A 72,089-nucleotide genomic window follows, 5' to 3' on the forward strand; every position below is an offset into this window, starting at 1 on the left:
TGGTTACCAAACCCTATAGAAGGCTGAATACGATGTGTGGGTACCCTGTAGTACATGCATTTGTACTTTAGTAATGAAGGGTGTACCTGTAACAACCTGTAAATGTCTTGTAGTGCCCTGTAAAATCCTTGTTTTATCTTGTTTTGATCCTGAAGATACTTGAACCTTTGGAAAGCCTTCAATCTTCAATTCTCCACTCGCTGTACCTGTGTAAGGGATAAAAGGGCATGATAGGATCCCTACACGGGCTCCGAATCACCAGGAGGTAGGCAAAGTTTCCCCCAGGTCGGTTGGTTGCACCTCTTCGGGATCTTTGATAGTGAGGGAGGGTCACCTCTGTTTTGTCCCAATATCTCCCCCGGCATCCATCTTTTTCCTTGGTGGGTATATCAACATGGCAGTAGCTTGCTAATCTAATCAATCAGCATGAAATGCATTTCTAAAATATTCATACAGCCCCTTTCATGAGATGCAATTGAATGAAATCTTGAAAGTTTGGATAGGGAAAGGGTCTTACCAATGCAATTCAGTGACTCACTGATTGCTTTAGTACTTACCCTTGTACAATATTTCAGCTTGGGCAAAAGAATTCAACCAAAATAAGTCAAGGTTATGCATCAAACTTGGCAAATGATATCTATGATAAAGTAATGATTGAATCAAGATTGAAATTCAATGGAATAGGCTGAGATTAATGAGGAATAACACTAATCTTTGATCTATTGATCAATTCAAAGAATAAATTGATCAATAATATCCCATCAACAAGTGAAAAAGCATTAGCAAGTAGATTATTGAGAGATTTCAGATTTTAAGTAAAAGAAATATCTCAATTAAGCTTGAAGAAAATGATAGATGTTACCTCCAATGGAAGAATTCTTCAAATTCCACCATAAATCCATCATAAAGCTTGAAATATTATAGAATCAGTCCATACAAGCTCCAATATGATCAAATCCGTGAAGAATCAATGCCTCGGGCTTGGTTGAACACTTGAATACCAAAGATTCAAGCCGCTTAAAGAAAATCCCCTGAATAATCCTTCCATTTGAGCTCCAATGTCCTCCACGAGCTGAAATCTCCACAATGTCTTTAATCTTGAAGTCTATCCAACTTGTACATAGTACTAGAGAAGCCTTGGAGGTCAGAGAAGTTCAAAATTTGAAGAAATTTGAGCTTCTAGGTCTGTGGCAATGGCTGCCCTGCTGTGTTTTAGGGTTTTGAACAAAGGAGATGAAGATTAGAGTTCTCCTCCAGCTGGAAGTTGCTAAAATAGAGCCTGATGAAGTGCTTCAAAGCAAGTAATCAATCTGTAGAAGATCTTGAGCATATCAGAAAGAGGTTGAGAGTTGAGAGCAGAAAAATCAACACATTTTTCAGTGCAAATTTTGGGCTGCATGCCGCTCCATCTTCTTTATTAACTACCTGACCAGGATACTCAACTTGAAGCTCAGATGATAAGGAATCATTGCCCATGGTTTGGTTGTGAGAAATGATCAGTAGAGAGAGAACTTGGCATATTTCTTGGTAACCACCATTGAAGTTTCAACCAAAAGCTTGGAAGAGAGAGAAAAGAAGCTCCCTTTTGAAAAGTATATGTAGTTTAACCTTAAACTAAGCCCGGTTAACTCTCCTTTACCCTAGTTACCTCCAGTTTTGCATGAAATTTGATGACGACTTGCCACTTAAGCCATCCTTCGCCATGTCTGACCTTGGATATCTCCAGATGTAGTCTCTTACTAACTGTAGATGGTCCACAACACTCCACTAGTCATTGTCTTGTACAATACTTGTTTGAAATCGATTTTGATGGAGGAAAATAGGATAGAAAAATAGAAGGAAAAATGGATCAAAGACCAATGCTCTGATACCACTTGTCAAAGTGTGAACTAGGGAGAGAGAAAGAGGAGAGAGAATATTGCAAAAGAGAGAGAAAGACTGCATGAAGAGAGAGAAGAAGAGTGACGAGGAGAGAGAAAGACTAGATTTGGAGATAGAAAGATAGGAAAAAGAGAGAAGACATGGAAGCTGTGATCAAGATGGGAAAGAAGGACAGTAATTGTATTAATGTGTCAAAAGATATGAAAAATTACACGTCCTCTCCTTTTATACCAATGTCAGTGTGACATGGCATCTTATCAATATTATTTACTCTAAGTCCTTATTCCCCGCTTCTTACAATCCATCCCTTCCCAAAAGTTTTGGTCCTAAAAAACAAACTTGAAAGACTAGAAAATGATGGATAGAACAGAGTACTACTCTATTTTTACAGCTTTACAAATGGGAAAATAAATGAAGTATGACCAACCATATGGACTAAAATTGAAGAACAAGAGTAGGCCTCAGCTATATATATAATCTAGAATACTTCGAAAGTATATGGAGCCATAAGATCTTCAATAGATAATCTCAAAATGAAGTAGATAGCTTGTTGTGTAAACAGACCCTGCTAGACCAAATCTGCAATAACTTCTAGTAGAAGTGTCCAAATGAGACATATCATATATCAAAATAGAGCTCTTGAAGAGTACTTTAAGCCCATGTAGATAGCTTAATGGAAGAAAATTAGGCATGATAAAAACTTTTCTAAAACAACGTGCCATCCTGATCCTGTTTGCATCATCACTAGCTCCATAATCAATAGGCTTTAGCCACCAATGTATCCCTTAAGAAAGGAAACCATCCAATATATAATCAGGCCTCCAAGAAGCTTCCTCAGGCAGTAAACCTCTCCATTTGATCAAATATTCTACGATAGAACGAGATCAAAGCTTCTTCTCACGTTGACTTATAACAGCCTTTGGGATGTACTGTATAAGACATTCTTCATCAATAGATGGCATCTCATCAACTATATCCATTGGATCACCATAAAAAGGCTTGAGCTGACTAACATGGAAGACATTGTGAATATTTGTGGAAGAGGGAAGCTCTAATTTGTACACCAAGTCTCTAATTCGCTTAAGGATCCGGTAAGGGATATAAAACCTGTGGCAAGCCTATTACTAGATCCATCTTTTAATGTAGAGTACCTGGACTTTGGCACCTTCAGTAAGACCAACTCTCCTTCTTGGAACTCTAAAGGCCGCCTCTTCTCATCAGCATATATCTTCATTTGGTATTGAGCTTTCCTAAGATTCATATTGCATTGCTGAAGAAGGGTTTGCATTCTTTCTAACTCTTCCTTCCCATGATGATTGATACTTTCATTAAAGGTGATTGTGGATAAGGGCACCTTGTAACCATACAAAGCCTCAAAGGGTGAAACTCTAATACGAGCATGGGTAGAATTGTTATAAGCAAACTCAGCCAAGTGTAACCAAGAATCCCATGAGGTTTGGACAACATAAGAGAAATGGCGAAGATAAGTCTCCAACCATTTATTGACTCTTTCTGTCTATCCATCATTTTGTGGATGATAGGCCGTAGATGGAGCCAATTTAGTGCCCATAGATGTAAATACCGCCTGCCAAAAGTTACTCATAAACTTTGAGTCTCTATCATGAACAATCACTTGCGGTAATCCATGTAGTCTAAAAATCTACTCCATAAACTGACTGGCCACTTGAGAGACAGTAAACTGAATCTTGGTTGGAATAAAATCGGCAACCTTGGTGAGTCTATCTACCACCACATATATATTATTCCATCCCTTCTTGGTAGTAGGCAAGCCATAAATGAAATGCATAGTAATATGAGTCCATTTACATATAGGAATAGGTAATAGTGGTTGTAACAAACCTCGTGGCTTATGGGTGTTGTCCTTATTTTGCTGACAAGGCATACACTTCATGATAAAGTCCTTGACATATTTCCACAGTCCTTTCCAATAGAAAATTTTGATGATCCTATCATAGGTCTTGAAAACTCCTAAATGTCCAGCTAAAAGCAAAGAATGTAGTTTCTCCATAATTTTCAGTGTAAAAGAAGAGATAGAAGGAATAACAATCTTGCCTGTCAACCAAATAATGCCATTTTTGAACTGATAATGCAAGTTTTCTTTCATAAGACCTTGCTGTAATTTCTGAAAAATATGGTTGAATTCTTCATCCAGAAGATAAGCCTCCTGTAATTCTTCAATCCAATCATTATGCAATTCTGTCATAACTGAAACTTTGCAAGCCCACATACGAGAAAGAGAATCAGCCATTATATTGTCTTTGCTCCTCATATGAGTGATGTCAAAATCATAATTCTGTAGTATAGCAATCCACTGACGCTGCTTAGGAGTAAGATTGGACTGAGTAAGGAAATACTTAAGAACCCTGTGATCAATGTGTACTCTGAATCGGCTGCCATACAAGTAATGGTGCCACTTCTTAATTACATGTAAGATAGCCAACATCTCTTGGTCATAAACATTCATGGCCATTTCTTTATCTGCAAGCTTATGGTTCTAAAAGGCAATCACTCCATGCTCCTGTAACAAAATAGCCCCAATGCCACGACTACTAGCATCACACTGTATAGTAAATTCTTTGGAGAAGTCTGGGCATACTAAGATAGGAGCAGAGGTAAGGAATCCCTTTAACTTGTTGAAGTTGCTATCTCCAAGAGCATCCCAAAAGAAAGCCTCATTCTTCAACCTATCAGTGAAAGGAGCTGCAATGGCCGCATAATGCTTGATGAATCGACGATAGAATGAAGATAAACCAAGGAATCCTCTAAGAGAAGTAGTAGTAGTAGGTGTTGGCCAATCTTTTATACATTGTACCTTCTTTGGATCAGCCTCCTGTATTCCTTTTTCACTAAAAATATGTCCCAAGTATTCCACTTCAGTCTGCATGAAAGAACACTTCTTCTCCTTTGCAAAAATCCTGTGATATCTCAATACATAAAAAACCCTTCTCATATGTGCCAAGTGATCTTGCAAAGTCTTACTGTAGATCAAAATGTCATCAAAGAACACCAAGATAAATTGAAAGAGGAAAGGCTGTAAAATCTTATTCATCTGGCTTTGGAAGGTAGCTAGAGCATTTGTAAGCCCAAATGGCATCACTAAGAAATGATAGAGCTCCCGATCAGTCCTGAAATCAATCTTGACTTCTTCACCCTCTTGCATGCGAATTTGATGATAGCATGACCTCAAATCAATCTTCGTAAAGAATCAAGCCCCCTTGAGCTCGTCAAGCAAATCATCAATCCTTGGTATTGGATACCTGTTCTTCACTGTGATCTTATTAAGATCCCTGTAGTCAATGCACATTGTAAAAGATCCATCTTTCTTTTTGACTAACAGAATTGGAGATGCATAAGGTGAAGAACTTGGTTCAATGAATTCCATCTCAAGAAGTTTCTTGATTTGCTTAGCTACTTCCTCTCGTTCACACTTTGATAACCTCTAAGGTGGCTTATTGATTGTCTTTGAGTTGGGCTCCAAATCAATGGGGTGATCTACTGCTCTCTTGGAAGGCAATGAAGTAGGTACCTCAAACAAATCCCTATAGTCCTCAAGAAGAGCTGTCAAGGTTGGATGGTTTGCTGAATTATTGGGATGATCTTGCATATCTTTATTCAAATGCAAAACAAATATTTGTGAGCACCTCTTCTACTCCCTTTTGAGTTGTTGAATGGTGATAAGCTGAAAATTTGATGTGCTAGGAATTCCCTGTAAATGGAAAAGCTGTCCATTGAAGATAGACTCCATATACAGCTGTGAGAAATCCATAGTGATCATACCTAATGGCATCAACCAATCACAACTAAGTACAATGTCTATAGGCCGCATTTCCAAAGTGATCAGGTTTACTTTTGCTTCAAAATTTTCAGCCAACTGTAAAGAAACCTGTGTACATATCTGTGTGCTGATTTGCTCTTCATCATTGGCCACTTGAACTCTAATGGGTTGTTGTAAATCTGTGGGAATACAATTCACCTTGTCCATGATGGACTTATTCACAAAACTATGAGTATTGCACTGTCTATGGAGCCCCAAGAGAGACACCAAGGAAAAAGGGTTTCTACTGCAAGAAAATCTATCTTGTAATCACCAACAAGCTTTATATCATTCTTTATATGACCATCACAAAAAAAACAACACCAAAGACAATAAATCTTCACGCAACATCATAGAAGCAATCTCCCACGGCTTTATCTTCAACAAACTTGATTATGTTCTTCATATTCTTCATAGACTTCATTAATAGACAAAGAGAACACAAAAGAAATACCATTTTGATGGAAAGAAATCACATAGTATTCATCTTCATTGTCTTCATAGTCTTCTCTCTCATAGAAAGATACATTTTCTCACATAGAATTGACTATCTCTCACATATGATCTCTCTCACAATAGTATGCTCTCAATAATACATCAAAGCCTCACTACAGTCACTCAATAATCACTCATAATAACCCTTCTTTGGTCGTGGAGACACCTCCCAAAAGGTATGTCATATACGAAGAGGCACCAGAGCCACTACAGTGACACTTCATAGCTCACCACTGTCACTTCACTCCAGTGTTTACTTGAGTCTTCAACAGCTACTTCTTTGACTTTTTTTAGCTCTTTTGCACTTTTATTCACCTCTTTCCAAGGCTAGAAAACTTTCCCAAGCTACACTCTCATCCAACAGAACACATACAGAGGCTCACAGAAGCTCAACAAAGAGTTACAGAAGGTCAATAGAAAGCATCAGAACCACATAACTCATACCAAAACCATTCCAAACCATCAAAAATCACTCAATAAGATTTCAAACAATCTCAAACCCTATCAATCAATACTCCATCCTTCCATATAGAGAGAAAACAGAACAAAACAGAAGCTCAACAGAAGCTATCAGGACCAAACAGAACGTCAACAGAACATCAACAGAACTTCACATCTCTACTAATAAACATCATGAGCTTAATAAAACCATTCCAACCTATCCAAAACACTCTTAAACCACTTCCAAACCAATCAATCATCTCATAAAATCAACCATTCAGCTCTCAAAAACAACAAAAATCAGCCAAAAAATAGGTCATTTCAACACTCAACATATCCCCACACTTAATAAGGAAGCGTCCTCGCGACCCAGGAAAAAGGAAATACAGGTTCATTCAAGAGCTCAACTTTGATCTTCAATAAATCTTCAAAAACAGTCCATCCAACCACGACCCCAACTTACAGCATGTATCTGATATAAAGAATACAACGAAAGGGAAACCCTTGATACATTAACACTTCTTATCAAACTGGAAATCACAACAAACTTGTAAAGGATATAAGAGGTTTCTTCTTTTGCATCAGCATCTTCAACTATCCAACCAACAACACCATCACCGCAATTCTCCAAAAATGTAGCTCGCACGAAAGCAAATCGAATAGGCAACCACCACGATCTTATCACATAAATTAACCCACAACACAAATACTACACACAACACAACCATATGAATGACTCCTCCAAAAAGAGAGATTTATCATTAAAAATCATCCACAATACATTGCAAAGGTATCAATGAAGATGATCCCTTTTGAAGGCTTGGTGATTTCGAAAATGATCCATGGACAAGGATTCATCTATAGATGTCTTAGGAGGATTCTGAAAGAATTGAAACAACACATCCTTTTCAACAAGACAAGGTATCTGCTAGGCAAACAGAGGGCATGAAAGTATAAGACATCCAGTTGCTGGGAATCAATGCTCACATTGACATTCATGCACAACTTTGGAATAGATTTTGAATCATTATGGGAATGCCTATGCATATACGCTAGGTACCAAGTAAAATGAGCAGTTAAGCGCACAGAAGGATCTGAAGACTGAGAATATTACTGAGCAAAATGCAGATAATTCTGATAAGCCTGACTAGCACTTGTCCATTCTCCTGGGATCAATGGCCAATTGATTTGAGGTCCAGTAAGGGAATAATTTGAACTCCAGCCCCTTCTTCGAAGAATCTTCTAATCAAAACCTTGATACCCACTAACCAACTGAGGAGGATTAGAAATAGAAGTGTTAGGAGATGGAAGAGGGACTAATGAAAGAGGATGAAGCGATGGATAGGCAAAATCATAAAATGAAGAATGGATTAAAGATGGATTTGTTGAAAATTGAGGAGATTCGGTTAAGAAAGGCGTTAAAAGACAAGCAAGAAAAGTTGATAGAATGTTAGGGGATGGGGAAGGACAAGGATCAGGAGGTAGAAAAACTCGATCTTCAATAAAAGAACAATGGGTAAATATAGGAATTTGAGGAGATCCTTGAGGTTGAAAAAGAAGGGGTAAAATGACATTTGGGATAGATTGAAAAAGGAAAATATAAGCATCATACCTATGGGCCATTTGTTGATAATGAGTTAGGCATGGTAAGGACGTACCTAAAGCTGATCTACGATGATAGGCTTCAAAGAAAAAAGTATCAAATGGGGGTTGGTTGGAGAGATAGGCTAAAAGATCCACCCTCAGTTGGTTAATGTTCTAGGCATGAGCTGAAGCTTTGACCTGACGGTGATTCAAAATGACAACATCAACCATAGTGTGCCATGAAAACTCAGGACACTCAGCCACCTTTGAAGAATATCCTTGGAACATCTCATCAATCCTTAACTCCAAATGTCGGACATACAAAGAAGCTTGCAATACCACATCTCCGACATACTAAGCCAGATCTTTATCATTTGGAATCAGTAAATCACCCCTCAAATACATATAGGACAGAAGCATCGTATCTGGAGTGACAGAGTCTTCAAAAACTATCCTCACTACTTCTATCAGCAAATCAGATGACCAGGCCCCACTCCATCCATTCTCTGGAATAGGTAAATCCGTCGTGGAAAGTTTTATATAGAAGGCCAACTTCTATTGTTGATAATGGACAAAAAAGGAATGATCTGGTGTAACATATTCTTGATACTCCTCAAAAGAATACCATAATAAATCCATGCGAGATTGCAATCTTTCCACCTTGGCCTGAAATAAGGGACATAATGTAGCATGTCTCTGAAGAGCTGCTAAGTCTGCAGGGGATAAAAGAGAATCTGGTTGCACAGGACTCTGTGTATTAGACAGAAACTGAGCCAACTGATCTTTGAGTTGCTGGATTTAAGCATTGCTCTGGTCTAAGATAGCTATGGTGGATTTAAACTTCTTTGCTTGGGCAGCTATCACCTCCTTCATCTCTTGACTCTCCTTCTGTAACTTATCCCTCTCCTCTGTTACAGCAACCATTTGAGACCTAGCTTCTGCCAACTCAGATTTCAACTTAGAGATTTCAGCTTTTTGAGTATCCATGAGCTTGCTCTGCTGCTCCATTTGCGTACAAAGGTCAGAGAATTTCTCTTGAGTAGAGGCTAACTCAGTATTGGTCTTATTCAGTTCCTCCTTAGACTGCTGAACTTCATCATAAAATGAAGAATATAATTGCTGGATACAGGCAGTCATCGAAAGTTCAATAGAACTCTGGATATCCTTGCACAGGAACGGAATAGCATCTCCTGTTGCCAGGCGGTGAACAGAAGGAATAGTAAGTTCTAGCATCCCGTCTCTATGGGCTTTGAAAAGATTTGGCGTCTGAAGGAATGCATGCAAGGTGCTGCAAGAGTGGGCAGGAACTATCACTAGAACTGGAGGAGGAGGAATAGGCACTAACTCAGCCACCCTTTTGAGGCGTTTTCTCTGAATGCCAAGGAGAGGAGGAGAATCATCATCCTCAATTATCACATCATCATCTTCATTATGAGGCAGAGGAGGAGCTTCAGGAGGATCAATTGGAGGTAAAGGAACTTCCTTTGCAGGGGCAGCATGTAGCAAGAAGACATAGAGGAAGGACCCAAATGTAACATTAGTCACACTTCCTCGAGTAGCTCGGATAAAGTGGTGATCCATCTTGGAGAAGAGGTAGGTACTCCAATCAATAGTTATGCCTTTCAAAATCATTCGTAAAGCTGTAAACAACTCCTTGGAAAGATAATGAGATGGGGATTTTGCAGGCATGAACTTGTCTTGAAGGAATTGGCATAAATGTTTCCATAAGGGATTGAAAATCATGGAGACACTGACTCCTGACATGGTAATGACCTTCTTCGGATTAAGAACATCTTGAGTCTGCTTCTGCAACAGCTTCGAAATATCGTCACTGGCGAACAACTGTCTGGCAGCAGGGACAGACTTCCTACGATATGGTTGACCAAGAGCCTTGCCTAGACTCTTCGGTGTCAGAAGAACAGTAGTGCCACGGACTAGACCAGACCTCTTACTGTAAGAGGTTAAAAACTCGTCACAAATGGTAGGATCATTTGGAACCAGTGGGAAAGAAAGGCTCACGAACTTGGACAAGCCCGCTTTAGCGACAACGTCTGAATCCAGTAACAAAGAATAATCATGTAAAGCCAAAGGAACATACTGGATTGGGGGAGGAGTACGAGAGGGCGCCATTCAGATGGTTACACACACACATCACAAACACAGACAAACAAAGAGAATGCCTGCAAAACAACATACGAAAACCAAGGATAAGATATCAACCAAGGTGGTAAAACGTGACTCGACCAACTATCCCCAAGCAAACCATAGCCTAGAAAAAATTCGACATGACCTCTACACATATGCAACCGAAAGCTTGGTGAATATGCATAACAAATAATCACATGATATCCTCGTGTCAGGCAAAAAAAAGAAAAGGACAAACCTTACCCTTAACCGTATCAAAGAAATTAAACCAAAACATAACAACAACCCACACATATCATGACCACAACTTTGATAATCAGGTTTGACCATGAAGACAACTCCGAAGACTTCAGGTATCCATCCCACGAAGCATATTTATTGAAAAATGGGAAAAAAGTGCAGTGAGGGAAAGTAGTTTAATGAATGGTTCATTTTATGAATTATTAAGAAATGGATGAATTTTTAATTAAGTGTTAAACCTTAATAAGAAAACGGTGGTTCCTTCTTAAAAATTTAATTACAAATTATTAGGTTGGAGCGGTGCATTAATCCGAATCCCGGACTTCAATACCAGACTGAGGTTTCTAAATGCAAATTCATTTATTAAAAATTAAGGTGATGTGGAGCGCTTTTTTGCCAGCGCGTGCTTTTGTGACGGCTGATTCATTGTTATTAAAAATATTAAGGTGCCTCTGAAGCACACGTAATGCGTGCTAAGTGAACGACGGGTTGATTTTAATTAGAAAAATGTGTGTTTGGCGCGAGCGCGCGTGCCATGGTGGTGTTTAGGATTCATGTTAAAAATTAAGCATGAATTTTGGGGTAGCGAAAAAAATAAAAAATAAAAAAGGAAAAATATCTAAAAGTGGGTGTATGTGTATGCAATGAATGCACACGTCTCAATCCCCAAAATGTAGGCCAGCAATCCAAAAAGAAAAACCACGAACTGAAAATAATTGGACACACAACATAGCAAGATTAGTGTATATGAATTTGTTTGGATGACTGATGGCTTATATGTTGTTGTTGTTTTTTTTTTTTGTTAAAATGTTGTGTATTGTTGATTGCGTATTTTGGTTTTTATGTGTTTTTGTTTGTTGTAATGTTTTTTTTCGTGTTTTTGTTGATCTTTGTGGTAAAATTTTGACAATGAAACATATATATAAATGTTGAAGATTTTCAGCATCAATCCACCACGTGTGACCAAGGTATCTGGATTTTTCCAGATTTTTCAGCTTGTGGTTGGAATTAAAGAAGATTTTTCATGAATTTAGGCATTTAATGAAGCATTTTTACCATAAAATAATAATGGAATAAATTGGCACAATATTTTTAACTTAGGAAATATTTCAAAAATAAGCAAAGAAGTTGATGGAATTTTCAAAAAAATTTCTGCAATTAAATTGATATTTTTACCAATTTTAATGAATTTTTGCTCATTTTGTATGTATTTTTGAAAGAATTTTTACTTTTAGAGTTTTTTGAAATTTTTTTCTAAGATTTTTAGTTTGGAAAAATATTTCAATTGACTGCTGAAATATTGGGAAAATTTTAAGGAATTTTTTGTAATTTTTTGGATTTTAATTGATTTTTAATGAATTTTTGAATTTTTAAATGTGTTTTTAGGGTTTTTCGGGTTTGGAAATTAAAAATTCGAGAATATGTACCCACGAATGGATTGCGTGTCAGCTATGTATGAATAGCTGGCTAGTGCACACTACCGCACGGACAAGCAAACGCCTATCCCCGTGCGTGAACGGTTGCGAGGAGAGAGTACGAACACATCACACCGCACACGAACAACCGCACGGGAACAACCCGCTGCGTTGGAGGCCGGGGTGTGAAAGGAAGGGGGTGTGTGGGTCGGTTGGTTTTTTTTTTTTAAAACACAGCCTGCGTGTTTGGGGGGAACAGGGGCTTAAGAAGGGTTTCTGCGGGGTTCTTTTTTTTTTTTTTTTTAAAGGTCTTCTGCGAGGGGTGGGGGAAAGAGGGTGAGAAGGGGGCTTAAGAGGGGGTGACTGGGGGGTTGGGAGGGAACTGGGGTTGGGGGAGGGGAACCGGGGTTAGGTGGGTGGGTTTGGTTAGGGAGGGGTGGGAGTTTGGTTGGGGGGATTGGGAGGTTGGTTAAGTGGGGAGGGAGGGCTGCCACATGAGGGGGAGGAGGGAGAGAGGTGGGTGGGAGGAGGGAGAGATAGTAGAAGAAGAAGGAGGAGGAAGAAGGAGTGGAGGAGAAAGAAGAGGAGGAGGAGGCGGACTCTAGCGGGGCGGGCGGTAGGCACTGGGGCGATGGGCGGCGCTGTCGGCGCGGGCGTCAGCAATACGTGACAGGGGCGGCGACAGCTTCCAAAGCGGCGGCTCTTCGGCAACCGGCGGGCGGCAGCACGGCACTCGGGAAAGGCGGGCGGCCTCAGGGGCGGCGACGGCGACGGAGGAGGAAGGGGAGAAGGAGGAGGAGGAGGAGGAGGAGGGAGGAGATAAGGTGGAGGGAGGAGATGAGAGGGTGGGGGGGAGGAGGGAGGGGGTCGGGGAGAGAGAAAGAGGGGGAGGAGAGAGAAAAAAACAGAAGAGGAAGAAGAAGAAAGAAGGAGAGAGAGAGAGAGAGAGAGAGAGAGAGAGAGAGGGGGAGGTTGGGAAGGGACGCGGGAGGAGGGGGTGTGGGGTTTTTTTTTGTTTTTTTGGTTTTTTTTTAAATTTTGAATTTTTAAATTTTGTGGTTTTTTGTTTGTTTTTTTATTTAAAAAAAGAAGGAATTAATTAATTAAGGGTAAGGAAGAGTGGCCCGCTCCCGTCCCGTGTGCGTGCACGGGGCGGGGGTAAAAAAATTTGCACTGGTGGGACTCGACGGGGCGGGGACATCGCGAGACATGGAAAACGAAAACGCATGCGTTCACGCGCAAGACGGGATGCGCGAAAACATTAAAATTAAAGAAAAATTAATAATACACAAATCGATCGTCGAAACGAAAATTCGTAAAAAGGAAAAATGGGTCGAGAGAGGAGGGAAAAATGATGGGAAAGTACGACGGGGCGTATGGAGGAAAATGAGGGCGTTCACATGCGAAAAACAGAAAAAACAGTCTGAAAACATACACATGGATTAATAACGGAAAATCCGCTCGTCGGAATGCAGGGTAGAAAGAACAAAAAAGGTGCAGAAGAATGTGTGCGACAAGTCTATCACGTCAAAACACAGTTTCGACCGAGATAGGATGTGTTCACAAGGGAAAAACGGAAGAATGACACACGAAAACAAGGTCGAAAATTAATAACAAAAAAATCGGTTCATCGGAACAGAGGGTAGTAAAAAGAAAAAATGTGTGAGAAAAAGGGTTGCACAAGGCTGTGACATCAAAACGCAGTTTCGGGAGAATTAGGAGGGTTTCACATGCAAAAAACACGAAAAATGGACCCGAAAACACACGGAAAATTTAATAACTAAAAATCCAACAGTCAAAATAGGGTGGAAAAAGAAGGAAAGATGTGAGGAAAGGTGGGCGGGACACGTCCGTCATATCAAACTGGAATTTCGATGAAAATAGGGCAGGTTCACATGGAAAAAGATAAAAAATACGCACGAAAATGTTTCGAAAACCCGCAAAAATTAATAACGGATGAATCGTACAGCGGAATGATAGGAAGGAAAAAGGAAAAATGTCAGGGGGAAGGTGTAGATAAGGGCTATCATGTCAGAGCACTGTTCTGAAACAATACAGACCCGTTCATATGGAAAACCGTCTAAAGTACGCAAAATAATTCACAAATTAATAACTTTAGAACCGGATATCGGAACAGGGGTTGGTAAAAAGGAAAAATGGTTAGTTCAAAGGGATGAACAGGGCTATAAGGTTGAATGTGGATTTCGGTGAACGTAGGGTGCGTGCACATGGAAAGATAGTAAAATCAGGGAATGAAAGAAAACTGCAAGGGAACAACCCCGAGGGTGGGTGAAAAATGAACGGGTGAGTGGGGAAGGGACCCCATCAGGGTAAAAGAAAGTCATGTCATAGAGGCATTAGCAGGTTGAGGCATATGCAGAGGGGTATGCAATGTAGACGCGCAGGGACGTGTCCCCACACTTAAGACCTTAACGAACAGGGTTAACTGAGCAACAGGGACTTAGGACCACTCAACAGACCAACCGCTAATGTCCCCACACTTAAAAAATGACCGTCACTGAGAAACAGAAGGTGTAGGGTTAGAAAAACTTGGCCCATATTGTAGAGAATCAAGGTTGATTGTCGATGGCACGTCCTGTGTTGTTGTCGGCTATTGCAGGAGGTACCAAGGTTCGCTCCAGCACACGTCCTTCATGGCAGGGACCACACGGCAGTACCCAGGGAGATAGCTGGTTGAAGGAATCGCAGGAAATTTGTCGAGGACGAGGGATATTGCATTCAACTCATAGTCACTCAAATGGAATGAAAGAACTATCACTCGCCCCATTACTGATATCACTCATGATGAAACCCATAGCGCACACCCGGTTTAGGAATCGACAAGGGAATGGTACAGAGGGAGTATGCCAGGGTGCACAGTTGATGGTGCATTAGTGCATCCAACCCGTCTGGCATAGGTGCAAGCAGGAAGGCCGAGGAGCCTTGCAGTGCAGTGTACAGAATAGAGTGACGTGTCCTATACTGATGGCAGAGACCCACCCCGTGGGTGCATAGGGAAACGAGAACGTACCTGACTCCAAGTGTCGTAACGTCTCTCAAATCTCGCCTCTCAATAAGTGATTGAGGAAACACCAGTCACACTCAGCTCCCCCTCTGTCTCACGCTCTATTGATAGATACAGGAGGGCAGTCTGTTCCTAAAACCCATTGATATTAGCCTCACAATCACTTGTGCGGAGGGTGTATGCCTTGTGCGCATTTGATGGTGCAACTGTGCATCCCGCCCTATGCCGGCATACAGTGTGAGAAGGAAGGCCAGGGAGCCTTATAGTGCAGTGCACAAAAACAAATCGTGCTTTGTGCATTGAGAGGCCCAACCCGTGCATGCAATACTCCATTCACACATCGTATCTCTTTGTTGAATATAAAGGGCAGGGACTGGTCACTCATTCCACCTTTGTCTCGCACTCATTTAATAAATATAGAGGGCAACCCATACTCACATCCCCATCCGGTTAGGATGAAAGCTCACATTACTCAAGGGGTTGTCGATGAAGATCATTGTGTCTGTTGTTGTCATCAAGGTGTTGAAGATGAGGCATACCCAGGGAGGCAGCCGAAAAATCTAGTACTTTAATTGGTTGTAGAAAAGATCGTCTGCGAAAGGGGATAGACAGACTGATGAAGTTGCAGAGACAGCGCACCAAGGGAGGTGGCTTTAAATTTCTTCAGGACAATTTTCTGCTGGTGAGTCAGTTATCCTGAACTGCGGGGTGTTACCACCTTTTCCACAGCCAGCTTCCCGCCCAAGGGTGTTTGCCACCTTTTCTTGGAGCGAGGCCTGCTATGACAGGGAATTGCTTCCTTTTCTCCCATAACAGATTTTTTTTTTCTTTTTTCTATTTTCTTTTTCTCCTACTCCTGAGGGTGTTTCCACCTTTTCTCGAAGAATAGGTCGGGATGACAGGGACCTAAGTCCTTTTCTCCCATGACCGATATTTTTTTTCTTTTTTTTTTCTCTTTTTTTTTCATTAGGAAAGGAATGGTAGAAATACCATATGTCAGAACCAACCTCGCCACCGCTGCTAGATCAGACGGGAAGAGAATAAAGTAAGGGCGGGAGGTGGCTGTGAGGGGCTAACAAAATGAGGCCGCCTCATCAGAATAAACAGGATGGCGATTAGAAGCACTAGGAGTACAACTCGACGGCCAAAAGAAAAAGAGTCAGCCGACTGTGATTGTCAGGATCCCTAGGGAGGGAAGTACTTCTTGAGGCGATAGTCATTGATAAGAAAGGGATCATCAGAGGCATCAACGGTCTGCACTTGGATAGAGCCATTAGGGTTGACAACAAGTACCTTGTAGGGACCCATCCAACGTTGTTGCAGCTTGCCAGGAAACTTGCCAAATCTCGAATCATAAGCCAGGACAAGGTCACCTTCTTTGAACTCCTTGTGCTTTATGAAGCTGTCATGGTAGACCTTACGTCGAGCTTGAGTGGCTTCCATGCACTGAAGAGCCATGCAATGAGTCTCGTCCAAACATTCCAAGTGCAAGAGATGGCATTGCAGGGACTCATCATCCCCCAAACGCTCTGTGATAGCCACTCGAAGAGAGGGCAACTCCAGTTCAACAAGGAAAACGACTTCTGTACCATGCACCAGCTGGAAGGGTGTCTGTCCTGTAGCTACTTTATGGGAGGTTCTGTACGCCCAGAGGGCCTCTGTAAGTCGATCATCCCAATCATGGCGATGTGAAGCAATCGTCCTTATCAGGATCGAGCAGAGGATGTGATTGGTGACTTTGACTTGGCCGTTGGCTCTGGGGTAGTAAGGAGTGGACTTGCAATGGCGGATCTTATACAGCTCTATCAGTTCTTCCATGATTTTATTAATGAAATGAGTGCCTCTGTCACTTACCAGCTCCAGGGGACTGCCAAAACGGGTGATGATATTCTCGTACAAGAACAGGGCCACGCTGTTGCCATCATCCCGCTTCAGAGCTTTGGCTTCACATCACTTTGTGACATAATTTGTACATACCAAGATGTATCTATTCTGTTTCCTTCTAGTAGGAGGATTGATTGGGCCTATGAAGTCGATGCCCCACTTCTCGAAAGGCTTCAAGGGAAGGATAGGTTGTAGTGGCATGGCACTAGTCTTGGTAGGTTTCCCCATTCTTTGACAGGCATCACATCGCTTACAGTAATCATAGGCATCCAGTATCCTACTAGCAGAGCCTTCATGGGTGTGGCTTCTCCTGCAAAGTGGCCTCCACATGGCTCGTCATGGAAAGCCTTCAGAAAAATCCCAATATCATCTCTTGCAACACATCTTCTAAGCACTTCATCTTTGCCCTTCTTGTACAGTGCACCGCCTAACATGGTGTAGGGGGCTGATTCTAACAGAAGCTTCTTCCTTTCCTGACTAGAGATGCCAGGAGGGTACTGTTGGGTTGCCAGCAGATTGATGATGTCTGCATACCAAGGAGTTATAGTATCGACCAGAAATAGGGAAGTGTCTGGGAGGTCCGGATCATCCTACTCCTCTTCTGCAGTCTGCGGGATACGTGATAGATGATTGGCCAGAACATGGGAGCAACCAGGTTTGGTGATTACCTCAAAGTCAAACTCCTGGAATAAAAGGAGCCATTGCATCATTCTTCCCTTCACATCTGCTTTGTTCATTAGGAAAGACAGGGCCTCATGGTCCACATAAAATTTAAAGTGAGTGGACAGCAGATAGTGGCGAAACTTCTCTAGGGCAAACACCATTGCCAAGCACTCTAGCTCTGTCACTGTGTAGTTCTACTCTCTATCAATGACTTTTCGGCTTGCATAGTAGATGGGCTGATCCAGCTTCGAGGAGCCCTTCTGGCATAGAACTGTGCCTAAGCCTTCAATGGATGCATCAGTGTGCACATGGAACTCCTTCGTCCAGTCAGGAGGTTGCAGGATGGGTGCCTCAACCAGGCATTGTTTCAGAGTGTTGAAGGCCTTTTCACAATCTTCTGTCCAAACAAACTCCGCATCTTTCCTCAAAAGCTTATGCAGGGGGGTTGCCTTTGTTGCAAAATGGGCTATGAACCTTCTGTAGTATCCCACATGGCCAAGAAATCCTCGCAACTGTTTGAGGTTGTTGGGTGCTATCAAAGCTGCAATCTTCTCAATCTTTGTAGGGTCTGTTACTATCCCTTGTGCAGAGACAATGTGGCCCAACAAAACACCAGAAGAAACTCCAAATATGCATTTGTCGGGGTTGAGGGAGATCCCATACTCCCGGCATCGATCAAAGCATTGCTCCAAATGTCCCCAATGTTTAAGGATCAAACTGTAAACACAAAAATCATCCAAGTATACCTCAATGAAGTCGTGTAGATGATTTTGGAATGCGGCCATCATCACTCGCTGGAAGGTAGCAGGGGCATTGCAGAGCCCAAATGGCATCACTCTGTAAGCATAGATCCCCCACTCTGTGTGGTGAAGCTTGTCTTAGACTGATCTTCCTCTGCTATCTGCACTTGGTTATATCCACTGAACCCATCCAGAAGGGAATAAAGCTCACGTCCTACCACTGTGTCCAACAGTTGGTCTGTGAAAGGAATCGGAAAGTGATCCTTCTTGGTCTTGGAGTTCAACTTGCAGAAATCCACACAGATTCGCAATTTGCCATTCTTCTTGGGTACTACTACGATGGGTGAGACCCTTCACTGTTTGCCACTGGATAGATGAACTCGGCTTCCAGAAGCTTCAACAGCTCTGCTTTCACCAAGGTCGAATAATTTGGATTCATTCGCCTCTGTCGTTGCCGTACAGGTTTGGCATCAGGCTCTAAATCAATATGATGTTGACATATTGTGGAATCAATCCCCTTCAGGTCTGTGTATGACCATGCAAACATGTCTAGATTCTCTTTCAATAAGTTATGTAGGATTGACAGTTTCTCTTCTAGCAGGCTGCTACCCACCTTCAGGTGGCATTCAGATCCATCTGCATCCACAAAAGTCAACTGTCTTTCTCCTTCTACTTCATGGATGAAGGTCCCACAGACCGCTTCTGGGTACAAATCCCACTCCTTCAATGGAGTGGTGTCCTCATCTGATGTTCCACTTTGACTGCCTTCTTCTCTTGGTGGAGACTCAGGTTGCTCCTTGAGATGTTGAAATGGGATTAGAGCCATTTCGGGTTTGGTTCCAAGATTAGTTACCTCTTGGCTTGAAGACTCATCTTTTGATAATGCGTCCAGGAATGTCACATAACAGGGACCCTCTGATTTGTGTTGGGTTTGTGGGACTGATGCTTGTTGAACGGTGCATCATCATCATCTTTCTTTGGCAAGGATGGTTGAGGATGGCAAGAACCACTGCTGAAAGATGACTTGTTCTTCTTAATCCATTTCTTATAAAGATTTTGCATATGAGAAGATCCATTTACCAGACCAAATGGTACCATTGCCATTCTGTCCCACAGCATGAGCTCGTCTGCTTCCGATGCTTCTGGAACTTCTTCTTCATATGTATCCTCTTCAAGTGGGATAGACTCTTCCGTCTCGCTTTCATAACCTTCTTCTTCAATATCATCTCCATCCTCTTCGGACTCTGTCTCTATCTCTGTCTCTGTAGGAGCTCTGTAAGAGAAAAACAGGTTCTCTGTTTTATCTTCTGCTTTTGTCTCTGGCTCTGCTATGGCCATGTAGTAGGGAGAGCAGTACATCCAAGCCTCTATCTCACTATCAAAGGTAATTTCAGAAGTCATTCCTGGTTCAGGCAGGAGGTATTCACCCATTGTCAAGGGCTTTGCATCTTGAGGGAGTTGGCTTACAATGCCCACTGTCAGGGACTATGCCTCTGTTTTCTGACAGCTTGAAAGATCTGCTTGACAGCTTCTTCTTCTGCTAATGTACCATCTGTACCTTCATTGGAGGAATCTGATAAGACTTCAATGGAGGTATATCCATTACCTTTCTGCGACCCATACAACTTCAGCACCACTTTGTTGGGTCCTCTGCCTAGGGTTAGGGTTCCTTTGAACCAATCCATCCTTGCTCTAGCTTCAAAAAGCCATGGTCTCCCCAGTAGTAGAGGATATGAGGTCCCATAAGAATTTGGTTTCACCACCAGATAGGTCAGCCAGTAGTCTTTTCCGGTTACTGTTATCTTTACATACAGAAGAAGGCCCAAAGGCTTGATTCTGCTCTGATCTGCCAATCTGATAAGCCATTGTGTAGGTTGCATACCTTGTAGACCTAGATCCTTCATTGTCACATCCGTCATTATGTTTACTGATGAGCCTCCATTAATCAGTGCATTTGCAATGAAGCAACCTTCAATCCACATGCCAGTCTCTGGGGTACCAGGATCTAAGAAGGCGTCGGCCACATCCACTTCTTTGACAGGATCTAGGGCCTTATTTGTCTTGGTTGCTACTGAAGGAGCAATCCTTAATCCATGTCGTCGAGTCAAGATGCTTTTGAATCTCTTTCGACAGCTGGGAGACAGCATCAGCAAACTGTCAGAATGTTAAGTTTGGTTTAAAAGTGTCTAGGTCTTTTACCAAGTCACACTCCTTGATGGGATCCACGGGCCTCTCCAGCCTACTGGGAAATGGGGCTATACCCATTTTCATCTTTCCTTTTTCTTCCAGCAGTGGCAGCATCGGCACTTCTTCAGTCTCTAGAGGTGCTTCTGTATCGTCTACCTCTTGGATCTCAGGTCCTGTTTCTGGGACTGTCTTTGTAATGCTCTGTGGCGCTGCAGTGCTCTGTACTGCATTGTTCTGTCCTGTACTACTCTGTCCCTCTGTTGGCAGGTTGAACTTCATAGTCTTGGCAGGGGAGTTTTTCTCTTTTTGGACAACTGGTTCTTTCTTCTTGGCACGCGTGATAGCCGCAACTTCCAACTCTATCGAATTGGAGGCAGGCTCCTATGCCTTCTGTTGGCTATCAGTGGCATTGGCCTTGACAGGGGCTGGACTGTGACAGTCCTTTGCAATGTAGCCTTCTCCTTTGCACCTGCTTACAAAGGGGTTTATAGTCCATTGACCTTCTAGGGTTTGGACAGTTTGGTGAAATGTGTCACTTTTCTCCGCATCTATAGCATTCCATTTCTGATCTCTGGCCACCGCCAGACTGTCTTCCTCTGTAACTCTGAGATGGGAACCTCCTTGGTCCAAAATTAGATCCAAACTCTCTGGGCTTTGGTCTGATATTCTGGATTGTTATCTTTGACTCCAGCAGGTTGAACCTTGCGTCTTCATCTCTCTTTCTTCTATCATGCATCTCTTTCAGAGAGCAAATATCTTCTGTATGGTTCTTCCTTAGGCAGTATGAACAAAAAGCTCCTGGTATAGTGGGTTTACGGGTACATTCAGTGGCTAAATGTCTCGATTGATGGCACTTTTCACACCATGTGTTTGATCTGAGGGCGTCTTGTGCCGCTCCTGTAGGGTTAGATACACTGGCAGTGTTTATCTTCAGAGTCTACAGCTGCTCTGTCAACACATCCATGAGTTCCTTCTTGATATTGACAACTGAGTTGGATAGGTATTCCTTCAAGCTTTCGCCTCCTGTTGCATTGATAGTGGAGTTCTGAGGTGTCTCTGTTATCACTACATAGACTGGCTGAGTTGATGCAGAGGGTCCTCTGTTCTGGTTCTGGTTCAGGGCTCCTGTCTGGACTGTTGGCTGCTGTTGATTCCAGTTGGTAGGGTTCCACTATTGAGGCTGATTCACCATTGGAGGGACTGTTTGAGGCCATTGAGGTAGTTGTGGAGCCATCATGGGAGGCACTGTCTATTGCCATTGTGGATTTGGTGCACTGTAATGAGGCATTCTAGGCATCTGTTGGTAGGGGTAGGAAACAGTTCCTGGGACTGTATTCGGCGCGGATACGCCATTCCTGGCATTACAGGAGGTAGGACTCATTTTCTTGGGGTCATGGCCAATCTTGCCTCTACTTCATCATACAGTTTAGCACCTTCCACTGCAGCTTGCAGGTTGGTTGGTCTTCTTAATTCCACAAACTTACGTACCTCTGGCTGTAGTCCTCTGAGGAAGACTCCCTTCTGTATTCCTTTGTCTAGGTTGTGGTTGGTCCATCTCTTGAGAATAGACTCCATCCTTGAGACATACACTTCGACTCGTTCTCCAGGGGTTTGATTCAAGTTCATAAATTCTTCTCTCATCCGCTCTTCAAAGGCTTTACGCCTGAATTTGGTGAGGAATGCCACCTTCAGTTTGTCCCACGTACTGAACGTTCCTGCTGCTTGTCTCTCATACCACTGAAACGCCACGCCTTTGAAAGTGGCAGGGAATATCGCCAACCAATGCTATGGGGTCTTGGCATTGTTGGCCATACATGCTACCATGAACTCGACTACATGAAAATCGGGGTCTTCATTGTACTCTCCTTTGAATATTGGCAGTGGGACTACATTTGCTGGTCTATCATTAACATTTCCAGGGCGTATTTGGCTAGGAAGGGGACCTCCTTGAGGGGGAGGGGCTTGTTGTGCCATGGGGACTTCTGTAAATAGAGCTTCTATGCCGTCAAATGCGGCTCCTCCTACTGTTTCGTTCTCTGCTCTTGCTTGTGCTTTCAATCTTCTCACGTACCTCTAGAGTCATTCTAACGCTTGCCTTCTTATGGCGTCATTCATTAGGGAGCCTGATCCACTCTATGTCTTGGTACTCACAGAAGGAATGCAGAGGCTCTTAGTCTCTGGAAGACTATCTGGCCAACATTTCTTCTACTTCTTTCTTTTCACAGTCTCTGAATTCTGCTTTCATACCGCTACAGAGGGAAAGGTATTCTGTTCTGAAAGTGTCAAAATTCATGCGTCTGAGCATTGTTGTGGTGCCATCATCATAGTAGTTCCAGCTTCTGATGGTTTCAATAGTATATGTGGTGAAGAAGATTCTATCTAGCAGTTGCCAGTGGGTTGCCAACTGAACAAATAGAAGGTTGTCTGAACACCAAGTGTCCCACGTGTCTTGCTGTTGTGCGTCCACGAACAGATTCCAACTCTTTTCTTCCTTGTTCTTGTGTACTTCTACAGCCCAAGACTCTTGCAATTTCTTCACAATTTCCCACTTGATGATGTCTGGAAAGTCCTCAATGAATGCCAAATCCGCCATAGCTATTCATTCTCTCTGTTTTTGCTCTTCAGAATCTTTCCAAACAGCTTGCCACCAAGATGCACATCTCTGTTGCTTCAATAGGAAGAGGAAATAGTCCACCATAGAGAGCTTGCATCAAGATGTTGATGTGTTTTCGCCATTGTGGGATGAATTTCTTGTAGAATGTGGCTTTGTCAATGAAAATCTCCAATTCTTCAATGGTAGAAGGAACTTTGCAAGAATCCATGGAAATCTTCTCTTTTTAGCAATGCCATTTCCTTCATTTTTAGCCTCTTTTGATGCCTGTTGATGGCAGTATTCCCCGGCTGCGCACCAAAATATGGAGCCCCAAGAGAGACACCAAGGAAAAAGGGTTTCTATTGTAAGAAAATATATCTTGTAATCACCAACAAGCTTTATATCATTCTTTATATGACCATCACAAAGAAAACAACACCAAAGACAATAAATCTGCACGCAGCATCATAGAAACAATCTCCCACGGCTTTATCTTCAACAAACTTGATTATGTTCTTCATATTCTTCATAGACTTCATTAATAGAGAAAGAGAACACAAAAGAAACACCATTTTGATGGAAAGAAATCACATATTATTCATCTTCATTGTCTTCATAGTCTTCTCTCTCATAGAAAGATACATTTTCTCACATAGAATTGACTATCTCTCACATATGATCTCTCTCACAATAGTATGCTCTCAATAATACATCAAAGCCTCACTACAATCACTCAATAATCACTCATAATAACTCTTCTTTGGTCGTGGAGACACCTTCCAAAAGGTATGTCAAATGCGAAGAGGCACCAGAGCCACTACAGTGACTCTTCATAGCTCACCACTGTCACTTCACTCCAGTCTTTACTTGAGTCTTCAGTAGCTACTTCTTTGACTTCTTTTAGCTTTTTTGCACTTTTATTCACCTCTTTCCAAGGCTAGAAAACTTTCCCAAGCTACACTCTCATCCAACATAACACATACAGAGGCACACAGAAGGTCTACATAGGCTCATAGAAGCTCAATAAAGAGTTACAGAAGGTCAATAGAAAGCATCAGAACCACATAAATCATACCAAAACCATTCCAAACCATCAAAAATCACTCAATAATCTTTCAAAAAATCTCAAACCCTATCAATCAATACTCCATCCTTCCATACAGAGAGAAAACATAACAAAACAGAAGCTCAACAGAAGCTATCGGGACCAAACAGAACATATCAGAACATGAACAGAACTTCACATCTCTACTAATAAACATCATGAACTTAATAAAACCATTCCAACCTATCCAAAACACTCTCAAACCACTTCCAAACCAATCAATCATCTCATAAAATCAACCATTTAGCTCTCTAAAATAACAAAAATCAGCCAAAAAACAGGTCATTTCAACACTCAATAGTCTATCACAATGAACACTGGCTTTCCACAAATGTTTCCCTTCATACGGAGTGTATTAGGGCTCTTAGATCCTATCCAAGTATCCATGGAAATAGAACAACTAGTCGCAGCAAATGGCTTATGACAAGTCCCACCTGGATCAAAAGGAACACTTCCACCTAGATCAAAAGGAAAAGAGTCGGCTGGATCATAGAAATACTCTTGCCCAAAATCTTCGTCAAGATATTTATTTTCAGAATTAAGTGCAATTGCATTAGCTTCATTCATCTCATCTTCAAAATCTTCAAAGACTAACATACTCTTAAGCTTGGGTTTGACATTTTTGTATACACACTTTGAGGCATGATCAGGTGTATACTTTTCCCCACACTTGAAACATAAGCCTTTCTCCTTTCTTTCTTTGTAAAGATCCATAGGAATAGACTTAGGATTCATGTTGGCTGAAATGGATTTAGGCTTGATGTCCCCTTGTTTGAGGTCAACTCTAGGACTGTTTGCTGTCCTGAAATTACTTTGAGGTCTTGAAGCATTGAATGGTGGATAAGTTGGTACCCGTAAGCTCCCATTTGGCACATGATTGCTACCATAAGTGTTACCAACTTGGCCATGTTTAAAAGTAGTCCTTGGCTGTCCAAAACCAGGCTGAAATGAAAACTCTCTTCTATATTTTTTTCCATAGCACTCCGCAAGCTCAATAGCCTTAAAGAGGGAAGTAGGGTTTTGTGCCATGACATCAGATAATAAAGATAGCTCTAAACCATACATGTACTTGTGGAGCTTAGCCTCATCACTGATGCTTTCTACATACATGGTTAGGTTGAGAAATTGGTTAGTGTACTCTCTTAGACTTAGGCATCTTTGTTCCAAACCATACCATCTCCATGCCGATTTCTATTTTTCAAGAGGGTAGACAAATACTTCAGCCATAAGTGCCTTGAAATCTTCCCAATTCTCTACAAGTATGTTTTCTTTTTTAATATACCTCTACCAAGTATGGACAAATCCCTCCAAATGCAAGGAAGAAAAATGAATCTTCATGCCATAAGTTTTAGGGAATATGTCAAAGTAGGATTCCATCTTAGAGATTCGCTCCTCTAAATCAGATGGTGAAGATGATTGACCATTAAATTTGGCCAGAACAATCTTGTCCTTTAGCTCTCTTTCATGGAATGGTTGCTGTCCCAAAATAGACCGATCATGAGTACCATATATGGAACCCCCAAATTGAGGTGAAAATCTCCCAATAGGTGGCTAAGAACCACTATGCAATCTTCCTATTAGTAGAGGATCCCTAGGAATTTGAGTATTCAGCCCAAAAGCTTGAGAGTTAGCTCCATTCAAACCGCCCAAATAGTCATCATGCCAATGTGAAGCCTCATCTACTTCATATTGGCTATTTGGGATGCCTCTTTTTTCAATAATCCCATGACCATGACCATTTTGGTTAGATGGCTGAAGTGGGGCTGAAGGCTCATTGCTTTAATAATCTTTCTCCTTAACTTCTTTAGATCCCATTTGCATTTGCATCCATTGGGAGAATTGTGCCATAATGTGAGCACTAGATTCCACCAACTTATCAATATAAGCCTTTGTTTGAGTCGTTGAAACTACTAACTTCTCAATGGAAGACTTCGTTTGATCAGTAGACAAAACCATTTGCTCCATTCTTGATAATATGGCCTCATGGCGTTCCCTATGTCTTTTTGTTCATGTATGCACAAGGTATTATTGAGTATACTCACTTTCCCTGGTTGTTGAGGCTCTTGAGGGCTCTCTTGAGGTGCATTATCCAACATGGAATCTCTGATTTGCTGAGCATAATCTTCATGGACCTTATTTTTACCCTTATGTCTTGCCATAATAGTGCAGTCCTACAGTAACCCCTGTCAAAAAAATGGCTATAACTTTTGCTATAGGGAACTCCGATTAAATTTTTTAAAAAGTTCAAATTGAAGCCAAGAATACCCTCTTCAAGATGAGCTATAGCACACTATAACAGATTTAGGACATAAAATTTTGCATCTCGATTTTTGAGTCTGAATTGTCCAGGCCTACATCCTGTTTTAACTTGTACATGCCCTGTTTTGACCCTGTAAGGCAAGATAGTAATCCCCAAATGGTTATCAAACCCTACAGAAGACTGAATACAACGTGTGCGTACCCTGTAGTACATGCATCTGTACTTCACTAATGAAGGGTGTACCTGTAACAAGCTATAAATGCCCTGTAGTGCCCTGTAAAATCCTTGTTTTACCCTGTTTTTATCCTGAAGATACTTGAACCTTTGGAAAGCCTTCAATCTTCAATTCTCCACTCACTGTACCTATGCATGGGATAAAACAGCATAACAGGCTCCCTACATGGGATCCGAATCACTAGGAGATGGGCAAAGTTTCCCCTGGGTCGGTTGGTTGCACCTCTCAATTAAGCTGGAAGAAAATGATAGATGTTAGCTCTAATGGAAGAATTCTTCAAATTCCACCATAAGTCCATCATAAAGATTGAAATATCCATAGAATCAGTCCATACAAGCTCCAATATGATCAAATCCGTGAAGAATCAATGCCCCGGCTTGCTTGAACACTTGAACATCAAAGATTCAAGCCGCTTGAAGAAAAGCCCCAGAATAATCCTTCCATTTGAGCTCCAATGTCCTCCACGAGCTGAAATCTCCACAATGTCTTCAATCTTGAAGTCTATCCGGCTTGTACATAGTATTAGAGAAGCCTTGGAGGTCAGAGAAGTCCAAAATTTGAAGAAATTTGAGCTTCCAGGTCTGTGGGTATGGCTGCCTTGCTGTGTTTTAGGGTTTTGAACAAAGGAGATGAAGATTATAGTTCTCCTCCAGCTGGAAGTTATTGAAATAGAGCATGATGAAGTGTTTCAAAGCAAGTAATCAATCTGTAGAAGATCTTGAGCAGATCAGAAAGAGGTTGAGAGTTGAGAGCAAAAAAATCAGCACATTTTTCAGAGCAAAATTTGGGCTGCATGCCACTCCATCTTCTTTATCAATTATCTAACCAGGATACTCAACTTGAAGCTCAGATAATAAGGAATCATTGCCCCATGGTTTGGCTGTGAGAAATGACCAGTAGAGAGAGGAATTGGCATATTTCTTGGCAGCCACCATTGAAGTTTCACCCAAAAGCTTGGCAGAGAGAGAATTGAAGCTCCCTTTTAAAAAGTAACTGGAGTTTAACCTTAAACTAAGCCCGGTTAACTCTCCTTTACCCTAGTTACCTCCAATTTTGCATGAAATTTGATGACGACTTGCCACTTAAGCCATCCTTTGCCATATCTAACCTTGGATATCTCCAGATGTAGTCTCTTACTAACTGTACATGGTCTGCAGCACTCCAGTAGTCACTATCTTGTATAATACTTGTTTGAAATTGATTTTGATGGAGGAAAATAGGACAAAAAAATTGAAGGAAAAATGGATCAAAGACCAATGCTCTGATACCACTTGTCAGAGTGTGAAATAGGGAGAGAGAAAGAGGAGAGAAGACTGCAGAAGAGAGAGAAGAAGAGTGACGAGGAGAGAGAACGACTAGATTTGGAGAGAGAAAGATAGGAGAAAGAGAGAAGCCATGGAAGTTGTGAGTAAGATGGGAAAGAAGGACAGTAATTGTATTAATGTGTTAAAAGATATGAAAAATTACACATCCTCTCCTTTTATACCAATGTCAGTGTGACATGGCATATTATCAATATTATTTACACTTAGTGTGGAGTACCTGGACTTGGGCACCTTCAGTAAGACCAACTCTCCTTCTTGGAACTCTAAAGGCCGTCTCTTCTCATCAGCATATATCTTCATTTGGTCTTGAGTCTTCCTAAGATTCATATTGCATTGCTGAAGAAGGGTTTGCATTCTTTCTAACTCTTCCTTCCCATGAGGATGGATACTTTCATTAAAGATGATTGTGGATAAGGGCACCTTGTAACCATACAAAGTCTCAAAGGGTGAAACTCCAATACTAGCATGGGTAGAATTATTATAAGCAAACTCAGCCAAGTGTAACCAAGAATCCCATGAGGTTTGGACATCATAGGAGAAATGGCGAAGATAAGTCTCCAACCATTTATTGACTCTTTCTATCTGTCCATCAGTTTGTGGATGATAAGCCGTAGATGGAGCCAATTTAGTGCCCATAGTTGTAAATACTACCTGCCAAAAGTTACTCATAAACTTTAGGTCTCTATCATGAACAATCACCTGCGGTAATCCATGTAGTCTAAAAATTTACTCCATAAACTGACTAGCCACTTGAGAGACAGTAAACTGAATCTTGGTTGGAATAAAATGGATTTCCTTGGTGAGTCTATCTACCACCACATATATACTATTCCATCCCTTCTTGGTAGTAGGCAAGCCATTAATGAAATCCATAGGAATATGAGTCCATTTACATGTAGGAATAGGTAGTGGTGGCTGTAACAAACCTCGTGGCTTATGGGTGCTGTCCTTCTTTTGCTAACAAGGCATACACTTCATGACAAAGTCCTTGACATCTTTCCACAATCCTTTCCAATAGAAAATTTTGCTGATCCTGTCATAGGTCTTGAAAACTCCTAAATGTCAAGCTAAAGGCGAAGAATGTAGTTCCTCCATAATTTTCTGTGTAAAAGAAGCGATAGAAGGAATAACAATCTTGCCTTTCAACCAAATAAGGCCATTTTTGAACTGATAATGCAATTTATTTTCATAAGACCTTGCTATAATTTTTGAAAAATATGGCTGAATTCCTCATCCAGAAGATAAGCCTCCTGTAATTCTTCAATCCAATCATTATGCAATTCTGTCATAAAACTGAAACTTTGCAAGCCCACATACGAGAAAGAGAATCAACCACTATATTGTCTTTGCCCCTCGTATGAGTGATGTCAAAATCATAATTCTGTAGTGTAGCAACCCACCGATGCTGCTTAGGAGTAAGATTGGACTGAGTAAGGAAATACTTAAGAACCATGTGATCAATGTGTACTCTAAATCAGCTGCCATACAAGTAATGGTGCCACTTCTTAATTACATGTAAGATAGATAACATCTCCTGGTCATAAACATTCATGGCCATTTCTTTATCTGCAAGCTTACGGCTCTCAAAGGAAATCACTCCATGCTCCTATAACAAAATAGCCCCAATGCCATGGCCACTAGCATCACATTGTATAGTAAATTCTTTGGAGAAGTCCGGGCATACTAAGATAGGAGCAGAGGTAAGGAGTCTCTTTAATTGGTTGAAGTTGCTATATGCAAGAGCATCCCAAAAGAAAGCCTCCTTCTTCAACCTATCAGTCAAAGGAGCTACAATGGCTACATAATGCTTGATGAATCGACGATAGAATGAAGATAAATCAAGGAACCCTCTAAGAGAAGTAGTAGTAGTAGGTGTTGGCCAATCTTTTATACATTACACTTTCTTTGGATCAGCCTGTATTGCTTTTTCACTAACAATATGTCCCAAGTATTCCACTTCAGTTTGCATGAAAGAACACTTCTTCTCCTTTGTAAAAAGCCTGTGATGTCTCAATACATAAAAAACCCTCCTCATATGTGCCAAGTGATCTTGCAAAGTCTTACTGTAGATCAAAATGTCATCAAAGAACACCAAGACAAACTAAAAGAGGAAAGGCTGTAAAATCTTATTCATCCAGCTTTGGAAGGTAGCTAGAGCATTTGTAAGCCCAAATGGCATAAGTAAGAAATGATAGAGTCCCTGATCAGTCCTGAAAGCAGTCTTGACTTCGTCACCCTCGCATGCGAATTTGATGATACCATGACCTCAAATCCATCTTCGTAAAGAATCGAGCCTCCTTGAGCTCATCAAGGAAATCATCAATCCTGGGTATTGGATACGTGTTCTTCACTGTGATCTTATTAAGATCCATGTATTCAATGCACATTCTAAAAGATCCATCTTTCTTTTTGACTAATAGAATTGGATATGCATAAGGTGAAGAACTTGGTTCAATGAATTCCATCTCAAGAAGTTTCTTGATTTGCTTAGCTACTTCCTCTCGTTCACACTTTGATAACCTCTAAGGTGGCTTATTGATTGTCTTTGAGTTGGGCTCCAAATCAATGGGGTGATCTACTGCTCTCTTGGAAGGCAATGAAGTAGGTACCTCAAACAAATCCCTATAGTCCTCAAGAAGAGCTGTCAAGGTTGGATGGTTTGCTGAATTATTGGGATGATCTTGCATATCTTTATTCAAATGCAAAACAAATATTTGTGAGCACCTCTTCTACTCCCTTTTGAGTTGTTGAATGGTGATAAGCTGAAAATTTGATGTGCTAGGAATTCCCTGTAAATGGAAAAGCTGTCCATTGAAGATAGACTCCATATACAGCTGTGAGAAATACATAGTGATCCTGCCTAATGGCATCAACCAATCACAACTGAGTACAATGTCTATAGGCCCCATTTTCAAAGTGATTAGGTTTACTTTTGCTTCAAAATTTTCAGCCAGCTGTAAAGAAACCTGTGCGCATATCTGTGTGTTGATTTCCTCTTCGTCATTTGGCCACTTGAACTCTAATGGGCTGTTGTAAATTTGTGGGAATACAATTCAGCTTGTCCATGATGGACTTATTCACAAAACTATGAGTACTGCACTGTCTATTAGAGTGAACACTGGTTTTCCACAAATGTTTCCCTTCATACGGAGTGTATTAGGGCTCTTAGATCCTGCCCAAGGATCCATGGAAATAGAACAATTAGTGGTAGCAAATGGCTTATGATGAGTCCCACCTGGATCAAAAGGAACACTTCCACCTGGATCAAAAGGAAAAGAGTCGGCTGGATCATAGAAATACTCTTGTTCAACTTCTTCCTCAAGGTCTTTATTTTTAGCATTAAGTGTAATTACATTAGCTTCATCCATCTCATCTTCAAAATCCTCAAAGACTAATATACTCTGAAGCTTGGGTTTGACATTTTTGTATACACACTTTGAGGCATGATCAAGTATATACTTTTTCCCACACTTGAAACATAAGCCTTTCTCCTTTCTTTTTTTGTAAAGATCCATATGAATAGACTTAGGATTCATGTTGGCTGAAATGGATTTAGGCTTGTTGTCCCCTTGTTTGAAGTGAAATCTAGGACTATTTGCTATCCTAAAATTACTTTGAGGTCTAAAAGCATTGAATGGTGGATACGTTGGTACCTGTAATAAGCTCCCATTTGGCACATGATTGCTGCCATAAGTGTTACCAACTTGGCCCTGTTTAAAAACAATCATTGGCTATCCAAAACCAGGTTGAAATGAAGACTCTCTTTTATATTTTTGTAATATTTTCATGCAATAAAAGTTAGTTGGTTAGTTCAAAATTTAGTTAGTCATTTAATAAGTTAGTAAGATTACTAACTAAGGACTAACTAAGGTAAAAACTGACTAGCATTAATAGCAAATCATTTTCATTCAATTAAAAATATATTTAAAAAATTTGAGAGTCATAAATCTGACAGTTTTCTTGGATTGGTAAGGACTGTAGCCACCCTTCACGAAAAGTACAATGTGAACGGGACTTATGAGCCATATTCATCACTAGTATTAATGTGTATAGTTTGAAGGGTCCAAAAATATTAGATTCTTGGGGGAAAAAAACTATTATATTCTAGATATTATCCTAAAAAGATAGAAGTAAAGTCATTTAAAAGAAAAGACAAGTGATGTTTTAGTTAGTTTTTGGAGATTTTATTAAAAGAAAAAAATAAAGAGAGGATTTGTGAAATTACGTGCACCACGATCGCAGTCTATAGGTAGTAGACAGCACTTCGAATAGAGAAAAGAAGGAGTGAACTAAGAGCTTTCTAACCAAGCATCTTGGGTTTTTACCCCCCCATATTGGAGCCAATGCAACCATCAAATTTATGATCTGAGCATCAGATCATTGAGTCTTCTAAGAGCCCCTCCACTCTTGTTCTCAGACTTTTCCCCTCCTCTCTAATTCATTATAAATATGAGGCATGGCGAGGCACAAGGGAGCAAAAGGGGACCCCGAAAGGCTGCAAGAGAGAGAGAGAGAGAGAGAGAGAGAGAGAGAGAGAGAGAGAGAGAGAGAGAGAGAGAGAGAGAGAGAGAGAGAGAGAAGAGTTACCCCGAGAGGCTGCACAAATTCCCTCTATCTCGATCCTCGATTTAACCATCTTCTCTTTCGCTCTCCCATTTCGAATCTATTCCATCTTCTTAATCTCTTGACTCTACTTGCAGGCGATGGCCTCCAAGCGAAGAATGTCGCGTGTAGATGATAATCCTACAACCAACAACAAAGCTTTGGGTGAAGGCATCACTATCAATCCAATTGCGGTACCGGTCGCAAGTAATGTATTTTCAAATTGATAGATGCCTATTTTAATGCTTGCAAGAGATGCATTAGGCTCCGTACCTTGTGGTGCTAGAATAGGTCATTGAAAATGATAAATCGCATCTCAAATATTCAAAGATGAAGTTTGTGAAGTGCTTGTATCAAACTAGGGAGTTAAATTGTACCTAGTTGCTATGTGATGAATCCATGCATAGCATAAGCAACATATGGGGCACTAAAGTATTGAGCATCGATGAGTCTTTGATTAATCTTTACCAAGGATAATATTGTTTAAAGTTTGCAAATGTATATACACGGTATATACATGGAAGAGATTATGTAAACTTTACATCGATGACATGCGACTCCTTGCCTTAGGAGAAAGGAAGATAAAGCCAAGAAAAAAATGTTGCATAGTAGGAAAATGCTAAAAGATAATTGTCACTTAGAGAAGAGGCATAAATGCTCTTGCTAGATTGATTAATTTACATTGGAATGATAGGACTTACGTCATGTATAGTATTGGAACCTTTAGCATATGCCTTAGGCTAAAGGAGGGAATATTAAGTAAATTCTACTCTTTGGGGAGAGCAATTATGCGATGGAATTATTGTCGCATCTATAATTGTATTGTTTGGGAAAAATACAATTAGTTTTGTTGGTTGATTGAACAACATCCTAAATGTTTTTCTTTCAATCAAGGGATTGTTGCATTGTGATTTGGATAAATATTCCAAGGCTTGTGTTGATGGCAAATGCATGGCAGGGGTCTATAATGACAAGTTACCATGGGAATAAAGGAATGTTTTTCTAGAATATGATATTAGGACTGATTTCTTTGATTGTGCTTGAATTTTAATTGGATTAATTAAGGAAGGATATTTTGCACGCATGGATCATCTCCAAGATTATATCGCGGATTAACCTGAGCATTGCTTGATTCACAGGCCGATGGTTGAGTGGTAAAAAGGCCAACCACGGAAATGGCATCTCACTCCTAGACTACTTGTGGGTTAGGTGGAGCTCTGGACACCCGTTGCTTGTCCAGAATGGAGTTGGAGATCCCCGTGAGCTCAACATCTGGGACGTTGGAAGATCCTATTCTAGATAAAGGATGGAAATTTTGGTGCCGTGAGATTTGGACCAGGTACTTCTGTTGGACAAAAGGGATACATAATTCTCCTGTATGGGAAGGAGACAAATATTAACTTAAAGATAAGTTAAGGAACTTGCTTGATAAAAGGACTACTTGTTTTGTTTTTGTGTATGTGTTGTAAAGTATGTGAATGAACTCTGTGCCCTAAAAGGCTTAATTAATGAAGCTGACTTTAAATGTCACACATAAATGTGGTAGGACCTAAGTAGACAACTAAAGCTATCAAGGGAAGTGGGTGGACGGAATCCCCCGACGGGTCCGTCCTATGGCTGGGTGGTCCTAGAGAACTGGGAGGATTCTCACAAGGATTTACCATCGGATGACTTTAGGTATTATTAAGTTAGAACCCAATTCATACCGTTTTAGGGGACTAGAATGGGACTATGTCCTACGGACAGAGAGGTTGAGCAGTGCATCCCTCTCGTTTTCCATTCTCTATGAACCAAGTGCAGCATAAATCTGCTTCGACTCTGTTGTTCCTACTTAAAGTGGGTCATCTGGAGCTCGACGCTAGCTACTTCTTAGAGATTTGGCTGATAGGAAAGAGACCTTGACTTCAAGTCGGTCCTAAGTGGGAATGACTGGAGACTTCCGCTTTGGGATAGACTCGAAAAAACCTAGATCGCAGACCTTGTGATATTCCTTGTGAGTTCCAGGTGGCGCTTCATAGACTCCCCTCCCGATGGGTTTCTAAGACGTGTCCCAAAAGTGGTCAAGCGGACACGTTACAGTTGGTATTAGAGCAAAACTTCATGATGATACATGATTGATTAATGTTCGGTCCATAGACATATCCTAAACAGAAATAACTTGAGTGGTATGGCTTGATTTTCAGGCATCTTTTGCACCCACGAATGCTGACATGCAAGAGAAGAAATTTCTTCTCAAGCAAATTAAGGCACCCGAGTTTGATGGAGAAGGGTTAGACGTCGCAACAAAAGTAGAGATATGGATTGAGATGATGGATGACTATTTCTCTGCTTCGGGAACTGCTTCCATGAATCAAGCAATGATTGAAAAACTGAAGTTAGTTAGCCAGGCTCGATTATGGTGGGAGCAATGGTGCGAAGATCAAGGTATTTCTGAAGCCACTGTTACGTGGACTTAGTTGAAAGATGTTGTATGCAGACGATACCTTCTTCCAACCTACCAGACCTTGAAGATGAATGAATTCTTCAAGCTTAAGTAGCTTGAATCAACCTTGGAAGCTTACTACTCCAAGTTTGTAATCCTACTAAAATATGTGCCACCTATGGATATTGCACAGCAAGTATCCAAGTTTTTCCATGGCCTGAATACTCCTCTAAACCACTGTCTTGAAGCGATACATCCAATGGACTTACAAGACGCATTATTCTGAGCAAATCCAATCGTCCAAGAACTTAAATTGAGCAATTGTATCAAAGATAACTATGGAGATCAGGATAAGAGACGCATACGTGCGGAGAGATAGGGCACATCCGTAGGAGATGTCCTTACCATCAATGCTTCCATTGTAATGAGCTAGGACACATCCAAGCAGACTGCCTTGATCTAAGTCGAGAAGACATTGAGCCTCCAAGAAAATGAAGCTACACAGATGCAATCTATGGATATATAAACGAATCAGATGAAAACAAAGATCTAGAGTCCACTAAACCTTATTAGGAGGACTAAAATTTCTAGAAGCTTAATCGACATGTAACACAATTGAAAATAAATCCTACTCTTGTACCTATGGTTAATTCGAATAATATGAGTGCACTACTTGAAACATTAAGAGTAGCGCAGCACATGCATGGTGGGTCTTAACCCACAGGTCATAAGCCCCATTAGTGCTTGTCTTCCCCAGTTTCTCTCGAGATGAGGACATCTTGATTTCTCTAAGGGGGAGAGGATGTAATATTTCCACGCAATAAAAGTTAGTTGGTTAGTTCAAAAGTTAGTTAGTCAATTAATAAGTTAGTAAAATTATTAACTAAAAACTAAGGTAAAAATTGACTAGTATTAATAGCTAATAAATTTTATTCAATTAAAAATATATTTAAAAAATTGAGAGTCATAAATCTGACATTTTTCTCAGATTGATAAGGACCGTAGCCACCCTTCACGAAAAGTACAATGTGAACGGGACTTATGAGCCATATTAATCATAGTATTAATGTGTATAGTTTGAATGGTCCAAAAACATTAGATTCTTGGGGAGAAAAGAAAACTATTATATTTTAGATATTATCCTAAAAAGATAGAAATAAAAGTCATTTGAAAGAAAAGACAAGTGATGTTTTAGTTAGTTTTGGAGATTTTATAAAAAGAAAAAAATAAAGAGAGGATTTGTGAAATCGCGCATGCCGCAATCGCAGTCTACAGGCAATAGACAGCACTTCGAACAGAGAAAAGAAGAAAGAGTGAACTAAGAGCTTTCTAACCAAGTGTCTTGGAGTTTTACCCCCTCTTTTGGAGCCAATGCAACCATCAGATTTATGATCTGAGCATTAGATCACTGAGTCTTCTAAGAGCCCCTCCACTCTTGTTCTCAGACTTATCGCCTCCTCTCTAATTCATTATAAATATGAGGCATGGGGAGGCACAAGGGAGCATAAGGGGACCCCAAAAGGCTGCAAGAGAGAGGGGGAGAGAGAGTATACCCCTCCAAGAGATTGTGAGAGAAAGCTTGAGAGAGAGAGAGAGAGAGAGAGAGAGAGAGAGAGAGAGAGAGAGAGAGAGAGAGAGAAGAGTTACCTCGAGAGGCTGCACAAATTCCATGCAATAAAAGTTGAAAAGAAGGAGTGAACTAAGAGATTTCTAACCAAGTATCTTGGGATTTCCCCCCCCCCCCCCCCCATTTGGAGCCAATGCAACCATCAGATTTATGATTTGAGCATCAGATCATTGAGTCTTCTAAGAGCCCCTCCACTCTTGTTCCTAGACTTATCGCCTCCTCTCTAATTCATTATAAATATGAGGCATGGGGAGGCACAAGGGAGCATAAGGGGACCCTGAAAGGCTGCAAGAGAGAGGGAGAGAGAGAGTATACCCCTCCAAGAGATTGTGAGAGAAAGCTAGAGAGAGAGAGAGAGAGAGAGAGAGAGAGAAGAGTTACCTCGAGAGGCTACACAAATTCCCTCTATCTCGATCCTCGATTTAACCATCTTCTCTTTCGCTCTCCCATCTTGAATCTATTCCATCTTCTTAATCTCTTCAATCTACTTGTGGATGATGGCCTCCAAGTGAAGAATGTTGCATGCAGGTGACAATCCCACAACCAACAACAGAGCTTCAGGTGAAGACATCACTATCAATCCAATTGTGGTACCGGTCGTAAGTAATGTATTTTCAAATTGATAGATGCTTATTTTAATGCTCGCAAGAGATGCATTAGGCTTCGCACCTTGTGGTGCTAGAATAGGTCATTGAAAATGATAAATCGCATCTCAAATATTCAAAGATGAAGTTTGTGAAGTGCTTGTATCAAACTAGGGAGTTAAATTATACCTAGTTGCTATGTGATGAATCCATGCATAGCATAAGCAACATATGGGGCACTAAAGTATTGAGCATCGATGAGTCTTTGATTAATCTTTACCAAGGATAATATTGTTTAAAGTTTGCAAATGTATATACACGGTATATACATGGAAGAGATTATGTAAACTTTACAACGATGACATGCGACTCCTTGCCTTAGGAGAAAGGAAGATAAAGCCAAGAAAAAAATGTTGCATAGTAGGAAAATGCTAAAAGATAATTGTCACTTAGAGAAGAGGCATAAATGCTCTTGCTAGATTGATTAATTTACATTGGAATGATAGGACTTACGTCATGTATAGTATTGGAACCTTTAGCATATGCCTTAGGCTAAAGGAGGGAATATTAAGTAAATTCTACTCTTTGGGGAGAGCAATTATGCGATGGAATTATTGTCGCATCTATAATTGTATTGTTTGGGAAAAATACAATTAGTTTTGTTGGTTGATTGAACAACATCCTAAATGTTTTTCTTTCAATCAAGGGATTGTTGCATTGTGATTTGGATAAATATTCCAAGGCTTGTGTTGATGGCAAATGCGTGGCAGGGGTCTATAATGACAAGTTACCATGGGAATAAAGGAATGTTTTTCTAGAATATGATATTAGGACTGATTTCTTTGATTGTGCTTGAATTTTAATTGGATTAATTAAGGAAGGATATTTTGCACGCATGGATCATCTCCAAGATCACATCGCAGATTAACCTGAGCATTGCTTGATTCACAGGCCGATGGTTGAGTGGTGAAAACGCCAACCACGGAAATGGCATCTCACTCCTAGACTGCTTGTGGGTCAGGTGGAGCTCTGGACACCCGTTGCTTGTCCAGAATGGAGTTGGAGATTCCCGTGAGCCCAATGTTTGGGACGTTGGAAGATTCTATTCTAGATAAAGGATGGAAATTTTGGTGCCATGAGATTTGGACCGGGTACTTCTGTTGGACAGAAGGGATACATAATTCTCCTGTATGGGAAGGAGACAAAGATTAACTTAAAGATAAGTTAAGGAACTTGCTTGATAAAAGGACTACTTGTTTTGTTTTTGTGTATGTGTTGTAAATTATGTGAACGGACTCTATGCCCTAAAAGGCTTAATTAATGAAGCTGATTTTAAATGTCGCACATAAATGTGGTAGGACCTAATTAGATAACTAAACATATCAACAGGGAAGCGGGTGGATGGAATCCCCTGACGGGTCCGTCCTATTGGCTGGGTGGGCCTAGAGAACTGGGAGGCTTCTCACAAGGATTTACCATCGGATAACTTTAGATATTATTAAGTTAGAACCCGATTCATGCCGTTTTAGGGGACCAAAATGGGACTATATCCTACGGGCAGAGAGGTTGAGCGGTGCATCCCTCTCGTTTCCCATTGTCTATGAACCAAGTACAGCATAAATCTGGTTTGACTCTATTGTTCCTACTTAAAGTGGGTCATCTAGAGCTCAACGCTAGCTACTTCCTAGAGACTTGGCTGATAGGAAAGAAACCCTGACTTCAGGTCGGTCCTAAGTGGGAACGGCAAGATACTTCTGCTTCGGGGCAGACTTAGGAAGACCTAGATCACAAACCCTGTGACATTCCTTGCGAGTGCCAGGTGGCTCTTTCTAGACTCCCCTCCCGATGGGCTGCTAAGACGTGTCCCACAAGTGGTCAAGCGGACATGTTACAATTTTCTTCCATAGCACTCCGCAAGCTCAATAGTCTTAAAGAGAGAAGTAGGGTTTTGCGCCATGACATCAGCTGATAAAGATGGCTCTAAACCATACATGTACTTGTGGAGCTTAGCATCATCACTGATGCTTTCTACATACATCATTAGGTTGAGAAATTGGTTAGTGTACTCTCTTACACTTAGGCATCTTTGTTCCAAACCATACCATCGCCGTGCCAATTTCTCTTTTTTAAGAGGGGAGACAAATACTTCAGCCATAAGTGCCTTGAAAGCTTCCCAATTCTCTACAAGTATGTTTTCTTTTTTAATATACCTCCACCAAGTATGGGCAAATCTCTCCAAATGCAAGGAAGCAAAATGAATCTTCATGTCATAAGTTTTAGGGAATATGTCAAAGTAGGATTCCATCTTAGAGGTCCACTCCTCTAAATCAGATGGTGAAGATGATTGACCATTAAATTTGGCTAGAACAATCTTGTCCTTTAGCTCTCTTTCATGGAATGGTTGCTGTCCCAAAATAGATTGATCATGAGTCCCATGTATGGAACCCCCAAATTCCTAGAAGTTGCTGAAATAGAGCCTGATGAAGTGCTTCAAAGCAAGTAATCAATCTGTAGAAGATCTTGAGTAGATCAGAAAGAGGTTGAGAGTTGAGAGCAGAAAAATCCGCACATTTTTCGGTGCAAATTTTGGGCTGCATGCCGCTCCATCTTCTTTATCAACTACTTGACTAGGATACTCAACTTGAAGCTCAGATGATAAGGAATCATTGCCCCATGGTTTGGATGTGAGAAATGATCAGTAGAGAGAGGACTTGGCATATTTCTTGGCAGCCACCATTGAAGTTTCACCCAAAAGCTTGGAAGAGAGAGAAAAGAAGCTCCCTTTTGAAAAGTAACTGGAGTTTAACCTTAAACTAAGCCTGGTTAATTCTCCTTTACCCTAGTTACCTCCAGTTTTGCATGAAATTTGATGAAGACTTGCCACTTAAGCCATCCTTTGCCATGTCTGACCTTGGATATCTCTAGATGTAGTCTCTTACTAACTATAGATGGTCTGTAGCACTCTAGTAGTCACTGTCTTGTACAATACCTGTTTGAAATTGATTTTGATGGAGGAAAATAGGATTGAAAAATAGAAGGAAAAATGGATCAAAGACCAATACTCTGATACCCCTTGTTAGAGTGTGAACTAGGGAGAGAGAAAGAGGAGAGAGAAGACTACAGAAGAGAGTGAAAGACTACATGAAGAGAGAGAAGAAGAGTGATGAGGAGAGAGAAATATTAGTTTTGGAGAGAGAAAGATAGGAAAAAGAGAGAAGCCATGGAAGTTGTGAGCAAGATGTGAAAGAAGGACAATAATTGTATTAATGTGCCAAAAGATATGAAAAATTACATGTCCTCTCCCTTTATACCAATGTCAGTGTGACACGGCATAATATCAATATTATTTACTCTAAGTCATTATTCCATGCTTCTTACACGTTTCAAGCATAAATCCTTTTAGATGATGAAAGGAGAAGAAGAAGAAGTCCATAAGGGAAAAACAAACAACATCGAAAAGAAATGAAGACACAATACAAGACTTTATCAAGCAAACTCCTTAACTTCAACAATGTATATTATTTCAACATTTACAAAACATTGAAATGACTTCTCAAATAGTCAAAGGAACAAGATAACGCATGACGATGCCCTCCAAAGATATAATGTCCAACATAATAAGTAAATCAACAAACGTATTCTGGTGAATTAACAAAGAGTCTTACTACAAAAAGGGTTGACAAAGTCCAAAAAACACAATAGCATGCACCTTTTACTTGCAATCAGCCAACTTTGCCATGATGCATATGTCACTACCAAATTAGAAACCAAACACAGAATGTCAATGTATTTAATGTTGACTCACCCACCCCACCAATCGAGAAGGACATATCCATGTTTATGAAACTCTCCTTATGAAACCCCCATTCATGAGACAACTAGCCATTTTAATTATTACCCCTTGCCTTTTTAAAAATTTACTTTTAACTTCTTTTCTTCTTCCCCACACCCTATTTTGGCCTCTTTTTCTTTACCCATATAAATAAGCTCTCTCTCTCTCTCCCTCTCCCTCTCCCTCTCTTTCTCAAATAATAAAAAATAGATACTAATTTTTTTCTTTTCTTTTTTCCTAAATACAATAGGCCATGGGTACACCCCTTAGCTTCAAAACCTTGGAGTATGCATTTGCTAGAATCTTCCACTAAGAAATTCAATGCCATTCTTCATTCAATTCTATTTTTGTTCCATTGACATAATTTTGGATGCGATTTTGAAGTTGATTAATTCCTTGAAGTATGCCAATGTGATTGTTGAAGTTGAACACTATGAAACATGCCTAGAGAAAGGCCTCTACTCTTTGAAAACATCACTGGAAACATTTGTACCTATCAATGCAACAGATCTAACAAACATACGCCTTGTTGAGATGGACAACCTACTCAAATACCATGCTCAAATCTTTGTGATGTTGATAACTAGTGATGGCCATTGATGGAGTACCAATCGAAGAGATTGATCTTGGTAAGACATTTACTACAATGGGGTTTTTGCAACAACCACACTCAATCTAAGTACATAGGAAACATAAACACAACAACATTTATGCCTCTTATAAGCTAGGGTAGAGCATCTAGCTTCATGCCTTCAAAACACGATGGTTATCCTCACATCCAAAACACAAAATGATCACACACAATACACTATTATTTCATGATAAAACTTTTTAAACAATAACAACAAGAATAAGAAGATGTCTATAGCACAAAAACAACCAACATAAAAAAGAAAAGAAGATAGAACACAGTGACTTTATCCAACTGAACTTCTTAACTTCAATGATGTATATTATTTCAACATTTATGCAACATTGAAAAGACTTCTCAAACAAGGAATAAGAGAACACATGAACACACCCTTTGAAGATATAATCTCTAGCAAAATAAGAACATCAACATATGTCTTTTTAGTGAATCAACAAAGAGTCTTGCTACAAAAAAGTCGATATAAAGTCCAAGAAACACAATAGCATGCACTTTTAAGCCACATCAAACCAACTTTGCCATGATGAATATGTCACTACCAAAGTAGAAACCAAACATGGACTACTGACATATTCAATTACCACCCATTCCATCTTCCAAATGAAAAATCACTACTATGGCTCCTTGCTGAGACTCCTACTCGTCCTTATGAGCATGTTGACTATAGAGATTGTAGTTGGTTTTGTTTTTGTCCCTATTTATATAGCTCTCCTCATGGATAGACAAGATTCTGACCCCATTCTTTCATTAGTCTTTCTATAAACCTCCATGCATCTGGATACCCCCTTGATACTATCAGCCCCACCTACTCACCTCTCAAAGATACTAATGCTCTACTCCCCGATTCACAAGACAACCAACTGCTTTAATTATCACACCTTGGCTTTTTAAAGCTTGCTTTGACTTGTTTTTTAATTCCCCATGTTTTGTTTTTTACACTTTTTCCCCATATAAATAAACTCTCTCTTTTTATTTTTAAAAATGCATATATTTCTTTTCTTTTTTCCTAGACATAGTAGGCCTCAGGTACATCTTGAACCCCTTGATCTTCAAAACCTTGGAGTGTGCATTTGTTGGAATCTTCCATTCACAATTTCACTGCCATTATTTGTGAAATTTCCTCCAAAACCTTTTAATCATATGATGAGTAAAATAAGTGGTTTATTAGTACTTTTCAAGCTCTTATCTACTACCATTTCATAGGAAAGACTTTTATATGGCATTACTGAGATCATAGCAAAAACATGATTGGGTGTTGTCATGCTCGATTGGTTTCAAAGGAAAATTGTTATAATATTTACCTTAGTCTACCACCTTCCCACTAAAAGATATTTTGCTCATTGAATGTCTAGTTTGGGTATCCTTTCCCAACTTGCATGCAATTTTGGAAGGAGAAATTTGAACAAATATGTGAACACTCGAGTGACTGTTGTATGTCCTATCGCTTCCCCATGACCCTTAAGGAGAAAGTAGTACATATTAGTGTCATGCTCATACCATTAGAGCTTGATGACACAACCGTTTTCATGTAGCATTCACAAATAGATATACATATGTGTCATCTACTCGTATGAATGTGTAATACTTCCACACAATTAAAAATTAGTTGGTTAGTTTGAAAGGTAGTTAGTTAATTAATAAGTTAGTAAGGTTACTAACTAAAGATTAACTAAAGTAAAAACTAACAATTTTTATTTAAATTTAAAAAAAATTTGAGAGTTGTAATCCGACATTTTTTTCGGATTGACGACTATAGCCACCCTTCACGGAAGTTACAACGTGAACGAGAGTTATGAGCTAATCACTAGTGTTAATGTGTATAGTATGGATGGTTCAAAAATATTAGATTTTTGGGCAAAACTAGCATATTTTAGATATTACTTATTGTAAATATTCTAAAAAGCTATGGAGATTCCTAGAACAAGAAGTCATGTAAAAAAAAACAAGTGGTTTTTTTTCAGCTTGTTTTGGAGATTCAATACAAAAATAGAAGGATTGGCGAAATTGCACGCATCGCGATCGCAGTTTATAGAGGTAGTAAACAACACTTCAAATAGGGAAAAGAAGAGGGAGTGATTTGGAAGATTTCTAATCAAGTGTCTTGGAGTTTTACCCCCCTTTCAGAGCCAAGGGACTATCAGAATTGTGATTTGAGCATAAGATTGCTAAATTTTTCCAAGATCCCCTCCATAAAGAGCTCTTCTTCTCAACCACAACCTTTCTTCTCTTATTTAGCTATAAATATGAGGCATGGGGAGCAGCTAGAGAAGCACAAGGAGATCCCAAGAGGTTGCAAGAGATAGGTAGAGAGAGGGAGATATAAGGATACCCCTCCAAGAGGCTTCAAGAAGGAGAGAGAGAGAGAGAGAGAGAGAGAGAGAGAGAGAGAGAGAGAGAGAGAGAGAGAGAGAGAGAGGAGCTACCCCGAGAGGTTTCAAGGGAGAGAGTTAGCTCAATTCCCCCTATCTCGGTCTTCGACTAAGCCATCTTCTCTTACACTCTCCCATCTCAAATCCATTCCTCCTTATTTATCCCTCGAATCCACTTGCAGACGACGGCCCTCAAGCAAAAGATCTCTCCAAATGTTGAAACTCCCACTACAACCAGCGGGACCGCGAACCAAGGGACCACAACTATGGGAAACACATCTCTTATGAATCAGGTGCATCCCATTGTATTAGAGAAAAGAATTTTTACATTAATTATCCCAACTTAATTGAACATATTTCGAGATAATGAGCGTACTAGGAAAATTTTATTCATCGCATTCATCTCAGGCAATCACTTAAAATTGCACTTAGAAGCTGTTAAATTACATATAAATTGCATGGAAATTCATGCTTATATATATATATAGTTTCAAGAGTATGCATTAAACTGCAATTAAGCCAAATAGATTTAATGCATATGCATCTGTTTGCTTGGTTCAAATAATAGGAAATCCTATTACATCTCACAAAACATAGATTAAACTTGTGATAGAATACGTAGGGTTTCATTGTAGGGAAGCCAATGTCCCAAATTACAATCAACATTGCAAGGATACTCCTTCATTAAAAAGAATGAGGAAATTAAATTAGGTTATCTCTGGAAATCTCAAACGATAACGGGGATAAATCCTTTTTGGAAAAGGAGTCATCTAATTAAGGAATTGATAAGAAGAAAATCTTTCAAATTGGATTAAGTTTGAAACACCTGGGAAAGGTGTGTTGAGCACCCCTAGCTAGTCGCCAACCCTATCCAAGGGGATTTTTGATAGCCACGTTAGGAATGTGGACCGAACTCATCGTGAGAGGTCTCTCCTATAAACATCTGTTCGTAGGAGGATGCTCGGGTGCTAGGGGGGCTCTAGCTGTAAATCCCCTACCTCCAGGTCCTACTCGGATGGTCTACATGACTCAGGAAGGAATCTCAAGGCCTTGTTACTAGTGCAAGCGTAGAAACTTGGAGGAAAATAAGATGCATCCTTACCGATTGTGGGAATCATCCTATGGACGTGATTTGTATCTCATTTGAAATTTTAATATAAAGTTTATTTTTGAGGAATTTGTCTGAAATGTTTTCATATTAGTACATAAAATTACGTAAAGGAACATGTGACTAACGGGTTATTTAAGGAAGCTGCTTGTATGTGTTACCACTAATGTGCCCTTAGGTAAGTAGGAAACTAAAGCTATCAAGGGAAGCGGGTGGGCAGAACCTCCGACAGGTCCATCCTACACCAGGGTGGTCCCAAAGAATTGGGAGGCTTCTCAACGTTCAAATCACAATGACGTATTGACCTTAGATAATGTAGGGTAGAACCTTGGCTCATATCGTTTTAGGGGACCGGAATGGGACTTTACCCTATGGGTAGAGAGGTTGAGCGATGCATCCCTCCTGTTTCCCATTCTCTTTGAACCAAATGCAATATGAGTCCACCTCAGTTTAGATGCTATGTGCAAAGCAGATTGTCTGAAGACCAAAGCTAGAAGGCTATAGAATGACTTGACCATTAGAAACCCAAGAAGATTTAGATCGATCCTAATAGGATTGGCTGATACATTTCGTTGTGAAGTAGACTTGGAAGTGGTTAACTGATAAACCCTGTGACATTCCATGGGAGTGCCAGGCGGCATCTTTTAGATCAGATTCCCGATGGACTACTAAAACATGTCGGGACCTAGGCACACTACAGAATGTGCTTTCTCAAGGCCGTAAGGTGAGCTTCAGTTCATGAATGAAAGCCCCATTAGATGAGGACTTCATGTTACCCCAAGAAGGTACACTAGGTATTCTAACATGCACTTCAAAGTTTGGAAACATTGCCACACACAGGATTATGGGCAGGACTATAGTTCAATACTAAGAAAGGATTGTGAATTCATATAAATCACTAATACACACACTAATCTGGCATGTTAGTAAAATTTAGTGTTATGAAATTTTTGTTTTCATGCGTATTTCAATTGATTCAATAATATTGGCTTGTTGAAATGTAGCATTACGAGATGTTTTGAGATGCATTTGTTATAGGCTTGGAAGGAAAAAGTCACTCTTAGGCGATGGGCGATGGGCGATAAAAATCAAGAGAGTAAAAATTGGCATGTGATGGGCATGTAAAGGATAATGTCAAAAATGGGTAAAGATAAAAAAAATAATGTCAAAAATTGGTGAAAATCAAAAGCAAGTGCACAAAGTACATAGACAGCATCATAAATGGTGGAAATCAAAGTTGAGAGTAAAATCCCTCCTTAAAATGAAAAAAGGCCAAAAATGGTACAAAGGCATTAGGCTCTTTGGGAAAAATTAGGAAATTAAATTATCCTCAAGTGAGGGCCCATGCAAATTGTAATTCTTAAAATGATATGTGCATAGATACATTGCATGTGTGTGAATTAATGAAACGAATGCATCGACAACTAAAATCCTAAGATCACAAGTGATGAAACAATCAAGTGTTGTGCCAAACCTAAGAGGCCTACCAAATGTCAAATAGCTTAACCATATTTAAGGTGGGAAATTTTGAATTGAGATTAACCCTCTGGTCTCACAGATTAACATGGCTTATCCTTCTTTTCCTTCCACCTTCTCTATCTTTCATACTATGAGATCTCCATTGAGAGACAATCACCATTATCTCTTGGATTGATCAAGAAAAGAGACAACCTTTGTCTCATCTCTCGGGTAGCTCATTTGACTCTCTAGCTTCCTTTTATTGCTTTTTGGGAGGAGAGAGAGAGACACAGAGAGAGAGAGAGAGAGAGAGGACCTATAATTTATCAGTCATCAACACTAGCATGCCAAATTTTACCATGTAGATAAATGCACTAGAAATCTATTTAATGACACTATTAATGGGCCATTAAACATGCTAGACATGTATTTCCCATTTCTAATTGTTTGGTCCTTGTTTCCTGTTCATGTTAGTTTGATTTCATCATTCTTTCTTTTTCTCAACTCCCACTTAAAGGTGAATGTGCCTAAGTGTGGAGAAAACAAGAAAAATGTGATAAATTACAAAGTATACATAGAAGTACAATAGGATAGGGAATAGATGGCATCTCATCATATGTCCATCATCTCATCATCTTCCTAAGGAAACCATAACGTTCCACTCAGAGACTTTTAGTAAGTAAATCTATAGGATTCTCATTAGTCAAGATCTTGGCTCTATCTACATGTCCTCAATCACCTCTCTAATGAAGTGATAAAATGGACCTCAATGTGCTTAGTCTTTACATGAAAGATTCGATTACATGCCTAATAAATGGCACTCATAGAGTCCCAATGCAATGTAGGAGTCAAGTCATACGAGCCTAATTGTAGGACCTCCTTACAAGCCTTAGTGTGACTAGAACATACTTAGCCTCGAAAGGCATGCATTTTTTCACCTTGGATATTTTTCTCACCTCTAGTAAAGATGAAGACATAGCCAAAGGTGAACTTTCTACTATCTGCATGTCTTGCATAATCAAAGTCTGTGTATCCCATGACTGTAATATCCTAGCCACCATAAAAAATGCACATATCTACATTTTCCTTAAGATATCTCATGATACCCTTCACAACATCCCAATGTCACCTGTCAAATGTTGCCATATAACAAGCCACAACTCCCATTACAAATGCTATGTCAAGTCTAGTGGCTATCATGACATACATCAAGCTTCCCACTATGGATGCATATGGGAGCTTGGTCATTTTGGGCTTCTTATAATTAGATTGGAAACAATCTACCTAACTAACCTTCACATGAGAAGATAGTGGGCTACCAATAAGCTTACCATCCTCCTGCATATCAAATCACTTAAGGACTTTATGAATGTACTCCTTTTATGGAAAGTAGAGGAGGACCTTAGAGCAATTACACATAATGCAGATATCAATTATATGAGATAAAGGGTATGTCCCATGTCCTTCATCTCAAAGGTCTTCTTGATCTGAGTCCTCAAAGTATGGAGCTCATCATGAGCACTTCTAATAATCCGTATATCATCAACATATAGCGCTAAAATGATAAGGCTACCATCATGGTCCTTATTCATGTAAAGACATGGATCCATATCACTATAGGAGTAACATGTGAATGCATAAATACATCAAACTTATAATACCATTCCCTAGGTGCCTTCTTAAGTCCATAAAGACTCTTCCTGAACTTGCAAACTAGGTGTTTCCTGCCCTTTTTCTTAAAGCCCTTAGGTTGCTGCATATAAATGTCCTCATGCAAGTCCCCATGAAGGAAGGCTATTTTCACATCCATCTAGTACAAGTCCAGGTCCATCTACATGACCAAGGACAATACCAATAATAGAGAATTCATCTTGATCATGAGAGAGAATATCTCATCAAAATCAACTCCCTTCTCCTACTTAAAACCCTTAGCAACCAAGCTAGCCTTATATGCTAGCTCATCATGGATTCCCTTTAACTTGTACACCCACTTGGATGGCAATGCATGTTTCCCATTGGGTAAAGGAACCAAATTCCATGTACGATTTTTTTGTAGTGAGTCACATTCAAACTGCATGGCCGTCTCCCAAGAGTGACTATCACCTCTACTCATAGCCTCCTCATGAGTAAGAGGCTCACTAGCATCTATAACCATGACATAATGTATAGAGGGCTCAAAGAGATTAGGAGGACATGAGGCTCTAGTGTAGCATCTCAAGATTGGTTGTGGGGCTTGTACCACTTGTTCTCTTAGTCCAACATCATGATCCTACATACTAGGCAGATCCTAGGCTACTACATCATTAGGAACTACAACATGTTGTCTAACTAGGACTAGCTATACTATAATAGAAGGATCTTCCCAAAAATTTATCATGTGTACCTCAATCACCAGCATCTGACACCATGACATAATGTATAGAGGGCTTAAAAAGATCAAGAGCACATGAAGCTCTAGTGGAGCATCTCAAGACTAGTTGTGAGGCCAATATGGCATGTCCTCTTAGTCCAACATCATGATCCTACACACCAAGAAGATCTTGTGCCATTACGTCATCAACAACTACAACATGTTGTCTAATCGGGGTCAGTTCTACTATAATAGGACATTTCTCTCGAAAGATCACCTTGCATAGCTCGATCACATGTTGTGGTCTCATATGCATATTTTTCTCATGGAATACAACATCATGGTTGCAAATACCCTTCCAAGCCTCCTATGGATCCAAGGGGTAGCACATTAACTTGAAGTAGAAAGTAATATGTTGTTGAAAATAGACAGTAGAAGTTTTCTCAATAATAACAACATCACAAATATATAAATAGAATGGTTGCATTCCAAATAGCATTTAGAGAAGGGATGGTTATGTTTTCTAAAGACCATGCAGTAGCAAGTATTAAATCTTATTGTGAGAAGGAAAAATATCAAAGGGGGGTAGCACATAAACTTGAAGTAGCAAGTATTATGTTTTTGAAAACATAAATTACAAGTTTTCTCGATAGTAACAACATCACAAATACATAAGTAGAATGGTTGCATTCCAAATAGCATCTATAGAAGGGATGGTTATGTTTTCTAAAGACGATGCAATAACACCATTGTAAAGACCATACAATAGCATCATTGGGATAGCTAAAATAGGAAGAGACATTACATTCTCCAATCATCCCTTGTAATAGCATAGAAATACAATAATTGAACATAGGGGTCATGCACTTTTATATGTGCATTGATATAATGCTATCAAAGAGAACGATTACCATAATATCACTGTTAGGATTAGATAACTAGTGAAATTTCTTGAATTATATCTTAATGTTATGCTTGAAAATTGAATGTTGTGATTGAAACCTAGAACTCTAAACAATAAAGTTAACCAACCTCAAGCTCAAGACTTGAGGGATACTTTAGCCCTTTGCTAGCCTATCACTAGGTACCCCAACCCTAAACTAGATTGACCACATGTTATCATCCCTCTCTTCTAATCGGAGTCCCCTCCCCTCCCCCTTCGATGTACATCTCCACACACCATGTTGCACATAGAGGATTTATTTTTCTATTAGAAGACCAGTCATGAGTATTACTTGAACAATGTATCTATCTATGAGAGATTGAGAGAGAGAACTATGAAGAAAATGAAGATAAATAATATGTCATTACCAAAGAAGTTCATCCCACGATGGTGGAAACATATTACCATCATGATGCAGGCTCTATGTGGTTGACTATTTCCTCTTTCAGTTGAAGCAATAGAGACGTGCATCTTGGTGGAAAATTGTTTGGGAACAACTGGAGTATAGAAATAGAGAGAATGACCATCCATAGAAGATTTGGCATTCATTGAGAAGTTTCCAGACATCATCAAGTGGGAGATTGTGAAGAAGCTTCAGGAATCGTGGTGGTCAGTGGAGATTCACGAAAATAAGAAAGAAAAGAGTTGGAATTTGTTCATGGATGCTCAACAACAGGACACGTGGGATGCCTAGTACACTGACAATCTCCTGTTTGTCCAATTAGCAACCCACTAGAAGTTGGTAGACAAAGTATTCTTCACAATGTACACTATTGAAACCATCAGAAGCTGGCATTAATATGATGATGGCACAACAACGATTCTCAGAAGAATGAGTTTCGATACCTTCAGAACGGAATATCTCCCCCTCTGTAGTGGTTTGAAAGTTGAATTCAGAGACAGAGAATAAGGAAGTAGAAGAGATGTTGGCCAGAGAGTCCTCCAGAGATTAAAGTCCCCTCCGACTCTGTTCTGTTGAGTACAGACCAGCTGGCTAGAGTCAACCTCCCGATGAATGATGCAATCAAGAGGCAAGCACTAGAACGAGTCCAGATGTACGTGAGAAGAGAGAGTGCCAAAATCAAGGCTGAGAATGAGCTTGTAGCAGAAGCTTCCTTTGATGCCCTAAGAGCACTCTTTACAAAAGTCCCCATGGTGACTCAAGGTCCCCTTCCTAGTCAGATTTTTCCTGGAAATATTGAAGACAGACTGGCAAATGTAGTCCCATTGCCAAATTTTAAGGGAGAGGACAATGAAGACCTTGATCTTCATGTAGCAAATTTTATGGTAGCATGTGTAGCTAACAATGCCAAAACCCCTGAGCATTGGTTAGTAGTATTCCCCACAACTTTCAAGGGTGCGGCGTTTCAATGGTATGAGAGACAAGCAGTAGGAATATTTAGCACATGGGGATGAGACCTGAAGTTGGCCTTCCTCACTAAATTCAGGTGTGAAGGTTTTGAAGAGCGGATGTGAGATGAGTTCATGAATCTAAGTTAGTCCTTTGGAGAAAGAGTAGAAGCTTATGTCTTGCGAATGGAATCCATCCTGAAGAGATGGACCAATCATCTTTTGGATAAAGGCATCTAGAAAGGAGTGTTCCTTAGAAGCCTACAACCAGAAGTTTACAAGTTTGTGAAATTGAGAAGACTAGTTAATTTTCAAGCTGCAGTGGAAGGTGCAAGACTGTATGAAAAAGTTGAAGCAATACTGTCAATGACCTCAGGAAGAGGAGTCTTACCTCCTCCCATGGCAGGAATGGTATATCCACCAAATGTAGCTCTAGGTACAGTTCTCTACCCCTACCCCCAGATACAAACAGTGCCGTAGTACAATGCACCTAATCCACAATGGCCATAGTAACAATGCCTCAAATGATGGTTCAACCACAACATCAATGGACTCAAACAGTTCCTCCAATGGTGTGACTCAACAACAGTGGAATCCTACCAATTGGAATCAACAATCCCAAGTCTCAATAAGAGCTCTAAATCAAAACTAGAACAAAGGACCTCCGGGATCAACCCAACCCGTGTTTGCAGTAATTACAGAAGCTTCCCAAAAACCTATTCCAAGTACTCCAAGAGATGAAAATTTGAAGGACTACATGTCCAATTTAGTCATAAGTATTAAGAAGGAGCTTATGGATGTGATTACAGAGCAGCTACAGACGCTGAAGATGAATGCCACCAATATATCCACTCCTGTAGGAGGTGGAAGAGATATGATGTGTTCTAGTACATGGTATGGAAAGTGCCATCAAGTAGAACATTTAGCAATTGAATGTACTTGAAAACCAACCATTCTTGGAGCCTTCTGTTCATACTGTTTAAGGAGGAAGAACCATGCAAAGGATATTTGCTCTTTAAAAGAGATGCACGAACGAAGAAATAAAGATGAAGATGCAAGATTCAACTTACTGGAATCCAAAATGACAACACAGGACATTGGACCAAAGCTTAGGGAGTTTGGTCCTAATTTTGATCCAAGGAGGTTTCCCTCTCAATGTTATAGAGGACGATAGTCTGCTCGGTGGCCAGAGATCAGAAGTGGAGTGTTATAGATGTGGAGAAAAGGGTCATATCTCACCGAATTGTCAAAACCCTAGAAGATTTGTGGATTATAAGCCCTTATGCAATCGATGCGAAGGAGAAGGCCACACTGCAAAATATTGTCCAAGTCCAATCCCTGTGAAATTTACTTCTCATACCCAACAAAAGACCCAAGAATTTGCTTCTAATTTGGTGGAATTGGAAGTGGCTGCAATAACGTGAGCAAAAAAATGAGAATCTACAATTCCAAAAGAGAATGTTTCTTCTACCAAGATTGTGAAGTTCAACCTTCCTTCAAAAAAGCAGAAGAATGCAATCCAGAATAAGGAAGTACGGAGCACTACAGAGCCACTAAGAGCTACATAGATAGTTGCAGAGATAAGACTAGAGGTCTAGAAAATAGAGGATGCAAAAGTACCTCCTCATGAAGAAGAAGCAATATAGATGTTACCGCTCCTAGAAGAAAAAGGGAAGATAAAAGTGGGCATGGCCCCATTTTCTAGTCAATTGGGAAAGCCTGTGGATCCTATCAAAGAGTATGATTTGGTCAAAGACCTAGACACCTTTAAACCAAACTTAACATTCCGTTGTTGTCTCCCAGTTGCCGAAAAAGATTCAAAACCATCTTGACAAGAAGACACAACCTAAGGATTACTCCCCCAACAACGATAAAGTCCAATAGAGTCTCAGAACCCGTGAAGGAAGTAGATATGGCTATCGCCTTCCTGGATCCTGGAACCCCAGAGATTGACTTATGGATTGAAGAGTGCTTTATTGCATATGCATTGATTGATGGAGGCTCATCAGTAAATATAATAACGGATGTGACAATGAAGGATCTAGGCTTACAAGGAATGCAACCTACACAGTGGCTTATCAGATTGGCAGACTTAAGCAGAATCAAACCGTTGGGCATCCTCCCATACATAAAAACAACCCTTGCAGGAAGAGACTATTGGTTGACATATTTGGTGGTCAAACCAAATTCTTATGGGACCTCATACCCTATGTTGTTGGGAAGACCTTGGCTTTTTGAAGCAAGAGTAAGGACGGATTGGTTCAAAGGAACCCTAATCCTAGGCAGAGGACCCAATAAAGTGGTGTTGAAGTTTTATGGATCGCAAAAAGGCAATGAATCCACATCCATTGAAGTCATAACAGAATCCTCCAATGAAGTAACAGATGGTACATTAGGAGACGAGGAGGTTGTTAAACAAATCTTTCCCAAGAAAATAGAGGCATAGTCCCTAATAGTGGGTAGTATAAGCCAACTATATCGAAGGAAGCAAAGTCTTTGTCCATGGGAGAATACCTCTTGCCTAAACCCAAATTGACTTTTGAAATCACATTTGATAGCGAAATAGAAGCATGGATGTACTATTCTCCTTGTTACATGGCAGTTGTAGATGGCAGCAGAGTCAGAGACAGAGATAGAGACAGAGTCAGTGTTAGAGATAGAGTTAGAAGCAGAAGCAGAAGCATAGGACATAATAGAGAGCTTGTTCTTCTCTTACAAAAAACCCAAAGATGTAGAAACATAACCTGAAGAGGACAAAAGTGATAATGCAAATGAAAATTATGAAAACGAGCTGAAGGATCTATCCTACTCACAGAAGACAAAGATGAGAAAGACGTTCATGGTGTTCTTGAATCCTCAAAAGTAGAAGATCCCTTTCTGTTTGACATAATGATTGTGGTACCCTTTAGAAAAATCCATGAATCAGGTCATACGCAAAGCCTCTATAAGAAATGGATTAAGAAGAATAGGCCTTCCTTCAGCAGTTGCTCTTGTCATCCAAAGTTACCGATCCTTAAAGAAGATGATGACGATGTACCTTACCAACAACCCCCAGTCCTGCAATTTAAATGGAACACAGAAAGTTCTTGTTATGTGACATTCTTGGATGCATCTTCAGAAGACGAATCCTTGAGACAAGAATAATTTATCCCCAACCCAAACTCGAAACCTCAATGATACCCTTTCAATCTCCCAAAGAGCGATCTCAGCTTCCATTAAAAGAAAATAGTAGTTCCAGTGCATTAGAAGATGAGACCACTCCCTTGAAGGAGTCGGATCTTTACCTAGAAGGATCTTTACCCAAAAGCAATCTGTGGGCTCATGAAGTGGAAGGTGAAAGGCAATTGACGTTCTTAGATGCTAACGGTACTGAACATCACCTGAAAGTGGATCTAAATCTTCTAGAAGAAGAACTAGTGGTCCTGCGAGATCTACTAAAGGAGAACTTAGAAGTGTTTGCAATGGTCGTATAAAGATCTAAAGGGGATTGATCCCACAGTATGCTAACACCACATTGATCTAGAGCATGATGCCAAACCTATGAGGCAAAGCCAGAGGCGCATGAATCCCAATTATTCTGCTCTGGTGAAGGCTGAATTATTGAAGCTCCTTGAAGCTGAGTTCATTTATCTTGTGGCTAATACTGAATGGGTTTCGCCCATTGTGGTGGGACCTAAGAAGAATAGGAAACTTCAAATATGTGTGGACTTACGAAAGTTGAATTTCAAGACGAAGAAGGATCATTTCCCTATCCCATTCATAAACCAACTATTGGACATAGTAGCAGGCCATGAGCTTTATTCCCTCTTAGATGGATTCAGCTAATATAACCAAGTCCAAATAGCAGAAGAGGACCAATCCAAAACAACCTTCACCACAAAATGGGGAACACATGCTTATAGAGTTATGCCGTTTGGGCTCTGTAATGCTCATGCTACCTTCCAACGAGAGCGATAATGGCTGCCTTCCAAAACCATCTGCACGATTTCATTGAGGTGTATCTCGATAACTTCTATGTCTATAGCCTAATCCATGAGCATTGGGGACATCTAGAGCAATGTTTTGACATATGCCGAGAGTATGGGATTTCTCTCAACCCCGACGAATGTGTCTTTGGTGTCTCATCATAAGTTCTTCTGGGCCATATTGTCTTTGCACAAGAGATAGCAACATATCCTACTAAGATTTAGAAGATTGCTGCCTTGACAGCCCCAACTAACCTTAAGCAATTGAGGGGATTTCTTGGCCATGTGGGCTATTACAAAAGGTTCATTGCACACTTTGCAATGAAGGCAACTCCTTTGCATAAACTCCTAAGAAAAGATGCTGGGTTTACATGGACCACTGATTGTGATGTGACATTTAATACCCTGAAGCAGTGGTTAATTAAAACACCCATCCTACAGCCTCCTGATTGGACGAAGGATTTCCATGTTCACACTGATGTATTAGTTGAAGGCCTAGATGCAGTCTTATGCCAAAAGGGCCCCTCTAAATTAGATTAACCAATCTATTATGCAAGTTGGAAAGTAACTGACAGAGAGCGAAACTACACAGTGACAGAGCTTGAGTGTTTAGCAATGGTATTTGCTTTGGCGAAGACATTGTTTGCTGTTGATGCATTTTAAATTCTACGTGGACCATGAAGCCCTTTCCTTCTTGATGAACAAGGCTGACGTGAAGGAAAGAATGATGAGATGGCTCCTTCCGTTTCAAGCGTTTAACTTTGAAGTGGTTACCGAACCCAGTCACTCTCATGTCGTGGTGGCTGATCACCTTTCGTGAATCCCTCAAAGTGATGATGAAGAAGAGCAAGATGATCCAGACTTTCTTGATGCTTCCTTGTTTTTATTCAAAAAAGTTGGCAACCCAACATTATCCCCCTGGCATCTTGAGTCATGAGAAGAAGAACCTTATGTTGGAATCATCCCCCTACACCCTGTTAGGTGGCACTCTGTACAAGAAAGGCAAGGACGAAGTCTTGCAAAGATGTGTTGCAGGAGAAGAAATCGACATAGTATTGAAAGTATGCATGACGAGCCATGTGGTGGACACTTCATAGGAGAAGCGACAACTAGAAAGGCCTTACTTGCAGGTTATTGGTGGCCAACCCTCCATAAGGATGCTTATGATTACTGCAAACAGTGTGATGTTTGTCAACGAATGGGAAAGCCTACCACATCCAATGCCATGCCCTTGCAACTCATTCTTCCCCTAAAGCCATTCGAGAAGTGGGGGATTAATTTTGTGGGTCCCATTGATCCGCCCACTAGATGGAAGAAAAATAGATACATCCTGGTATGTACGGATTATGTCTCCAAGTGGTGTGAATCTAAAGCTCTAAAGTAGGATAATGGTAATAGCATGGCCTTGTTCCTGTACGAGAACATCATTACTCATTTTGGCAGTCCCCTAGAGCTTGTCAATGAGACAGAGGTATGCACTTCCTTAACAAGATTATGGAAGAATTGATAGAAATGTATAAGATCTGCCATTGCAAGTCCACTCCTTATTATTCCAGAGCCAATGGCCAAGTGGAAGTCACCAATCGCATCCTCTGCTTGATCCTGACAAGGACAATTTTTGCATATTGCCGTGATTGGGATGATTGACTTACAGAGACCCTCTGGGCGTACAGAATCTCCCATAAGGTAACTACAAGACAAATTCCTGGTCCAATTGGTCTATGGAACAAAAGACATCTTTCCCGTCAAACTCGAGCTACCGTCTCTACGTGTGGCCATCAACGAACGCTTAGGAGATGACGAGTCCCTACAACGTTGTCTTTTGCATTTGGAGTGTCTTGATGAGATCTGTAGGATGGCCCTAAAGTGCGTGGAAGCCACATAAGATTTCAGAAAGGTCTATCATGACAACTTCATCAAGGTAGTAGGAGTTTAAGGAAGGTGACTTAGTTCTCACTTATGATTCCCGATTTGGCAAGTCTCCTGGCAAGCTTCACCAATGCTGGATGGGTCCTTATAAGGTACTTGTTGTCAATCCTAATGGCTCTGTCCAAGTCCAAATAGTTGATGCCTCTGATAATCCCTTTCTGATCAATGGCTATTGCTTGAAGAATTACTTCCCTCCCTGGGGATCTTGACAATCAAAGTCGACCCACCCTTTCCCTTTTGGAAGTCGCACTGTCCTTCTCCTTGTGTTATTGATAGCCATTGCACTCTTGTTTATGAGGCGGAATTCTTCTACTAGCCCCTCCCAAAGACCTCCCATCCTTACTATGTTCTTCTCTCATTTGATCTAGCAGTGGTGGTGAGGATGGTCCTGACACATGGTATTTCTATCATTCTCTTTATTAAAGAAAAAAACAAGAAAAAAAGATATATCGATCTTGGGAGAAAAGGACTTAGGTCCCTGTCATGCTGACCTATTCTTCGAGAAAAGATGGAAACACCATCGGGAGTAGGAAAGAAGAGAGAAAAAAAAGCAAGAAAAGAAAAACAAAGAAAAAAACAAACAAACAAACTACTATGGGAGAAAAGGAAGTAATTCCCTGTCATAGCAGGCCTTGTTCCAAGAAAAGGTGGTAAACACCCTTGGGTGGGAAGCTAGTTGTGGAAAAGATGGTAACACCCCACAGTTTAGGATAGCTAACGCACCTATAGAACTTCTTCAGATACAATTTCAAGCCACCTCCCTTGGTGCGCTGTCTCTACAACTTCATCAGTCAGTTTGACTCCTTCAATAGAGGATCTATTTTCTAACCCAATCGAAGTACCAAACGTGTTGGTTGCCTCCCTGAGTACGCCTCATCTTCAACACCCTGATGACAATAATGGACGAAGCGATCTTCATCGACAACCCCTTGAGTAATGTGAGCTTTCATCCTAACCGGATGGGAATGTGAATATGGTCTACCTCTGTATCTATCAGTGAGTGTGAGATAGAGGGTGGGGTGAGTGACTAGTTCTTTCTGTTCAATTTAAATGAGAGGTGAGCTATGTGGAATGGAGTGTTGCATGCACGGATTGGGCCTCTCAATGCACAAGGCACGATCTGTTCATGTGCATTGCACTAAGGCTCCTTGGCTGTCCTTCTCGCACCATATGCCAATACAGGGCGGGATGCATAGTTGCACCATCAAATACACACAAGGCATACAAAAATTTCACACAAGCGCAAGTGAGGATTGCATCAATGGATGTAAGGAATGGATTGACCTCCTGTATTCTCAAACAGAGTGTGCCATAGAGGGGGGTCAGAGTGTGACTGGTGTGTCCTCAAAACAATCATTGAGAGGTGAGGATTGAGGGACTTTACAACAATGGAGTAAGGTACATTCTCATTTCCCTTTGCACCCACAAAATTGGCCTCTGCTATCACCACAGGACACATCATCTTCTTCTCTACACTGCACAACAAGGCTTCTTGGCCTTCTTGCTTGCACCTATGCCAGATGGGGTTCGATGCACAAATGCACCATCAATTGTGCATCTTGGCATACTCCTTCTCTCCCATTTTCCTTGTCGATTTCTAAACCGGGTGTGCGATGTGGATTTTCTTCATTATTCACTCAAGTGATATGAGTTATAGGACGAGTGACTGTTCCTCCCTTTCCATTTGAGTGATTGTGCACTGATGAGTGCAACCTTCTTCATCATCATGGGATTTCCTGCGCCTTCATCAGCAAAGCTACCTCTGTGGGTGCTGCTGCGCGGTCCTTGCTGCACTGGACGTATGGTGTGAAGACACCTAGGTACCTCTTGCAGAGCCGACTACGACACAGGATGCACCATCAACTATCAATTGCAACTCTCAACAACAGGGGCCAAGTTTTTCTAATCCTACGGCTTTTGTTTGTACGTGACTGTAAATTTTTGAAGTGTGGGAACGTTAAAGTACAATCCAGTGACAAGTCTTATGTTCATGCGATGTCATTTACTCCTACCCAGTAGTGTCAGGATGCGTCGCTGCACGTCTGTCGAGCATACATCTTGCATTTGTGATTCACAAAATCTGTGTCTATCCCATATCTTCCTTTTACCTTAATGGGTCCCTTGACGACATCTTGACCCTCATCTACCTTTCCTAGAGGGGCGGATTGCATGGTTATTTCTTTTTAAACGGTGTTTTGGTCGTTTTCTATGTGAACATCCCCTACATTCACCAAAACTCCAAATCCAAACTTACCGCTATGTTTATCCCTTTAAATTGTACCTTTTTTCTTTTTTACCGTCCCCTATTCCGTGTCACGGATTAGAAATTATTATTTTTGGAGAAATTCTCGTCAAATGGACGTTTTTCCAAGTGAATGCTCCTTTATTGTTTCAGAATGTTGATCTGATGTAACACTCCTATTCTACACCTACCACATGACATTTTTCCTTTTTACACCCTATCATTTCGATGCCCGGTTTGTCCGTTGTTAATTTTTGCGGGCTTTCGTGTCTTTTTTGTATGCATTTTCACTCTTTTTCCATATAAACCTGCCCTATTCTCCTCATAATTAAATTTTGACTAGATAGCCTTGTTTGCCACCCTTCTTGCACATTTCTCCTTTTTTCTCCACCCTGTTTTCACCTCTAGATTTTTTGTTATTAATTTTTATTTGTGTTTTTGTGATCAATTTTATTGTTTTTTCCATGTGACTGCCTCCTATCCCATCAGCACTGAGTTCTCATGTGACAAAACTGAAGATCATTTGTATCTTGAGATTTTTCCTTTTGATTTCCCTCCATTCTGATGCACAGATTATTCACTATTAATTTTCGAATTCCTTTTCAGGTACGATTTTTGGGTTTTTCACATGAGAACGGGGCTTATCTTGATTAGCACTGTGTTATGATGTGATAGGATTATCGGGCATGTTCTTTTGCACATTTTTCCTTCTTCCCTTACTTCATTTTGGCTAATGGATTTTTTGATATTAATTCCCGTATGCGTTTTTGGGTGAACTCTACCTTTTTGCACAAAAAACAATGTAAAAAGCATGAACAACAAGAGCCAGAGACCAATTGGGTTCAATCTCCCCCCATGCCTTGTGTGAGCACTTCACAAAGCATGTATTTTATGTATATTTCCATCTTCATGCTCAATAATAGCCCAATTTACAAAAATATGACAAGCTTTTAGCTTTTGAGTTTACTTTTACAAAAATAGGAGATAAAGCTAATGGATGGTGCCCATAGAGTCTGGCACGCCCAACACAATGTCCAAATAGAAATAACATATATGTGCGCATAGGCGCATACAAAATAATAATAAATAATCGATGCCTCAATAGACATAACAAAATATAGGCGTGGCGCCTATCAAAATATAATCCATAGGTCGAATACTCGCTAAACTCCAATGCTTTCCTCCGCCACTGCTGCTATCTCTACACATCAACTGAAGCATTCACAATCGTTAGTAAAATAATACAATTAAACCGACAAAAGTGAATACCTAGCAGTCTTCAGCTACATAAATAAATCAACTGGTTAGAAATAAATCCTAACCTTAATTTATTACGAGTGCGCACTCTAAACTCATAAACGTTTATTAATTTAATATGCATTTTGTGGAATCACCCGCTATGGAATCACCCATGTACACACTAAATTAATAAAACGCCCGAACAGGACAGGCGTCCCCATCAACTTCTCGCACAAAGAATCCACTTTGTGTATGAGCCCCGGTCATCTAAGTTTACGGAATCCACCGTAAAACCTCACGGAATCCACCGTGGCACGGAATCCCCGTGGAATATGCCTCCTGGCATCAAATGCTTCAGTTGATGTGTAGAGATAGCAGCAGTGGCGGAGGAAAGCATTGGAAGATAGCGAGTATTCGAGTTATCACTTATATTTTGATGGGCGCATATCTTAGGCATGGCACCTATATTTTGTCACACCTATTTATTGAGGCGTTGGATATTTATTTATTATTTTGTATGCGCATGGGCACACGATTATGATATTTGTATTTGGACATTGTATTGGATACGCCTGACTCTTTGGGCGCCGCCCATTAGCTTTATTTCTATTTTGTGCTAAAGCAAACTCAAAGCCAAAAGCATGCTATTTTGTAATTTGGGCTATTATTTGAGCTTGAAGATGATTAATACCTAAAATACATGCTTTGTGGAGCGCTCACACAAGGTATGGGGGGAGATTACACCCAATTGGTCTCTTGTTCATGTCGCGCATGCTTTTTACCTTGAGTTTTGTGCAAAAAGTAGAGTTCTTTTGTTCTTGGGGACCTTCCGACATTCACTACGCAAGCATACGGCATCCGATCTGCGCACCAACATTACCTAAAATCTCCACAACATTACAATTACCTAAAATCTCCACAATATTAAGGAATGCTCACACTATGGAAAAAATTCGTTTATAGTGCTCATAAGCTCATAATAATATAAAAATTTAAGAAAATGTATCAAAAAAATGCATTGAATGGATGCTTGGGCATTGAGAAGGATAGATGTAGAAAACCATACCTTCTTTGGCGCTTTGCTGGGAAAAATCCGTTTAGAACCAATTTTGTCAATAGCTTTGGTGAAACGCGAATATGTTCTTCACAACCACAGCATGACCACAAAAATGTGCTCGAGGACCCTACTGCATGACCACGAAAATGTGCTCCATGACCATAAAAATATGAAACGAATTTGGCCATTGCTTCCTTTTATTGGGGGATTTTTAAAAAATCAATGGTACATGCATTACTTGGCAAAGTGTTAAGTAAAACACGTGCAATATATTCTCAAAAAAAGGGAGTGCACACGTCTTCTCAGAAATTTGATATGTTGTGTTAAGTGAGACACATGCGCATGTATTCTGAGGTATTTCGTGCATGCAAAAATATTAGAAATTTCGTCAAATTTGTGGTCGCGTTTATTTTTCCATCATTACGCAAACTTTTTCGTTGGAACTATCAACACACGTTTGACAATCAATATAAAAGCTTTTCGAAGCTATTCTCTCCGATATTGTTCTTTGTCTCAAAATTTTGTTTCGAATTTTCTTCAAGATCCTTGCTTCCTGTTTGAAGAGCAGTTCAACAATTTCTGATAGGTAACAAAATTTTGTTATTACAAGTATTTGAACAAAATCAATTTGATTAGTATAGAAAGAATTTTTAATAACACTTGAAAAATTACAGATGTCATGTGCTTTGTGTTTTTAAAAGAAGCATGGCACTTTCAGAAAGGATTTTATCATAAATTTCTGTGTTTTAATAGAATTAATTCATAGCTCATGTTTCTCTTCTTATTCTGTATCTTTTGACCGGTGAAATGCAAAATAATGTCTCTGGTTAGTGGTATTTTGCTAACTATCGCGTTTCACCAGTGAAATCTTCAAATAACTTTCGTCTTCAAGTAGTGTCCGATGAAACACGATTTCTTCACCGGCTTTTGCCTTGGACACCTTATTTTCGCATTTCACTGGTCAATTAAAAAAATTTCTCATTTTTTGATTTTTTGTCTTGAAAAATGCAATTTTGGGGCCTCTTTCCATGGATCCATCTTGTTTTATTAGACATTGTTGCCATTTTGCTTTGTTTTCAGGGATAAATCTTTTGTTGGTCAAGATGACAAAGAGAAAGCTATCTCTGGAAGGAATGGACGAGGAGGAGCTAATGGAGACTTCTGATGATAGGCTCTTTGATTCTTACACACAACTGGAAATTCTTCCAAGTTTAGTTATATCAGGGAAATTTTCAATGTTCCTTTTGTTTTGAAGGAGTTATTGAAGGATCTTGAAGATAAACTTAAGGAGTACAGATATTTTTATGATAAACATGTGCAAGGTTTAGAAGTCAATGGTTTTGTTCATTATAGTGATGTCATGGGAGCCACCAGTACATCCAGGTCAACTTTGCTAGGTAGGTTCAACCTCATTGATGAGGAATTCAGAAAGAGAGAAATATGTTGCCCTTTTCACAAGTATCAACACCAATGCCTTTTGATCCACAAGGATGTTGGATTTATTGTGTATCTTCAGTACATGGAAAATTCTTCTCCAGATATAGACCAACAGGGAAAGCTAGAGGATATTGCAAGTATGGATAAGGAGGTCAAAGAGAAGGAGGAGATGTTCCAAGAAGATATTGAGAATCAACTTGTCCAAGGTTTTGATGTAGGTTTGTTCAAGAGTTGAGAATCAACTTGTCCAAGGTTTTGATGTAGGTTTCTTCCACCATTGTGACAATATCACAATGGTGGAAGAAAAGGAGATCGAGCCAAGTGCACAGGTTGATGAAGAAGGTCCTCTTGCATGTGTTCCAACATTTTCCACTTATCTTATCAACAAGAAGAGATATGTGTTGCTAAATGATATTGAACATCTTTTTTATCTTAGAGAAGATTATTGCTTAGCAATCCTTGCAGGTTGGGGTAAAAATGACATGAATTTTATAGGTTATGAACAAGAACCACTAGCAAGTCTTGATGTTGAGGGAGAGAACTTCCAAGACAGCTCTATAGCCTTACATACATGTATTAATCAGATCGTAGAATACAAAAAGGGGAGGACCTACAGAAGAAGAATTCTTGCAGGTCCAGAAGAAACTTCATATTGATGATGTAGGATATGAAGAGAGATTGAAGTCTCCATCAGATGAGAAACCCAAGAGTTCAATAAATCTTTATGATGATAGTCTTCTTGAAGAAGACGAACACCCTAAGGTATGAAATATAATTCGAAGTTACCCATTGAGTTTATGTTAGATTTTATTATGCATTATAGATAAATATCTTATATCTTATACTGTTGTGGTTTGGTGTGTAGATTGAGATTGAGGATCTGGACAACTTTCTTATAAGGGCAAAGGGCTCTAGGCCAATGAAGCTTGGGAAAAATCAAAGCCTTGGCCATTATATTGGAAACTTAAACAATCAAGCACTGGTAATATATCATAGTAGATTGTCAAGCTCTCCAAGTCTACCAATGATAGCTTTGAGAGCTATCTCAAAGGTAATTGGATCTCAAGTTTTCAGCAGAGGTTTGGACAAGATCATTTTAGTGGAGAAGAAAGAAGCCATAAGAGTTTTTGGCTTCATGCTTGGATACAGTGGATCTAGAGCTGGATATTTTGGAGTTATTGGCTCCTATTTGCTCTCTTATGTAGGAGATAGCAAGAATTTGAAGCTTCTTCTAGGCTATCGGAAACAAGAGTTTTTGATATACAGAGGTCTTATTGAGTGGGATGAAACAAAAGATTTCTCTAGAGGCCCTATCGAGCTACCTGAAACCAAGGACTCCTCTGAAGGCCTTGTTGAGGTGCCTGAAACTAAGGACTCCTCTGGAGGCCTTATCGAGGTGCCTGAAACTAAGGACTCTTTTGCAACACAATCAGACTAGAAGATGCCAAAGATTAAGGGTTTCTTGAAACCCATCTTTTCCCAACTCTTTGTTTGGTTTGTAACCATTCTGTAAATCTTTGCTTTGCGCAAGAATTAAAATATCTATCTTTTCTTCTTTGGGTAACAATTTGTATAGTCCTTGCTAAAGATGATGTATTGCTTGATGTGGTTGTACCTTTAAGCTTGAATTTATACCAGATTTGTCAATAGAACCATTGAAAGACCTCTAATAAACTGTTGGCTTTGTGTCTTCCACCTCCATGTCTTGTGTGTCTGAAATATTTTGTTCTTGCTTGATAATGTGATTTTTTCATACCTTGGGTTGACCAGATAGATAGAGATCCATATTGTTTAATAAAGTATGGAACATGGTTTTATAGAATATGCTGCATAGTCAACAAATAAAGAAAGTTATTAAAAAACATTATATGAGTTCGACAATGAAGAAACAAACATATACAAACTTCTTACCATATAGTGAGTAAAGTGTTGATCACCCCAAGCTTCTTTCATCGCCTTTTTGAAAAGGTTCAATTGGTTTTTAAAGTCTTTGAGATCATCATCATTCCATTCAGTCTTATCACAATAAAAAAACACTTTTTTTAGTGTTTCCCAAACTTTAGCTTTTCTATTCCAAGCTTGTCCATTATCAGTGTGATCCTTAACTACATTATGTAGGGATTTCCACTAATTAAATTTAATAGTTTAGCCATCATTTCTTGAGTTTATCTTGCCAAGTCTCCCATGAAAGCCTAGAAACCTTCTAGCCTTCACTCCACCAATAGATGGTTTTTTTGGGATACAATTACCATCCTTAGACTTTTGAAGATCTAGTTCAATAATAACATTGCCACCATGCAAACCAATTGCAGAGAGAACTTTTTCAATCTTTGTTATAGCATCTATTCTAGTTGATAATGGCTTCAGCTTCCATGCAAATCCTATATAGAGATGAACAAGCTTTTTAATTATCCTGTAAAGTGCATGAAGTATACTAATATGGGCATTCGCTAAAGGAATGTCCAAGACTGGTTTAAACTGTGGATCCTTATTGTGCCTAGAGGGAGCTCTATTCCAATTGCTTGAGTTTAACTCTCAGCTGGTGACATGCAGTATAAGCAAGGAGATCTCGAGTTGGCTCCCTTTGATACATTATATATACATTTGAGTATCTTTAGGTCACCAGCTATGTGCCACTCAATCTTGTAGTTCCCAAATCCTTCAACAAATAGCTCTTCTCCTGCTTGTTGCCTTTGAATAACATTAGATATTGATGTTTGATGAAAAACCCAATATAATATATCAAAATTCTTAGTATCTACCACAAATACTCCTAGCCACCAGATGTTATATTCAGATTGAACACTAAATGATGTTGAGTGATTGCAATGACCTGATGAAAGTGCTCTATTCATCAAGGTGATAGAGATTCTCTCCAAATTTTTACATTTCAGAATCTCACTTTCATCAAGTTTAATCACAAATCTAGCCATTCCCTGTGCCTCTACTACTGACAAGTCATAAAATTTAATCATTAAGCATTGTAGGGTGGGCAAGTCAAGGAAAATATTATTAAATTCATTGAATGTAACCTCCTTTTTCTTGCCCTTGAAGGTAGCCTTCATATGAAAAGGCTCACCTAGAATCCCCATCACTTTGTTATTAACTCTCTGTCTGATAGTCCTAACCACAAATGGCTTCGGAAGTATGCAATTGCGTACCTGTCATTGCTTCATATTTGATTGTAAAAGTTGTATATAAGCATCTCGACTGATACCAATACTATCTAGTGTCTTCTGTACTAACTTAGAATCCGAAGAATGATCCTTTACAAATGACTCCAAGCATTATTTCTTTGCCTTTTTAAATTTCTTCTTCTCTAAAATATCCTTTGAAACTACTGAAGAAAGAAGATGATAATAAAACCGAGCTGCTTTTAAAGAATCTCTTTCACTTGCATTTAGTTGTAGAAGAGATCTAAGAAAAATTAACATCACAAATCAATGCAAGTAATTTAAATAAAGCCATATTTAAGATTTTTCAAGTGAAAAAAAATATACCTTGTTGCTTGGATTCTTTTACCACAGCCTCCTCCTCCTCGTTTGATATTCTCAATATTTTTAAGAGCTCTTTGTCGATTTCGAAGGCCTAATAAAGTTTGCTTTCGTTGATAAGCTTTGATACGCTTTTCCAATGAATGAATTTTTTGTTGACAATCCTCTAGCTTTTGCAACAACTCTATATTGTGTTTCATCAAAGGATGATTCTCTAGTCCAAGGATATTCTTTTCTGCAACAAGGTTAAGTGTATAACCTAAAAATCCATTGTAGCCATTACCAATAAACCTCATTAATGATGAGCTACTATAGAAAGGAGGAGTACTATTTCTGCTAGGATCTTTGGGATATAGCTTTCCATCTAACCAAAGATCAATATTCTTCTTTCATTCAAACCTCAGTATATGTTTCATAGACTCTGTAACCGTGATAGATTTTGTTCTCTTTCTTATTGGTTCATATTCACTATCCAACTCAATATGAAGATGATAGAGAGGTCTTTTATGAGAGCTACAGAGATCATTGGATGATTGATCCATAGCTGAGTTATAGATATCATTGGGTGATTGATCCAATATAGCTAAGGATATGATTAGAAGCAAGAACGAAAACAAAGAAGAGACTACTAAGGCGGAGAAAAAAAGAAGAGAGAAACGATGGAGGGAGGAAATCGAGTATCCACCAAAATTCAAATTGAATATTACTTTTCACTTTAATGAGAAGAGGTAAGATCTTCATTATGACAACCTTGCCAACTTTATGGCGACCTAGATTTCTAGGTTTGATGTGACCACGAGAATATCACGATAATGACTTATTAACGAATTTCGATATTTTAACTTACCAAAATATAAACCTTTTAAAAATTTTATAAAATGATTTTATTTCTTAAATTGTTTTCTCTCTCTAGGATCTCTTACAGGGCATTTTCGAGACCTCAAAACTCCCCTAATGTTTAGAAGAGTTATTTTGTTCTTGGGGACCTTCCGACGCTTCCTACGTACACATCTAGCATCTGATTTGCGCACCACTAACTATAGTTAGGTTTGGTTTTTGCTAGCTTAGTTGTTTGTGTGATTGATTTTTTTGTCAGGTTTTGTTGGATTTTCTGTATTTGTTTAGCTTAGGATTTGTTTTGGTAGTTCTGTATGGATTTTTTAGTGTGGAAACTTGATAGCCTTGATCGAGTTCAATACTTTTTTGGATAGGTTGGAGCTGGAATTTGCTAGTAGTTGCTCCCGAACATTATGGAATAGGTTTGTTTTCTTGATGAGACTCTTGCACATCACATGGATTATGGGTTTATGAGAACTTCACATTACACTTGTTTGATGTACTACACTCGGGGTCGTCTCCTAAATTTATCAAATACTTCCATGCTATGGGTTTGGGTTGAAGCACATATTGCACCATTGTTGAGCACTAGCACGGTATGAGGCCTGCTCCAACTATATGCAATAAATCTTAGATGTATGCACACATGAGAGAGCGCTTTCATTGAGCACAAACTGTTTGTTGCACGCATGAGAGTTGGGATGAGCGAGAGTGAGATTATGGGTAGGTGGAGCAGAGTACGTTATATCTTTTTTATGAGCATTGAGAGGTGAGGATAAGGATCTCAAATAATCAAGGAACTTTGTTTGCATGACTCATGAGCACATGTAAATAGGCTAGGCACAATTTTTTTAGTGCATACATTATTTTTGTGTGGAGCATTGATTGATTGGTTGCATTGCATGGATTTTAATTTGCATATTTTCTCAAATCAAAAGTGGATGAGCACAATGTTCTATGCCAAAGCATATTCTTGTTAGGTCACATTGCATGAAGCCATATGGAGATTATTATCAAAAAAGCAATACATGTGCTATAAAGGAAATATAAGATTGGAGTAAAGAGAGACAAGGTTTTGGAAATTGCTAAAGAGTCACTATCAAGTTGATCTATGATCCTTTCGAGCATGTAGCACTCCTTGGAAGTCTAAAGCCTTTGTGCTGCTCATAGGAAATGGATCTGCTTTTATCTGCATGTGCAAAAAGTTCTTCCTACATTCAATATCAGAAAGGATGTTGTGGAGAATTATGACTATCTCATACCCATAACTAAGAAAGCTCACAAATAGGGGGACTGCACTTGATCAGGTTCCTAATTGAGCTACTCCAAAGTACCCCTATTCCTTGGTTCGTCTTATTGTAGCCCAAGATGAAAATGACAAAGTCCTTATAGTTGAGCTACAAGGCTATAGACACACGTGGGAAGACATAGCAAACATTTAGGGCAAGAAGGCCGATGAGCTTTCTAGGAGGCTTCCACATGAGTTTGAAAGTCAGCTAGTTGGCATGGCTGCCTTGACAAGTAAAATGGATACCAATTTCTTTGTGCCAGTTCGATTTTGAAACTTATGATGGGTAGATAGTTTCCCCGGATCAGGCGCAGGCATCGCAAGATACGACATTAATTTATATACGCTTTGTGACTTTTGTGGATACGAAATGTGCATGCCTTGCTCTAACACAGCTCACTATAAAGGAGCTCCAATATGCAGAAGTACTTGTGAGTTTGAATGTGATTGTTTTAATGAGTTGACTTTCGGTGACTGCAATCGTGGACGACGAAGGAGGTGGCAGCCCGTAGGGCAACAATGATTGAAGGACAGGTAGGCAGTTTGGGCTGTGGATATATATCAGCAAGGGCCCCACGCTCTTTCACGGGTTTACCCGGTCATTGGGTGAGTGTGGGGCCCACAAATTAAAAGCCCCCTAAAAGGTGTATTGGTCTCACCCAGAGGATCATCCCAAGGATCAAGCCCTGTACCCCCGATCCCACACCCTGAAGCCTTACACCACGCGCCCACGAATCACATTGGTGAGATATTTGTATCTCGTTTGACTTGATTTTGAAAAAACAAAAAAGTCGAGAGACCGGCCAGCAAGTGGGAGTTTACCGGCACGTACCCATAAAAGCGGGACCCAAGCTGAAATTTATCTTTGGCCGGCAGTTTGTTGATCACGGATGATGGCAGTGATTTTTACGAAGTTGGTAGCATTTTAAAAACGCAGTACAATGGCAGTAATGGTGACAGAAGACAAACGCAGTCAATATGGCTGCATCAAAGAGATTATTTTTAAAAGCGATAACGATGACAATCGACGACAGAAATACTGAGGACTGGACGGCGATTGTTGACCCAAGACAAGGGCCTGATTGGCTCCCGATAGTGAATAGGGTGGGTGGCTTGCTCGATACAATGGTAGCAGTACGATAACCCATATAGCGGCGTGCTTGACGTTTTAGGAGATGATGAAGGCAAATATTCCATGTGATCAGGGAATGATGACTGTAAATCGCAGGTAGACGATGTTCTAACATGGCAGCTTAAATCGACTGCCACGATGGAAATTGGGGTTACGTAGGTAAGATACTTACATTCTATTCGATAAAGGCACATGTAGTGGCAGCATTTTAAACGTAGTATTATGGCAGATAGCTATCATTGATTATGGCCTAATTGACAGGCTGTTTTTAAAGTCAAGGTTTTGGGCTTTGACGTTCGTTTTTAAAAAGCTCAAGGTTAAAAAAGCTTGGAACAGCCTTGCACGTCTACATTTAAAAAAGCCTTAGGTTTTTGCAAAGGCCAAAAGCAAAGTTAACGGGTGTATTTGTAAAACCAGGGAGACACTTGAGGTGCTAAGCCTTGCGCTACCCCTTGTAAGAAACTCATAACTTGTGAGTGAGGAGAGTGGAGGGTCGTATGTGAGAGAGTACTCTTGTCTACCAATAGGGAAGTTGGAGAATTTGGAAGTTGAAGTGTCGAGTGTAAGCTCAAGGCTTATCAAGGTAAGAGAATCTAGTACAATTGGTTTTGTCATTGAAGTTTGTGTTTTTTTGAACTTTGCGCAAGGTTTGTGTGATGCTCTACCCGAATTTGAGTTTTTTTGTTTTTTAAGCTACAAGAGGCATTGTGAGTTTTTTGGTTTCATGTGTGGTTCATGTGGTGTTTGTAGAAAGATTTAATTATTTCGTGTTGTGTTGATTATCCGACAAAGTCAATTATTCTCACCGGCACTCCTTAATGTCTCATTATCGGGTTTTGAGTGAGACTTGCTCTCAATCACCGCTTGCGTAACAAAGCTAACCAATAAACTTATAGTGCATTTAACTATGGCAACCCTATCACAATAATCTACATTAACATCAATAAGAGTTGTGATGTCGACATGAACTACTACCGGTGCTCCTAATATATCACTACTACAAGATATAGGCCTTATACCAACGTTAAAAGCGACGAAAATGCAAATAAAGAAATTTAACCCCGTCATCGCAAAAAGCGTCTTATTGACGACGCCATAGAACAATCAGTATTAGTGTCGTTATCAGCGTCGCTATTTGTGTCGGTATCAGTGTTGCAAATAACGACACTTTGCGATACTAATAACGACGCCAATAACGACGCATGCAATAAATTTGCAACGCTAATAGCGATGGTAACAGGGGAAAAAATGTTGTGGCAGGGTAGGCTTTATTTGGGCCATACAAAATAGTTTATACACTATGTACAATGCTCGTGTAAATAAAGACAAAGTGTACTTAAATAATAACACTGATACATGAAATAAATACATAATCGCATAATGAAAACGACTGGTACAACCATGGTAAGATATTACTACAACATAGAAAATGTCTACACAGATCACGTGACCAAAAAAGAAGGGTGTGTGAGCTCTAGGGATCCAAGGGCGATCTATAGATCATCACCATCCGAAAGCTCGTCTTGCCGCCGCAAAGGAGCATCGAACGAACTCTACAAAACAAGAAACAACTACACATCAATCCACCATACAATAATGCATTCTAATTAAACATGGTAACTATGGATAAGAAAGATAAGTGACTTACAGAGCCGCCACATCCATATAATTGGTCAATCGATGCAGTGAGACCATGCCTCTCTGCATATCGAGTCTCAAGATTGGTCAGATCGCGATTTGTAATGGAGTGCTGCAAAGGAAACAAAATACTAACTGTTAGAAACACGATTGTTAGTACAAAGAATATTGCAAAAAAATAAGTAAGCAAAATAAAATAAAAACTTACAAAGTCCTCCAGATATGTCATGTGGCTGCCACTCCCAAGATGATGGACCACTCTGGCCTCTAGTCATGCCCTCACTGCCTCGCGCTGTTGTCTCCAACGTCTTGGAGAATCTGTAGCCTCTTTCCTCAGTCAGTGCCAGTCGCCCGCGTCTAGCCACTCGGGCTTTGCAACCCCACTCTTGAGTGCCTTGCGTGTGTTCGATCATCTGTGTGACATATATGCACACATGCACTCTATTATCCACCTCGTAGAAAACCTATCTGCTGTGGCTAGTAA

This window comes from Lygodium microphyllum, chromosome 12, assembly GCF_053477565.2.
Source record: "Lygodium microphyllum isolate KBCC chromosome 12, Lygodium_microphyllum_v1.1.10, whole genome shotgun sequence".
NCBI lineage: Eukaryota > Viridiplantae > Streptophyta > Polypodiopsida > Schizaeales > Lygodiaceae > Lygodium > Lygodium microphyllum.